Below are 72,089 nucleotides of genomic sequence, written 5' to 3'. Positions count from 1 at the left end.
CCGTAAGTGTATTTGAATTAATTAAATGATATAGTTCTGACTGGATTCCATTTGGAAGCATTCTATATATCAATCATATCCCTGTATATCCTATATTAATATAGTAATTTCACATTGTTATAAGTCTGAATGACAACTTATATGAAAACTCAACTCTCAAGGGTAATTGCTTCTAAATACTTATGATGATACACGTGGCAACCAAAAGTGAAATGTTTGAGATCATGTATTTCTGTGATATAGACACAAAACCTGATTCCATTATTTACTATAAACACAGTCTTGGAGTCAATCTCTCAGAATCTCAGCTTGTCTTTGAAACAAAGATAATTTGATTTCCTGTTAATAATGTTGGAAGAATTACAGGAAGTAGTCTTTAGCACCGCAACTGACATATTGCATGTCCTCAATAAGTAATAAATACTATCTTCACTCATTCCTCTTTTCCTTCCCCCTGTTCTGTATAATGAAGAGTTAACATTATCCATGGAGCAGATTAACCTTTGCCTTGGCTAGTGGGAAATCACCTCAAGGCCCTACAAATGTTATTCCTGATAGGAATGTCTTTGTTTGCCTGAGAGCTGTAGTCACAAGACAAACTAACAATGTAATGTGATGGGAAGTTTGACCATGCAGTATCAATTTTGCCCCCAGAGGAACTGGAATATAAAAGTATCAGCCCAAAAATGACATGAGGGGGTGGGTAGAGCTGGAAACTAATGATGAGGTGCATGGTGGTATGTGATTAATTCACACTAAATTTTTGGACCTCATAGGCTCAAGTGAGTTTCTCTAATTGGCAGTGCTCCTTGTATACTGTCCGTATTAGTGCCAAAAACATACTACCTTCCGAGTTCTTAAAGAGAGGATAATGGGAGCTTTGTGGTTAGTTCTTCCAAATTCAAACTCAGATTCAGCCTTATACTTAGCCCTTGGCTATTTTTAAGTTCTATCCATTCCCTAAAATAAACTGTAACCATGAGTATAACAGCTTTCAGTGAGTTGTATGAGTACTTCTAGTAAATTGTCAAACTTGCAATTGATGTCAGAAGTAAAAGTGGTCTCGAAGGGAGAATTGGCTTCCTCTAACTTTGAAGCTGACTAGTTGTATAATTGGCTCAGCTTTTATTCTTTAAATCTAGAAAACCCAATGCCTTAAAAGCTATCTTACTTTCTCACCCAAATGAACTTAGCAAAGTCACTAGTAAAAGTCACTTTGTAGTGATGATGTTTATGCAGACTGTTGCCATTATTTTACTTTTCCTTACCCAAAAATAACCAACACTCCCTGAGATATTGTTTGGTAATATGAATGGTATTGATATTTAGAAATGAATGAATCATACACAAGAAAAATTTCTACATAGTTATAGCAAATCTGTCAAAGCAGGATGTTAAAAAATTAACTTCATTAAGAGATACCTTGATTTTCAAACAAAAAAATTAAATCATATACTTCTTTTGCTTTTCCTAAGGGGTTTACCGTGTACTATAAAAAGGCTGTTTATAACCTTGCTACAGAAAGAAAACAAAAGCTTTTACAGTTTGGTAGGTAGAAGTTAAAAATGGCCTCCAGGCCCTCCCTGGTGGCGCAGCGGGTTAAAGCACTGCACTAAGAAACTAAAGCCACTTCTGCATGAGTTCCATTCCCGCCTGCCCCGGAGGCGACCACATGGCGAGGCAGACCTCTCCTGACCCACCCGCTGCTCCCCTCAGCAGTGTACTTCGTCGATCTGCCTGTTCTGCTTCCCGCTCTGTCTCTGGTGAACCCTCTCACCCTCCGCATCTCTGGCCTGTACCCCAGTTCTGTACAAATAAATAAATAAATCTTTTTTTAAAAAAAATGGCCTCCAAAACTTCTACCGTTGGACATACTCGGCATAGTCCTCATAAATGCGAATATGATCAGTTTTACTAACATCAATGTTATATAACACAATTTATTTTAAAAAAGATAATCTGGTAAACCCTTAAATCATGGTGTAGAGGTTAAAGACAGAGGAAGATGGAGTTTTGAAATGAAAAAAAAAATTTGACACCCAAGAGTTGAATTCCACCAACAAGAATGAGTTTGCGGGCCTCTCCACTGGCACAGGGGATTAAGTCTCAGCACTATCAAACTAACTAATGCCAGCCACTGCAGCATGAGTTTGATTCCCTAGTCAGGGAGCTCACACACACGGTGCAGCAGATCTCTCCTGTCCCGTCTGCGGCTCCCCCCTGCAGTGTATTTCAGTATATCTGCTTTTTCTGCTCACTACTCTGTCTCTGGTGAATCCTTCATTGCCACACCTGCAATTCTGGCCTGTACCCCAATGCATAAATTAATCTTTAAAAAAAAAAAATTAGTTTGGAAGCAGACTTTCCCATAGCTAACATACAAGAATTCAGCCTACCTTACAATCATTGAACATATAATTCAGCCAAGTCATACTGGATAAGTAAGGACTATGAGAAAATAAAATAGGCATTGTTTAAGCCACTAAGGAGTGAAAATTCTGCATAGGTCCTATGAACTCTCTTCAGCCTTTGACTCTGAAAACAAGTATTACCATGTGCTAAGCTTTATTAACCATACAGACCCCAGGTTGCTACTATTGATAATGAAAAACCCTGGTCCTGTACCGAAAGAGAAATTAACAACAACAAAATATAATAGTATGTGTGTGTGTGTGTGTGTATACATACACAGACAGAAGATAAGTGCCCTGCAGAATTTCACATTTCAACCTAATGATGAACATGGTGATATTAGTAGCATATTTTGGGTGCTTAGCTCTTAACAGTGGAGCCTTCATGAATGAGACTAGTGCTGTTATAAAGATACCTAACAGTTTGTGTCATGTGAGGTTTCACCAAAAAGACTGCCGTCTAGAAAACAAGTTTGCCCCAGACAAAGAATGTGTTGGCACCTTGATTGTGGACTTCCAAGTCTACAGAACTATGAGAAATTTTTGTGATATATAAACAACTTAATATATAGTATTTTGTTATAGCAGGCATATGAACTAAGTTAAAAAAAAGTATTAATTGCCTATGCAATAGAAAAATTGGAAAATTCAGTTCTCCAGTTCCTCTGTGAAAGGCATTATAAAGGTAACTCTTAACAATGATGGGAATTATCTCCAAATTTTCTTGTGCCATTTTTAAAGGTAAGAGTAGGCAGTGGTTATGTCTTCTTTAGTAGTTGGTGGGCAAGTCCTTTAAGTTCTGTGCAGAGTACACAGAATATCTACTTATCTGGAAAGAGGTCACTTAAAACTCTCTCACAGGAGTATTCATAAACATGCTGGCACAGTTGTTTCCTGTTTCTTTTTTTCCCCATTTACTATTACTGCACTATTTTTTAAAAACACAAGTCTTATGTTATTCACCTGTAAAATTACCGATTTCTATGTTTTTTTTTGAAAGATTTATTTATTTATTCATACAGAACTGGGTGCATACCAGAGGTACAAAGGTGGTAAGAGGCCTCACCAGAGACAGTGAGGAGCAGAACAGGCAGATTGATGAAATACACTGTTGAAGGGAGAAGCAGGCGGGTCAGGAGAGGTCTGCTGCACCATGTGGATCACCTCCAGGGTGGGGGAATCAAACTGGCACTGAGGCGGCCACGGCCAGCTTGCAATACTGCGCCTTAACCCGCTGTTCCACCAGGAAGGGCCCCATTTCTATGTTTTAAAGATATTCATCTAGTGATGCACTAAATATCTAAGTGTGTACAATATGACACATTCTGTAGGTGATAGGGATGATAATGATACACATGACTGGCAAGGTCCTGCTCTCTCAAAAATACTCTTCCCATCTTATTTGATTAGAAGACTATGATTAATCTTTAATCCCCACATTGAAGAATTCCCAGACTCTCCCCAGAGAATCAATCTTTGATCCTCCTAAATGAGGCACCAATTCTCTGGGCTCTAATAAAATATTGGGTCTAATTATATAGTAAAATTTACCACTCTGTATTACATGTCATAAGCAGAATTCAGGAAGTATGGCCACCCCAAATTTCCAGCGTCTGTAAGAGATTATGAATGAGTAAGTTCTCTTACATGAAGCTGGGAGCAGGAACTAGGTTGGGAGACAGAAACAAGCCCCATGAAGTAATCTGTGCTATCCCACCTGTGATGACAACCACTTCCTACTTGCATACCCTCCAGCTCAATCACCAGTCCCTGGTGTGTGATCCAGGGTAGGCAATGCATTGGGTTGTTTAAAAAGTCATGGTGCATCTATGTTTTCCAAAGAAAAAAGACATGGCATGACTTTTCCAAAAACCCAATAGTATACTGGTTAGATATTAGCTACCATCTATAGCAATGAGGCCATTTGTCACCTCAGTTTAAGTCAACAGCAGTTTAAAGATTTCCTAAAAAATTCCCTGTGAAAAAAAGGAAAAGCATAATGTACATCCTAACCAGGATGAATATGAAAATGTTCAGGAACCTAAGCAGGAGAGGAATAAAGGCAGGGCAAGGAGAGAAGCTTGGGGAGGTCAGGGGGTAGACTAGGCTTTCTCCTTGTCTTGGCGTTTAACCTGGATGGAGTTGGGGCAGGAAGACATCCACTGGCTAAAAGAAATCCAAGGGTCTGTGAGATGACAGTCTGTTTTCATGGACAGTACTTCCTGGGGAGAGGATGCCTTTCAGGAAATCCATGATTTTAATCTTTACTCTTCTAAACAGGTGAGAGAAGAAAGCACTGGTGAAAGAAGATGCCTGGATTTAAAACCATGGGCCAGGGCAAGCAACTTGAGTGAAAAAAAAAAGAGGTGCATTCAAGCTCAAGGCAGTGGTAGGTCAGCAGCTGCCACTCTGGCTCAAAATCTGTGTGGGAACAATGATTTAGCCAGGAACAAAGTCCTTCATGGGCAGACATTACCAGAGGGCAGAAGCCAGGAAGGAGACTGAGGGCAATTGCAGGGCCAGTGTGGATATACATAAGGCAGCACCTTCCCCACAAGACACATGATGATAACTCCCTCACTGGACACAATGATATACAAACCATCCTCCAGTGTGGTTTCTTCAGTGGGGCCAGGGCAGAACCAACAGGATGGAAAGGTTTGTGAGGCACGTAGGCAGGCACCCTCCCAGGCTGCTCTAAGGACAGGCTGCCACCTGATAGGGACATTTCCTTTCATTTAACACCCAAGGCACCTCCTCACCCCACACCTCCCAACTCCAGACCTGGATAGGAAAGTAGAGAAACAAACAGAAGAGATGATTTGAAACTGAGTTATTTTGTGTTACTTTGCGATCACTCTTGATTGCCTTTCAATCTGTACAACAGGGTAGAGACTCACAAGTCAGAATATACTATGGGAATAGCACCACTTTCATAGATTATTGGAGTAGAAGAGGATACATTCCGGTCCTATTTGATGGGTTCCTAAAATTAGTGCCATGTTAACTAGGCTATTTCCCTATTTAAATCACTATAAAAATTATTTTTCCTTTGTAAATTACAGCTTTTCTAAGCATATCAGGTACTTGCTTTGCACACTATTGAAAATTACATGCTACCTTACTCAAGCCACAAAAGGAACCAAGACATCAATTTCCTAAGACTCATTAAGAAAGATGACCACTTGCACTCCCCTGCCAGCCTGACACATATTTTCCCGTCTTCTTCTGAAGTCTGCCAAGAAGACATATGACCTCAAATCTTAAATTTATATCAATCTGAGATTCTATGGCAAAGTGCCTAATTTAAACTCTTAAGATGTTCAGGGTGGTGCATCTTGCACATTTCTAGAACTTGAACAAATTCTCTGTGATGACTTCATAGAAACTGGCATTCTACTGAACACCACAGGTCACACCTGTAAGTCTTCTACAGAAAAAAAAAAAAAAAACTGTCTTGCCAACCACAGAGGGAGAATTAGAGAATAGGAGGAAGAGACAGGGGTGTTGGAAGACATCTGAGCCATCAACAGAAATCATCATCAAACACTGTGATAGGCACAGGCTGAGTGCTTTACATATGATGTCAGTCTTTATTCTCACACCTCTAGGGGATAGGTACTTTTGTTATATATGCTTACTGATGAGAAAGCTGGCAGAGGGAGATTAAGAAATGTGCTTGAGCTCACAGAGCTAGCACATCTTTATTGAACTATGATAATCGTATTAATTGTAGTTAAAAAAAAAAACTACTGAAACAATGAAAAGTGCATGACCAAAAAAATTGTAAAAGCAGTGTATATTAGAATGTTTAATTAACCTAGCCATTTCTGAAACTCACCTTAAATAAAAATGCAGAAAAAAATATTGTTCAAAAATTAGTTTTCATGAGAGTGGTATAGACACATGCAAAGTTGGAACCAGAAGGGCATCAGTACAGGTTCTTCTCACTGTTCAAGTGAGGAAAACTAACTTACTAGGACAGTGGCAGAACAGTTTCTGCAATCCAGGAACTGTTAGGCCCAAGAACTGCACCTTCCCAGTCCAGTGACATTTGCAGTCTCTCCATCCTTTTAGAAAGACAACGGTGGTGGGAAGGAAAGGCTCAGGGTGAACTCCTCTACTCACTTACCAGCTGTGTATCTCCTGCCTCAGTTTCTACATCTGTAAAATATAAAGAATAATGTCTAATGGGTTGAGCTGTTATAGGGTTGTTGGGAAAAATCAAAATAATCACACATATAAAAACATACAGAACCATCCCAGGGAGCCAGTATGAACTTAATAAGTGTTAGTTATGATTATTATTCTGAAAGCACATTTGGAAAGTAAGAAGACAAAGCACCCACACACAGTCACTGAATGGCACCCAGAAGAGAATATAAAAGATTTGTAGATGCCACTGAGATGTTCAGACTTCCATCTAAAAATGTAATTCCTTAGCAGTCTCAAGCACACCATATAGATAGCAGAGAGCACATTTTTGTCAGAAGTAGAGATATAGGAAATGCTAAAAGAAGTAACAACCTAGCCAAATTTTAAAAAGGAGCCCCAGTTTCCAATCTTAGCTTGACCACTAGTAACATGAGTTTGGAAAAGCCAGACCATGTCACCAAGCCACAGTTTCTTTCTTGGATACTTCTGAAGAGACCTCAATTTCATTAATTACTAAAGTCAAAATGATTTCACATATTAATAATTCTACCCAAGTGAACAACATATAACCTCTAATTATCAAATCTTTTGTTGCTTTGCATCAGATTTCCTTCTATTATTAACTTAGACCTGATTATAAGAAAACACGGATAATTTGCAATTCAAACAGGCTATAATCTTAAAAGGATTTCCATGGGTGGAAGAGATGGCAAACAAGTCCCCCTACTTCTGTCCTTTGCATAGCCCTACTTGCCACATGCTCAAGGGATCTTTACTCATAAAGAGGAGCGCTGTATAGCTTTAAAATGACTTCATTCCCATATTTACATATTTTTAATAGGGCTATGATGAATCTCCTTCCGCTTGACTCCTATTTTGAGCTGTGATATTTTAATCTCCATTCTTGCTGCAACTTAGCAGATGAATGTGCAGTGTGACAGAGCTCAGAGGAAATAGTATAAATAAAGCAAAGTGGAGCTATGACATCTCACATTTTATAGCTTTTTTATTGTAGCCGAAGCATAAACAGAGCACAGCTGTGTTATACTTACCGCTGTGCGCACTCCCTCAATCCTCACCCCCTATTGCTTTTAAAAAGACAGTGCTCTTATTCAGAAGCTTTGGCTGTGGGTTACACGGCCCCACCGGGGCAGCCTCAACCCCAAACTCCACATTTGATGTGTGTCTCCACTTTCAGATGTAGCTCTGCCCTGCTCAATGGCGTGGCTGTGACTGCAGCCCGAGCTGCACTGTGAGGAAAGCACGCAGCTCTCACCTATTGCAGAAGGCTCCACAGCCCAAACTATAATTTTCACTCTTTCACAGCACACACAGAGCACCCAGATAATTTACAAACACACTCTTCATAGGAGACATGCAGCTAGCTGGAAGTATTCAAAATAGTGCATTCTCTTAATGAACACCCTTTTTTAGAATGAAAAAGTTGTAATTTTCACTTTCAGATGAACTCTTTGTCATGTTTGGGTGAAAGCGGGAAATACCGAGATGGTCAAATAGAGACAGAGTGAGGAAAATAGTGCTGAAAGGTGCAAACAAATTCGACCTGCCAGCATTGTCATCAGGCTTGGGATTTTTTCAGACCTGTAACATATTTCAGTAAGTCCGAAGAAGACAGCATAAGGCCAAGAGCGAGCACCTTTGACTCTGACAAATGTGAGGTTATCCACACAGGGGGAAAAAGTCCAGGACCAGCACCTGACCTGAGTAGAGCCAATCAGAGTACTTCCCTGAGATGTTTTATTGAAGTAGGTGTTTTATTGAAGCAGCCAGCTATATACCTCCAGTGCAGTCAATGGTGACATTTCCTCCCAGACGGAAGAATCACTACTGCAGCAACAAAGGGTCAAGTCTTCGGCCACAGTGAATGGTAGACAGGAGCTGACAGGGCAGGCTCTTAAAACCCATGGACTTTCTTGCCTATCTTTGTATTCCATTACCCATCAGATACCAGCTTTGTTCCCTTAAGCTGCCTCCAACCAAGTTTTATCACTTACAAAAAAAGAATCCTAACTATTACACCTTCCAGAAGAAGATTCTTTTTTCAGTTGGGTTAGGATTTATCCTTCCTTTTTCAAATACCACCACACTATTTATGGGAAGGAAGGAAAACCCTCTGGGCTTGTAGAGGAATGTGTAATGAAAATTCAAAAGACACATGCATCCAAGTGAAAAGAATATAGGGACATAGTAGCCTACACAGCAGTGAAGTGAAATGAAAGACAGGAAGATTGATTTGCATCGTCATTAACATGGAAGGAGAAAAGCACCAGAACACAATGACAGCGAGAACCACCTCCATTGACGGACGGAATTGTTTCGAAACAACAGGCCCAACTGGGCTAACACAGGAGCAAAGTTGGTACCCCAAGCTTCTCAGCTATCTATCCACCCGAAGCTGCTCTTCTGCCAAGCTCATATTGTTTACCAAGCTGCCAGCCCAGCCCAGGGATCTGATTAGCAATTTGCACTTTTGTGAGAGGATTAACAGAATTCCTTTGTTTTGATGTCGGATTATCAAACTGCATCTTTAAAGAGGTGTGACCTCATCCAGATTCATAAGCCTGCTCCCTTGAGAATGACTTGAATTTTACTCCACTTGCGCAACATATAATTTCATAAAGGAGTTACTGTCAAAACACGGTACTCAATTCTTGATGTGTGCGAAGAAGCACATTTGTAATGTAAATAACCTCAGAAGTTTTGTGATATTTTAAAATAACCCATCTGGTGGGAAAACAAGGATTTTCAACCCATTTGGTTCCAGTACTACTAAATTAGTGTGCCTCTAGCTCACAGAACCTAGAGATAAACCCCTTCCCCAAACTGAGTCTCATGGTGCTTTTACCTACAAGGGCAAGTACTTTTAATTGTCTTATGCTCTTGACATGTTTAAAAAGGAAAGAAGTATGCAAGAGAGAGTAAACCAAGAAAAACCAAAGAATCTAATGGCTGAGGTCAAAATAATAATGACAATATCAAATAACTTACCACACACTTTATATGTCCAGTTTTATCCAAATGTAAAGATGAAGAAGAGAAATACAAGGTTTGTATTTGTGCAGTAATAGGCAACTAACCAGAAAGAAAAGCCCCTGAAATTTCCACCAAAACTTTAAATAAGCAAAGCATCCATGGGGCAGAAGGGCATGAACATGGGGGAAAGCAAGAGGGTGAATGACTGGTTCATGCAACTAATGATAACTGCAAACAGAACACACAAGAGCTGTCCACCTGAAGAAGGCAGGCTGGGCTGGTGTAAGAACCATACCTTGGGAAACTCATAAATGGCCACTCAACTACAAATGGCAGAAAGGCAGTCAGGACCACAGGGCCAAGTAAAGCCAGACTCTGCTGGTGGTGACATTACTCATTGAAAAAACTAAAAACCCAAAACAAACAAGCAACTCAAACCCCCTGGTTCATAAAGGAGAAACAAATATCATGAAATAAAGAAATATGCATGCTTATTTTAATAGGACTCTCCCAGAGTTGCTACTGTTGGTACATTGTTTCTTGAAATTAGAGAACTTTATATCATGGTGAGCAGGTAGTCCCTGATATTAGGGTAGCTGGTGTGTTTGTTTGTGTGCAAACACAACAGATACACACTTGACTGTTCCTTAAGTCAATGATTCTTAATGGTGGTTGAGTGGGTTAATGAGTTCACTTGGGAAATCTCTCTTTTTAAAATTCGCAAGTCTACTATCCCAATAGTCAGTATATGGGATGAGACCATAATTTTCTAAAAAATCTCTTGCGTATTTTATGAAGACCCCTTCAGACAGATGTCTCATATTTGAAAACAGTCCTTCCATATAAGTGTTTTGCTAGTCTTGCCTTCATTACCAAATTGGAAAGTTCTTTAAAAAGGTCGTTAGTGGGCCCTCCCTAGTGGCACAGCGGGTTGGAGCACTGCACTAAGAAGCTAAAGCCACTTCTGCATGAGTTCGATTCCCGCTGCCCGGGAGGTGACCACATGGCGCGGCAGACCTCTCCTGACCCGCCCGCTGCTCCCCTCAGCAGTGTACTTTGTCGGTCAGCCTGTTCTGCTTCCCACTCTTTCTCTGGTGAATCCTCTCACCCTCCGCATCTCTGGCCTGTACCCCAGTTCTGATGAATAAATAAATAAATCTTTAAAAAAAAAAAAAAGGTCGTTAGTGTCCCTTAAGCATGTCATACAGTGACCTGCACAGTTTGGGGTTAAATAACTGGTGAATAAATAAATTCTAAAGGCTTGTCCTTAATTAATAAAGATATATAGATGTTAACATAGCAGACGATTACATTCAGAAGAGGAATGAAAAAATAATTTAGTACAAATTTGACTTTAACCCCATAACTGCCTACAAGGAACTCAAGAAGAAAACAATGTGCATTATTTATGCATTCTCTAGTCATAAATATAGAACACGAGCCAAAACCAACCTTGAATTATTCATTTATTCAACATATATTTATTGAATGTCTCCATTTGCCAGGAACTGTCTTGGACTCAAGAGAGAGCAGTAAATAAAACCCAGGTTCCTTACCCTCGTGCAGCTAATATTCTACTTAGGCAGACAAAATAAACAAGATAAATGAGCAGATATACACTCTGTTAGTTAGGGAAGGGGTAAAGAGGAAAAAAAAAACATAGGGAGGTTAGAAAGCATTTTGGGGATGGCACAATGAAACTTCAGATAGAGTGGAAGGAAGTGTCTTACTGTGAAGATAACACTTTTGAGTCAAGAGTACAAAAAGGACTGGAATGGGACCAAGAGTAATGGGGAAGAGGGAAGCTAAAAGGAGAATCTAAGGTCCTACAAAGGGCAGGGCACTGCTGCAGTGGAAAGACTGAGGGGAGAAGAGTGAAGAAAGGAGTCAAAGAGGATGGAGCACGACCTCAGGTCCTTAGTTAGGATCCCTCTGAGGGAAAAAGCCATTGGCAGGTCCTGAGAGAGAAGGATGAGACCAAACTAATCTGGCTTATACTTTAAGCCTCACTCTGGCTGCTAGATGAAAAAAGACTGATGGGAACAAAGGCAGAGGCCAGTGAAGAGACTACAGCCATAAGCTGAAATGATGATGGCTTGGACCTGCCTGGCAGATAAGAAGATGCGATCACATCCTGGAAGTATCTTGATGGCAGTGCTGACAGTGTTGTGGACTGCATGAAGTACAAATGAAGAGAGTCAAGAATGATGAAAGATTTGGGATCTGAGCAATGGGAAGACAGGATTAACCTTGAACTGGGCCAGGAAAGACTTGCAGGGAAGCAGGGTTAAGGGGCACCCCAAGATCACTTTTCTGTGTGCCACATGGAGTTGGAGATGTACACGGAGTTCAAATGATTGGTTACAAGGTAAAAGAAATTCATACTCTCAAACAAAATTTTTCCCAGCTCTGACCATTAAAGCAGCTGTTTGAATTAAAAAAAAAAAAGAAAGAAAAGAAAGAGTATTTAAAGGACATGACAGAATTTGCAGTGTCTTCAATAACAGTCTTTTAAAAAGTACAGAGTACAGAAATCTTTATAGGGCCATTTGGTTTTAATAGAGCCAATTACTTAAAGCTCATCATCTTCTAATAAATCATAGGCAGCTGAACTTATACTGTCAAAGCACATGTTTGGTGGTCTGACTTGATATATGACTAGAGTTTAGATAATCCACAAAAACAAATACATATTACCATCCCTAAATATGTCTGTCTCATATTTTTCCAGGAATAGCAAGGAAACACTCATGTTCCTGAGGCTCTGTTGATGAGATCTCAAGCTGAGTACATTTCAAGTTCATGTCTTATCTTTAAGATTTATGTGGAATTCAAATAATAAATTTAAAAGATGAATCATTTTAACATAATGACTAAATTACCTGACTTTCCTCCCAATCATTATATAAAATTAACTTTGACAATCATCTACCACTTTACAGTCATATCACCATCGCTGTCATAATCATTGCCATCACTACCATCAGTACAGCTGCCTTTCATGAAACCCTACTATGTGCTGGATGCTGGGTATTACACAATACTACATAACAGCCCCATCGTTTTATTGTACATGTATTAAATAACAGCCCTAGAATTAACCTTGTGTCATACATATTTCACACGCGAAAGCCAGGTATCTCATGGAAAACAACCTGCAAAAAGATAACTTTTGTCTCCATTGTGAAACTAAAAGCATCAGTGAAGAATAAAACAGTATTCATAAATTCATAGAATGCGAACAACTGAGAAAGTTGCCGTCTCAGTTGTACCTGGGAAATGCCTAACTGACTATCCTCTACAATGCTGAGGCCATCGTTTACAAGGAAGTGGATGTGAATTGTAAGTTAATAAAACGTAAAATAGAACTTGAAGAAATAAAGGACAAGTAATCTAAAACTACCGCCCTTTAGTAAACAGTAAAAACTGCTGTTGAAAAATATTGCAGGGAGAACTTTAAGAAAATTTCTAAAAATCAAAAAAGTTTATCATCAAGTATAGAGGAAGTACAGCTGAATGTCCAGATGTAAATTAAGATAAGTAGAAAAGTACACTTGTAAAATCTTGAGCATTTCTTCCAAATTCCCCATCCATCTCAGTTGGCAGGGCATATCAGTGGTTTATTTGGATATTGTCCACAGTTGTAAATGAGCATCTTTGTTTCTGTATTTTGGCAAAGGATCATGTAAATGATTATGCTGCTATAGATTAAATGTAGCAGCTAAAACATGGCACAAGGTAAAAATACCAATTTTAGAAAACTATAAACCTAATCAAATACTTTTCTAAAGCCATTGACTTAAGTAGGCCACAACCATTGAATGAAGTAGTTCGCAGCATCCCCTCTAACACACAACTTGAGTAAACTTGCCACAACTGCCTCCCTTTCAACCACTACTGTGGACCCTGTTGCTGCAGGGAGGAGTCATATAGAACTGGAAGGTAGAGTCAGAACTGGATGCCGCAGGGATCTATCACTTCCCTGGAAGACCAGAAAGGGCCTGTGAAACATAACAGCAGAGAAGACATGCACACACCTTCCTCATGGTCTGTGCCATGTGGCATGAAAACCAACAGTAATCATCTCACAGAGAATATTAAAGTACCATTTTTTTTAGTCATTTAATGCAAAAAAAAAAAGGAAAGTGAGGTTGATCTAACTAGTAACATTTTAAGTAACCCAATTTTATTTCTCCAAATTCTGTATCTTCTTTGATGATAAGATTCAGTTTTTCTTCTCTCACTTAACTCCTCAGACTGTCTTCTGACCACATTAGAGTACAATTAATTGTGTTCAGTGAGTATGACATCAAGGTTAATACCCCAGACTTATAATATTCCCTTCGCTTTTCTCAGCCTCATCAAAATGCACCTACTCTATGCTCCATTAGTCAAAGAACAAACCTTGCACTTCCAAAACCACAGCTGGCCAAATGCTAATACAACTGGTGCCAAGAGGCCAGCAGTCAGAGCCAGAGACCTGGACTTGCAAGGGAGCATTCAGTGTTAATTAATTCAATCCTGCACTGAGAACCAGAATCCTCTATGTCATTTTGCTATCACCAGTTCAGGTTCATTCCAACTCTATTTCCAGAAATCAAAATTCACTTCATTCTGAAGCACCATGTCCCTCTTTAACTTTCTTCTGCAGCTCCCAGGTCTGAAGCTACTCAGAACCCCTTATGTGCTCACATCCAGTCCTGTTGCCTGAGAATGCTGATTTCTATGAATCACATCACAAAACTCCAGTTCTCAGGATTTTGCAGTGGGATTTTGGAAAAGGGAAGCATCAGCCAGAAGTCAGAGAGGAAGAGAAGAGTCAGAATATAAGGGATTTTGCAGCATCTTATTTGCCAAGGATCTCAGTCTGGGGGAGACTGCTCCTGATTCTTTTGAGTCTAAAAGGTGAAACTCCCAGCATTATCATCATCCCCAAAAGTACTGTGCAACCTCTGGTTGGTTCTTTTTAATAATGGCTTTATTGACCGAGCACTATTCATCTATTTAATATGCTAAAGTCAATGATTTTTTAATACAGCCACAGAGTGTATCACCATGATCAATTTTTGGAACATTTGCATCACTTTAAAAAGAAACCCCACACCCATCAACAGTCACTTCCTATTTCTTCCAGTCCCTAAGCTGTTCACAGCCCCAAGAGCTAATTTATTTTGTCTCTATAGATCTGGTTCTCTAGACATTTCATACAAGTGGACTCACACATATGTGTCTTCTTGTGACTGGTTTCTTTCACTGAGCATCATGTTTTCAAGATTTATTCACATTGAAGCACTTATCAATACTTCATTGTATGAATATATCACATGGACATCTCCATTGCACAGATATACCATATTTTATGAATTCACTCATTAGCTGATAAGTATCTGAGTTACTTCACATTTTGGCTATCATGAATAATTCTTCTATGAACATAATGTACATGATTTAGTGTGAACATGTGCTTTCATCTCTCCTGAGCCAAGGAGTGGAAGTGCTGGATCACATGGTAACTCAAGAGGTTTGATATATACATTTTAAAACTATCAAACTCTTTTTCCTAATAACTGCCCATTTCACATTTGTACCACAGAACATGAGTGTGCCAATTTCTTCAAATCCTAGTCAACATTTGTTAGCATGTAACTTTTTTACTATAGGCATCCTGGTGAGGTGTTATCTTACTGAAGTCTAGATTGATTTTAGCAACCCTGTTTTTATACTTATAACTAATCCCTTTAGTGAATTCTCCTCAAATAATTTAAATCCATCATCTGTATCTTGCCAGACCCTGACCCCTGACTGACTCAAAGTTCAATCGCTCATTACATTTTTGACCCTTTTTTGATTCTATTCCAGCATTCTCTTTTTCGGGTTAAGCAATCCTCTTTCTGTGAACTACAAGTTTTTCATTTATTTACTTCCCTAATTCATAAATTGTAGACATCAAATTGTCAATATAGTTTCAATTATTTTATTCATAAGTGACATGTGAGCTGACCAGTACATTATCTCACCAAGTGATTATCCCCTTGAACATTATATTTCTCCTATTAATGTTGGAAAGGTGTCACTAACTCTTGTTTGAGCGGTCACTTCACTGTCAGCTTATATTAAGCATAAAATCAATGAGAATCTGTTGACAATGAGCTATCAGTATAGATACCCCATAGCTGTAACTGACCAATTTATTTAGAAATTACATGTCAATTTACTTTCACACTACTAAATTTCTTCTCATTAGCATTTGGTCAGCCTTGAGCCTATCACTAGTATCTTGGGCACCAAGTGAAATAAAATTGGTTGAAGTACCTATTATGACTTTGCAAATAAAGCTACTTAAAGTGTTAGTTCCATTACATTTTCTGTTCCTTTATCAAAGTGCTTAATAAAAACAACAATGAGGATAAGCCAATAAATGAACATAACTATAGGTCTCTCTTTAGGTTGTTATCTAAATGCTAATCCAAATCCTTTAGATATGGTTCTTTAATTATTAATCTATCTTGTCATACTGTCAACCAAGCCAATTACCTTTCTAACTTCACAGAATTTTATGATATGTTAGAAAACTACATTTCATAAATGATGACATCTGGCAATGGGTGGCTTTATTAAAAATTAAGTCAATTTTGTATGAACATGGCCTTCTACGTGTACAGAAATGATATACGTAATAACAAGATATATTGATAATCTAGAATTACTTTTTACTTAAATTCTTATAATGTGCTTTTTTAAAACATAAACTTTTCTCCCATTTTAAAGTCAGGGTAACAGTTACCATCTTGAGTCTCTGACACTTTTCTTCTACACACTACTTCAATACTTATTATTTTACTAATAATTGGTTCTTCAAAAACAATTAGTAATCATTTTACCACATCATACATACTTTCCCAATATGTATGAGTTAATTATGGGCATTCAGACCACTCAGTAATTGAAATAAAAATCTAAATATCACCCTAATCATTCTCTTTTCTGCCTTTTCCTCCCTCTCCCCAACTAAACTATCAGCCAGCATCATGAAGAATGTGAATATACATTGTGTGATAAATTCTCATTGCTTCTACCACTATTACTCTAGTATAAGCCAAAAATCAGTTCTCACTAGATCACTATAATTAATAATTAATTATATTCTATACACTTTAAGAATCAATTATAGTGATTGATTTCCCTACCATCTACTCTTCCTCAGTATCCAGTATATTCTTTAGAAAACATGCCTCTTGCCCCTCCCTGATGGCACAGTGGGTTAAAGCACAGCACTAAGAAGCTAAGGCCACTTCAGCACAAGTTCAATCCCCCCCAGAGGTGGGTGAGGCACGGCAGACCTCTCCTCACCCACCTGCTGCTTCCCTCAGCAGTCGATCTGCCTGTTCTGCTCCCCACTCTGTCTCTGGTGAATCCTCTCACATCTCTGCACCTCTGGCCTATACCCCAGCTCTGTATGCATAAATAAATTAACTCTTCTCTAAAAAAATGTGCCTCTTACAAGGTAACATCCTAATTATAATCAACTTTACATCACTTAGAATAAAATCCAATGACCTGACTTTTTAAATTTCATCTCTCTACTCACTAATTCTTTATTCAGGTATTCCCTTCATTCACTGACATCCACCCTCATTTCCCAGACATCTGCTTTACTACACTGACTATCTGCTGCTATAGAAGCATACAAATTCAGGGTATAATTACTTTTGCCATAAAGTTTCTACAGAGATCTTCATGTGCCTTTGTCATTACTCAGATCCCAGGTGTCACTTCCTCGTAGAACTTTCCCTGTCTACTTGATATTAAAAAGCCCTTCCATGGCCCTCCCAGGTGGCGCAGCGGGTTAAAGCACTGCACTGAGAAACAAAAGCCACTTCCGCATGAGTTCGAACCCCGCCTGCCCTGGAGGTGACCACATGGCGAGGCAGACCTCTCCTGACCCGCCCGCTGCTCCCCTCAGCAGTGTACTTCGTCGATCTGCCTGTTCTGCTTCCCCTCTGTCTCTGGTGAATCCTCTCACCCTCCGCATCTCTGGCCTGTACCCCAGTTCTGTACGAATACATAAATAAATCTTTAAAAAAAAAAAAGCCCTTCCACATATACACCTCAATCTTACTCCTTTTGTTTGATTTTATCCCTTTTTTGAAAAAGTCTATATTTATTTGCTTATTTTCTATCTTTACTACTAAATTCTAAGCACTTTCAGAGCAGGGGCTTTTTTCTTTTTAGTTCACCTATATATTCTTGACATCCATAATAATCATTGACACACTTGGGGAAGAAAAATAATAATTTTTAAATGAATTGAATGACACCATGAAAAGAAGAAATCTAATATAAATTATAATGTTGATGGAGATAGGGACAAATTGGTAGGACTGAGAACAGCTTTGGCAAGTCCTCCAGGCAACTGCACATTAGGACCCCAAAGCAAAAGCATGGTCTTCATTCAAAAGTGTGTCAATCATCAGACAACCAGGCAGCAGGTCCAGTCTGGATACCCTGATACCTGAGAAGGACAGCATATAAGAGTCTTCAATCTTAAATGTGAGGCATGAGCATTTCTTTTCTCTTACCTCAACTACCACTTTCTCAATTATAATAAATAAAAAAGGAGATTGCAGCTAAGAAAAAAAATAATGCAAAATTAGAAGCTGGCAAAATGCAAACCTACTGCCAGGGGCAGCCTGGGGCTGATGGATGATGACAGCTAACCGACAAATCCTGTTCCCCATTCTAAATTCTGCCTACTAAACAAATGAGCTAGCTCATCAATATCTGCACGGCATTTACCTTCTGCAGCAACAGCTGCTGCAAAAGCTCGACGCTGACTTTTTGGGTGGTGGTCTTGCCAACAGCATGCAGTTACAGACCACAATGGCCAGCGATCACAGAATGATGACCAGATAGCGTCGGAAAGGGTTGGCAAGGGCCTAGGGGCTAAACAAGCTGAGGGTCACCTGCATGGAGTCTACACCCACCCTCACTCTTTCCCAAATAAATACATCCATTGAAGAGATGTTTATAGTTAGTTCCTGTGTTAGTAATTAAACTGTGTAAAGCATTTTATAAAAATATCAAGTGATAAACAGAAACTTGTTCAAAATCATGAAACTGGCTTATACTTTAAAACATGATTCTTTTCACGTACTGAGTGTGGGAATGTCACATTTTCCAATGGCAAAACTTTTGTTCTTTACAAAAGTTATAACACAGTATTATCTCCTATTCTAGAAAGAGAGAAATGTTGCCCCACATCCTCAAAGAAAAGACCAAAGACCAACACATACAATGTAGCATATACCAGACATCTTTTCCTGAAGTTTAAAGTGAAAATTGCAAAGAAAGAAGGAAAACTATCTAATGGTTAATGTACATGGAATGGTTGATATGTACCTGCAGGAAAATAAGGAGGCAAAATAGTCCTAAAACATCCTGTATTGGGAAAGTACAAAATGATGAGAGGCTTAGTCATCTACAATAGTTTAGAACTGAGATACTGACCACTCTTAACTAGGACAAAGAAAACCAGAAAAAAAAATAAGAGACAGTGCACCACCTAAGTTTATTTCGGACATTTTCTCATTAAAGACTCTAAGTTCTTCTAAGTGGGTTTCATCACGTATAAGAGAAACCCTCTCTGGTTAATGGTACTCCCTTCATGCTAAGAGGCGACAGGGTGCAGTGCTATCCCAAATGACCCATCCTCAGTTGAGAAAGAAAAGAGCCATATGTCACAGCTGAGGGATACTAACGCACAGGTCAGAGTCACGACAGCATAGACCAGCTTCCCCAGCACATCTGATGGCCTCAGTCCCCGGCTTGAGAGCCCATTCCCTGGCTGACACTGTTCAGCTCCAGGGGAAGAGCTGGCTACTCCCAGAGAGAGGATAGTCCTTGCCACATACGGAGATCCCAGGTCAGGTGTGCTTGCTCCCACCTCTCCTTCCTCTACTCTACAAGCATGTGCTACCATCCAGTCATGGCACAGATCAAGTTGTATGATTGCTATTTATGTTATCTTCCCAGCATCCTGGGAGAAGAGACATGATTCTTTGGGAAGCACATCATGAATAGTCTCTAGAAGAAATGTTCAATGCTCAATAAGTGGTGAGCAAAAATGAAAATAAATAAAAGGGTGAATTCATCTTCATATCTCTCTCATTTATTTTGAAAATGATGATGAAAACACAGTAGATGGCATAATTTCAGGGTATTCTTATTGGCTTTCCAAAAAACCCAAAGTTTTTATTTCAAGTTACTCTAAACCCTTCACTAGGTGATGGGCTTCAAAAGTCAATTTTCCCCTCACTTATAATTTCATATATTTTCAGTAAATGGCTGTTAACTAATGAGCATTCTAACTAAAAACCCTGCTAAGTATTGATGAGTCTCCCAATTTTCTTCCTGGCATACATATCTTTCTTAGAAAAAAAGCTTATCGGGCCTTCCCTGGTGACACATTGGGTTAAAGCACAGCACTGCAAGCTCGCTGCAGCTGCTTCCATGCAAGTTCGATCTCCAGCCCCCCGAGGTGACCCATATAGCACAGCAGACCTCTCCTGTCTCGCCCGCTGGTCCCCTCAACAGTGTACTTCGTTGATCTGCCTGTTCTGCTCCCTACTCTGTCTCTGGTAAATCTGCTTACCGACCCTGCACCTCTGGCCTGTACCCCAGTGTGTATACATAAATAAATAAATAATTCTTAAAAAAAATAGCTTATCTAAAATTGCACTTGGGGCGTTCCTGGTGGCTCAAGGAGTTGAGTCTCAGCACTATCAAGTTATTATCAGCCACTGTAGCATGAGTTTGATCCACAGACAGGGAACTGACCCATTTTGCACAGCAGACCTCTCCTGTCCTGCTCACTGCTCTCCTCAGTAGTGTATTTCAATAGATCTGCCTGTTCTGCTTGCTACTCTGTCTCTGGTGAATGCTTTCATCCCCTGTACCTGTGTCCTGTACCCCAGTTCTTCTATGCATAAGTAACTAAAATATACTGTGCAGGGATGAAGACTGCAGGGATATTGACTCGGGCACTGGATTTGAAGGTTGAGTACAAAACTGTTTAAAGAAAAGAGCTAGATAGTACAAAACTGTTTAAAAAAAGAGCTACTGTTTTGTCAGTGGTCTTGGGTCCTTTAAAGCCCAGAAGTCACACGTTAGTGGAAAGTATCAGCTTCCAACAAGGTTCACCTGAGAGAAATTTTAAGAAGAGATTCATTTTAGAAATGAAGGTACTCATGATGAATTGAAAGATGCAGAAATATTTGACCAAAATATATACATTTCCCTATTGCCCTGAATCACTGTGTGACTTCAGACATATGAAGAAGTTCTCTGTGTTGTACTTGCCTTATTTATGTAGTTGGGTAAAAGCCACAGAATTATATTAGCTGCCAATAATTCCAATAGAATTAAATTAAATATCTCTAGATCTTAGGAATCCTAAAATTCCCTGAGGGTAGGTAACACGTGAAAATAATGACTCGAATAGCATCTTCCTTGTGGAAATAAACCTCCATAATGCATATCCAGGATGGTTATCTCCCTCATTATCTATGCTGGCATGTGAAAATAAGTAACTTGTGTTATTTTGCGGACACTGACAGGCGGGTGCCCTATTACACCCCTGCTTCTAATCTTCCACAACTCTCCCACTAAAAATCACTTTCAAACAGGGATTTCCTTGGTACCGCTAGAGCCGACATCAAGACCTTCAGTGCAAGGGTCAGATCTTCTCTCCCACTCCCCTGACATCTCTGCCTGACCTCCCTCACAGAACAAAATGCCCTCTTTATCTGGACGTGTGGGCTGCTATGAGAAGGGGTCTGAGGAGGGAGGTTATTGGTTGCAATTGTTTGAAAGATTCTAATAATTGCAGCTAGGGATCCATCCTCTCGTGTCATGTAAGTTGGAAAATGGGTCAGACATAATGCATTTGGTTAAGTGTCTAAACTAAAAAGGTGCTATTTTATTTTAAATGGCATAGTCTTTGCAAAGGCGAAGGTTACTGGTGCAATGCTCTCTCATTTTAAAATGTATCAGGGACATGTCCTCTAAGGGTCAGGCTTTCATTTGCTGGTGTTAATTCTCAGCTGCCTGCTCCTCGTCCTTCATTGTACCCTGTGCCTTAGCCGGGCACGCTCCTGATTCCCTGCTACATCCAGACGGTCCATGTAAATAGTGTTTATGTTAAGGAAGTCATGTTCAGTGTGACTGGAGCACATAGAAACTGATGTTGTTGTCACTTTAGATTAAGCTCTTATTTTAGTAAAGGAGGCAATTGGAGCAGGCAGCTGAGTAGCTGAATGAAATATTCAGCTCATTTCATTTAGAGCTACCCGATTTCCATTGTTCATGCTGGCAAGTCTGGTTAACCCTGTGGGTGCCACACAGGAGTCACACACACCCACACAGGCGTACATTTGGGTTTCCTCTAGCAGACACTATCTTAAGTCCTCATCAAAACACCAAGAAATAACCAGATGGATGATGGAGTTACCTCTGGATGAATCTAAAATGGGATTGACTATGTGGGTATGGCACTGAAATCTCCAGGTACAGCTAAAAAGAGTGACCAGCTCTCAGGCGTTTGAGACAGCACTTTTGCTAACAACTAAAATATGAAATCGTAAGGTGTGTCCACCAAAGGCAGACGGTGGGCTTGACTCCTTGAAACAATGTAAGTACTACCCTGTAACAAGGAATTACTTAACACACAGGTAGATGTCTTCATAGGAGAACAAATGCATTAGTTACATACATTTGAAACATACTATTTGGAAGGATTTAGGTGTACAGAGCCTTAGAAATAAGTTGCCACCTTCCTGGGAGTGTCTTTAGAAAATTGTGTCCTGGTCACTGTTAGGAAATGGGACACCTGTTGTGAGACTCTCTGACCACTAAATCCAACCTGATGAGTGTCTTCTAAATTCAGAGATTTTCCCTCCTTGCCCGTCTCTTTCCATCTCTGCCTCCCTTCCTTCCAGTCTTTGTTTCTTCCCCCTTTGCTTTTTTCCTTGGTGACAAATTAATTCAGAAAAAAAAAGTCTAGATAAATAATAAAATAGAGTATAATATTATTTCCATACATCAAATCCCTAATTCAATAAAGGGCTTTTAATAGTTTTGACCAATAAGAAAACTTTTGTAGAATAAGACTTTATCATCTCAAGGTCCTAAGAAGGTAGAAATCTCTTTTAACTATAACTTACGTATATTACTTAGTGTCCAATTAAAAAAGTTCCAGTTATCGGGCCCTCCCTGGTGGTGCAGCAGGTTAAAGCACAGCACTGAGAATCTAAAGCCACTTCCGCATGAGTTTGATTCCCGCCTGCCCCGGAGGTGACCACATGGTGTGGCAGACCTCTCCTGACCCGCCCACTGCTCCCCTCAGCAGTGTACTTCGTCGATCTGCCTGTTCTGTTCCCCACTCTGTCTCTGGTGAAGCCTCTCACCACCCCTGAGCCTCTGGCCTGTACCCCAGTTCTGTATGCAGAAATAAATAAATCTTTAAAAAAAAAAAGTTCCAGTTATCATTAAATAATAATAACTGGTTACTATTATAGACATGCAAGCAACTCCAAAGGCATGAAGAATGACAAGTGTATGAGAAGCTCTATGTTAAACTAAAGTAAACTTTACCTTCACAGTCTCAGAATTTTCAGTAAGTAGGTACAAATTTTGGAGGGGCCCAACGTTTAAAAAGTTTTAGAGACTGTAAATGAAAGTATGTAGATTTACCTGAAGTTGAAAGTTGAAGTTGAATTTACAATGAAACAAACTAAAAGATTTCCACTTGGAAATGCTCATATGGGAAAAAAACTTTATTCATATTAATTTGCTCCCTGGCATACCTCTATAGTGTTTTTTCAGCCATGGCTGTTGTCTGAACATTCTTTGACTATCTCTTTGTAAATAGACAATCTCCTCTTTGTTTAATGTTTAAAAAAATTGTTAACTATTCATAGTTAGGATTTAGAAAACATGTGAATTGCACACTCACAGTGATAATCCCTGCTTCTTGTTTTACTGCAACAAGTTTGTGTTCTAAAAACACAGGAATCTTAGAAATGCTATTTAGTAATATCTATCAAAAAGGAATATATATATATATATAATATATATATATATATATCATACAACAATAACAGTATAAACTGCATGAGCCATTACATTCCTGCAGAGAACTTCTATTGTAACTCAGCAGTGATACACATTGTATCATCTAATGACAAAAGGTTTCCCATGGATTAGTGGTATGATTCAAACCACCATTCTCCCCTCTGCCCACGTGTGTCAAGTGTCAGCACTGTGGAACAAGTTCAAAGGACAATGTAACATATGACTCCTCACCTATGCATTGCACTCACAGTGAGTTGGCAAAGTGGAATATTATCAGTAACTTCAATATACATGGGAGTGTTTGCAAGCAAACAACTATGTTTCACTTAATTCAGAATTACTGTAGTCCTGGTATGATTCCCTCTCTGGGGTCCCTCTCCCCCGGCAAATCCAATGGTGCCACAAGAGAGGAAGCATTGGAGGGAGGCTGAAATGGGAGTATTGATAAAAAAAAAATAGCATTTAAAATAGCTAACTTTGCAAATTGTACAAAAATAAATGACCATTTGAACACACTGTCTATACCATCTCCCCAAGCCTAGAAGAGGATATAGTCGTGAGGGAGTCTGAGGTCTATTTTTGTCTTTGCTGAAATAATTTATTCCTTTTCAAGTATCTTTCCAAGTAACAAATATCATATTTGTCAATAATTGTGGTTATAAACATTTATTAAGAGAATTTAGTTTTAAGACACACTGAGTCTAATTAGTAATTAACAATAATTGAGGAATTCAGTAAAAACTTAAAATGTTTGGAATAAATGTTGTTCTTGTACTTACAAAAGCTGTTAGCATTAATTTTCTGGAAAAACAAAGATCTTCTGGATATGAAACAAACAAATGTGGAATTAAACACTTTTTACGAATTGCCATATATTTCAGAAGTTAAAACAAAAAGATAACGACTGAGAAATGCACTGAATCAGTCACCAACAAGGAGTGTGAAAGGATGTATTTGGAACTTTACTTTCCAAAGTGCCTATGGGAATAAATAAGAGAAAAAGTACTCCCCAAATTTAATTTTGGTGGCATTTTCTCCAGTACTGACTTGCAGAAACATACAAACTATGTTATTAATACATTATCTCTAAAAAGTACACATAGCTTATGTTCCTTGTATAAATAGAGTATTGCTCCATTAAACAAAACATTAAACTGTCTCTATACTAGCATAGAAAAGTCTTACATATTTTAAAAAAGTATTAATATTGAGTCCATTGTATTTTAATTATTTTTGACTATACACTAGAACTATATCAATTCTTTACACCCATATTGACTAAAACTATAAAACATAAACTTTTAACATAATCATCAGTTCTAAAGAAAATCAACCTATAATTAATCATAATCATGAATATCACTAAACTTACCAAGTTTTAATACATTTCCCAAACTATTCATTAAACATTTGAAGGAAAAATGGCCTTTGATTTAGGAATCAGATTCAAATTGAAATTCAACATAAATGGTCCAGTTTCTCAAGTAGGTGAAATGGACAATCTATTGGCTTTTTAAATTGTCTTACCTATCTATTTTGTTTCTTTTCTTTCTTCCTCTTTCTTGTAACTGTAGGAACTGGGTGGCCCTTACACAAAGACTACCAGCAAATAAAATGTGAATTATAAAAAATATTTCAAGACACTAACTTTGTGACGGAAGTAAGGGAGATTTAAGAATTTTTTGTCATTGTTGAGTAACAGCACAGTTAAAGCAAAAGGACTCCCAAAGTTAGGAAAAGCAGAAGTTAAATGTACAGAAACAATTATAGGGGACTCAACTCAAAGTCAACAGCAGGGAACATTCAAAGTCATCCCATACATACACAAGCAGACAAATTTGGGCCTGCTTCATCTAGCTTCCTGTTCCCTTATCCTTAGTAGACAAAATGCTTTAATGTGACAGTGACAGCACCCTAGATATACCCCAAAGGCCACTAGCAGTGCAGAAAAACCTACACACACACACACAAAACATACATTTTGGTGAGCGTTTTGCAAGTTATACACTGCCATTCATTAAAAGAAAGTATGCAACAGAACTGAAACTTACTTCAAGATAAATTACTTTCTGAGACTAATGAAAATAAGATTTATAGATGTCATTGTCTAAAACAGGGGTCAGCTCAGTATAGCTGGTGGCCCAAATGTAGCTTGAGGACTGTGAAGTAAGAATGGTTCCATGAGTGATTGTTTACAACAAACCTAATGATAAAGATCATTAACTTTGAGCTATAAGTGAACTGTCACCCTTGAGAAAAGAATAATTAAATTGTTCTCATTTTTATACATGTACTATTGAAAAGTCAATTCAACTACTGACATTTTGACATTTTGAACTATGTCAATAAAAATTATAGTGGTGGGATATAGGTGCTTTGATGGTAGGTATGTTGACAAATATCTGATGGGGTGTGAACATGTACCCCTATATCATACATAGTAAAGCAACATTACCACAATGAAAATATATATTTTTTTTAATGATGGAACAGTCTTTCTCTCTTCAGGTATATATATAATAGTCTCAGGTAGCTTCCTACCCAACAAAACCTGAAATATTTACAATCTGTTCCTTATCAGAGGGAGTTTGCCAACATGTGGTTTAAAACAATTTAACTTAAAATTGTTTTTGTCTCACCTATTTCTAGTTTTCTTAATGTATGTATGCAATGTATGCATTTAGAGTATATAACATAACTGTTTATCTAGAAAATTTACAACTATGTCCTAAAACTTCATAAATCACTACCAGGAAAAGCTCACTACCAGGAAAAGCTCGGAAAATAGGTTCTTATAATAATAAGCTCACAGTAATGGATACTATTTATCTCACTTAGAATAAAATAAAAAGGAGATACTGATTTTGCTCAATAATTTAGTCTGGAAAAATTAAAATTATAATGCCTGGTGCTAGTAGGACAATGGACAAAAAAAAAATCCATTTCTCCAATAACTGTAGCAGTGAAAAGTGGCACGATTTATCTGGAAAGCAATTTGGTAATGGATAACAAAACCCACTAAAATACTTACACAGTCTTACAGTAAGTGCACTTTGAAAATCCAAAAGCAGGAAAACATACACACACATCAAGATGTTCAATAAACTATTATTTACAACAGTGATTTGCCCTCACCATTTTTTTTTTCTTTTCTATTAGTGCTTCAACAATTGATCAAGTCATAGACATGAGAAATCGTGGCAGTTTCCTTTTCCTTACTTGACCATAGCCAGTGATTCCTTCCCTAATCTGGCACTTCATTTTCTTCTTCATCTTGATAGGAACTATCTCAACTTAAGAACTGTTACTTCTTGGGCCTCCTAATTTAAAGGGTTAAGTCTCACACTGTAGCCTGAGTTTGAACCCAGGCCAGGGAACTAACATAGCTCAGCAGACCTTTCCTGCCTTGCCTGCTGTGCCTCTTAGCACTGTATTTCAGTGGATCCATCTATTCTATTCCCCACTCTGTCTTCTGTGAATCCTCTCACCCCTGTATCTCTGGCCTATACCCCAGTTCTTCTATGTAAAAAAATAAAATAACTGTTACTTCTGGATCACTACAATGTCACCTTGGGGCTGGATCTGCAACATGAAGTGTAAAACTTGCACAATTTCAGAACCATTTTGCAGAAAAATATATAAACTGTGAATACTGAAATTATTTTGCCAATGAGATGCGACCCAACATTATCAGAAGCATAATGAGGGGGGTAGTAGATTATAAGGAGAATGTACTCATAACTAATAGAAGTTCAACATGTGTACTTTCTTGCACACTTGGTAGAAACATGGTGCTAACACATTATTTAGAGTCCCTACAAAAACACTGCTAGAGACTCAGGTAAGCCAAACATCAGTTATCAAAGTTTTGCTTATCTTCTTGGCATATCGGGCTCTTTACCAAACCTTTCATTCTTAAGGTCTATCATTCCTAAGCTATTCACTCACCCAATCATAGTCCTAAAGATTAATTTTTTAAATGAAATTCTAAATAAATCCCTTCCCTACCTGAAAATCTTTCTTGCCAGCAGGATTTGACTCATGTGCTTTCCTCATCTCCACCTACTCCCAGCTCATCTGTGATGCTCCCACCTGCAGTTATGCTTTGTGATTTTCAGGCTTGTAAAGTTAGGGCAACCCTCCCATACCTTAGCAGATGTCTTTCCTCTAAATGTATTTCCCCCTCTCTTCGGGCTAATGGATTTCTACTGATGTTGTTATCCCAACTTACTTGGAAAAGCCTTCCCAGAACTGACAATAGAGTCAACAGTAAGCTCTCCGGACCACTCTAGTCCAGTACTACACTTGTCTTCTATTAGAAGGACTCACCACAGCCTGCTTCCCCTGATGCATCACAAGCTACTTCAGAGCAGAAATCTTGCCCAAGCTATCTTTATTTTCAAAGAGCCTACATTAAGTAAGTGCTCAGTAATCTTCAGCTGAACAGATGAATGAGAAAGGAAAAACAGCAAATACACCAAAAGGTTACATTTGTTGTCTTTGGTAATTGAGATTGGGAAGCAATTTTTGAACTCCTATAAAGTATTTTGGGAATGTGACTGTATTTGTCTTATAATGGGAAATGTAATTTACAATATTTTTTTTTATGTTTTGAATTTATTGGGTCTGCTATCTAATTCTAAAACTCTACACACCTGTACTACGCTTGTTTACATGGCCAATAGTCTACTTGACTTGATATCATGTTTAGATCACTGTACACAATTAGCAAAGTAAATATCATTAGTGCAGCTTCATTAAAGTGCATTTTTCTTAAATATTTCTGTGTGCATATTTCTCAGTAAGTGAGCATCTATTAGAGATTTGGCAAGAAAAATCTTCTAATGGCTTGTTTCTATAGGTATATATTTCAGCTACTAACTGAAAGGAATTTTTTTTTTTTGCCATCTGAAATAAAGCAGTGATAAATACTACATGACTCAAATAATGTGGACATGCATAAAGCTACACTTCTGAGTCACTAGTATAATTCTTATTTCCCATGTAGGATGCACTAAAGAATATTTTGTTTGTTTGTTTGTTTGTTTAAAGATTTATTTATTTATTCATGTAGAACAGGAGTATAGTCCAGAGATGCAGAGGGTGAGAGGATTCACCAGAGACAGAGCAGGGAGCAGAACAGGCAGATCAACGAAGTACACTGCTGAGGGGAGCAGCGGGCAGGTCAGGAGAGGTCTTCCACGCCATGTGGATCTTCTCCGGGGCAGGCGGGAATTGAACTAATGCGGAAGTGGCTTTAGCTTCTTAGTGCTGTGCTTTAACCTGCTGTGCCACCAGGGAGGGCCAAAGAATTTTTTTTTTTTAAGGAAAATAGTCAAAATAATCTGATAAACTCCTAAATATAATCCTCACTGAACAGAGTTTATCTATATTTATTTTATTAGTCATGATTGCCATTATCTAGAAAATACCTGCAAGAATTTGAAGTAAACATTTGACTTTTCTTCTTTGAATTAAATACATTATTTTTTCTGTGCATTGTTTAAATATGTTTGAGGTGAAACAAACCACATCCACCTGGCACATTCAGCCACCAACACAAGACAAGACCACCAAAAATGCAAACCACAGACTGTGGAAATAAAATCCTCAAACTCAAGCTGACACTGTTTTAGTAGCCCCAGAGATATTTGAACGATGGCACAATCTATACCTATTGATCAGGTATAAATTGATGGTAGCAGATTGCACTTCTTCACAAACATGTTTCCATTTCTCCTTTGTGTAAGGCGGCTTATTCTGAGTTCATGTGATAGCATCATCTATGTCTAAATAATAAAGCCTTCCCTGAGTAGAACCATGCCTCTGCCAGCCTGGAAAAACAATGCTTTCCTAATCACCTAAGTGTGCATGCAAGAGTCAGCTAAGAGGTAGCCCAGCACAAAGAATGTGAACTTGAGAGTTTCACAGACCTGGCAAAAATCCTTGCAATGCAACTTCAAGGTCTGTGTTACACAGTTGTTACACAGTTATACCAGTGTTGGTGGCTAGATGAAGTCACTGAGTCTCTTTGAACAATGTAATGATGGGCTGAATCATGTCCCCCCTCCCCAAATTTCAAATGATGAAGTCCTCACTGCTAGTATCTTGGGCTATGACATTTGAAAATAAGATCTTACAGATATAACTAGTTGAGACATGGTCATTATAATTTGAACCCTAACCCAAAACTACTGGTGCTTTGTGAAGTAGGGAAATGTCTGCATAGAGACAGATGCTCACAGAGAAAAACGATGACAAGAGACAGTGACAAGCCAAGGAGAGAAGCCTGGAACAGATCACCTTTAGGGCAGTACCTGCACCCGCTCCTGCCCGTGGAATTGCCTGGATACATGTCTTCAGGAAGCAGGTGTTTAAGCCAGCCTGCAGCCCAGAATGACCATCTGGATTATCACTGAAACAGCAAATGACAGTCAAGGTGGAAAGGACCAACAGATAACCAGGAGCTGAGTGCACAGCTGGAGAAGACCTGTCCAAGTTAGGAGAGTAAAAGGCAGGTGGTGGTGGGTCCAGCAGGGAAGCCACCAAGCGTCCCCCCACCCCCAATAGTGGCCAAGTGAGAGTCAGTTTCAACATCTGCTGGGCCCACAAAGTATGGAGCGAGACTGATAGACACCAATTCAAGAAAGAACATTTCTAAGCCACTTGCTTCCTCTTCTTTCCAGTGGCGCAAGCCAACAGGGTTTAGTGACAGCAGCGAGTAAAAAAGAGACAGAAAGACTTCGAACCTTCTCCAATTGCCCTAGCTCAGCCCCCAGATGGACCCAGAGAAGGGAGGGGAGATGATCTGATCTTAACTTAGTTTGCAGGCCATAATTATGGCCTGAGAGAGGGCACTATCATTTCTGAATGGAGACTATGTTGGTGATTTAAAATACCAAGAGAAAATGTTTTAATTCAAAGAATAATCCTATTAGGCACATAGCCTGGAGACCAACATATCTGCTGTCCTTTCCCTTATCCATGTCAAAGACACAACTGGAAAAAACAGAATTTGGACTCATTTCCTAAGATATGCCCTCACAAAGTACAGCCACAAATATGTTGGAAAAGATAATAGTGCAGGAAAGGACCTTCTTTTTTGGATAGAGACTTGACCTTAGAAATGGCTGAGTGGCAGGTGCCAGCAGGGGAACCTGCCCAACTTTGCAAAGGTCTTCATCAAGAGCATGATGTGGTGGCAACAGGACCAGTGCCGTGGACTTGGTGCTGACCCACAGTCTGACCAGGAATGGGAGCACAGATGTGACATGGAGAGGGCGGGGGTAGGGAGCTCTAAAGTTTCAGAAGAGCTTAGTTTTCTGAAGAATGTGGTACCCAAGAACCTTGCCTAGAATTTAAACGAAACCAGATTGCTGCCATGTGGTTAAGTGGACAATTGAATGTAGACCAGCCTTAGTTATAAAGGAATACAGAAAGTTACATTCCCTGCATGTGCAGTGTGTGGACACATACCTACTACATGCGAGGAGGATTGTCCACAACTTCTAAGGATCCACTTGGAATTGTCTACACCACAGACTGATTAAAGTTCCTAGAAGAGAATGAGAAGAATGAAATCATTCAGCAGCAGATTCATGATGTGAAGAGTTGACAATTGACTCTTTCAAGCCTTCGTGGTCTGGGGAAATACCAATGTATCACAATGGGCTGAGCTGATTAAATACAGGGCATCTACTATGACAAACCTGAAATTCCACCCAGACAAATACAGTCCAATCAACAGAAGGAAAGAAAACAGAGTGAATCAGTCTGTTTAATTTATTTTTGAAGTCAAACACTCCAAATCCTAGAACAACACAAAGAGGAGACACAGCAGGGAATGCAAAGTTCTGATCCTAGCAACAGTGTTTCTAAAGTTTCAAATATGTTTTTAGTGTGAGAATACAAAATAAATTCAGGTAAGGGACTAGACTGTGGTAATAATGATGCTGTTTGCAGAGACCGAGGCAAAGTGAGTAAACTGGAGAGAGGAACTTCCCAGGCTGAAGGATGAGCAGGCACATAGGCCCTGGGGGAAACTTGCTAAGCATGACCAGGAGCAAAAGGCCACCCTGGCTACAGCAGAATATCTGAGGGACAAGGAAGTAGAAACATGAGTGAAGTTGGAAAGGGCCAAGGAATGGATTCGGATTCTAATCTGGAAGTCATCAGGGGCTGTCCTTAAAAAATAAATAAATAGGGCCCTCCCTGGTGGCACAATGGGTTAAAGCCCAGTATTGCAAGTGAGTGGCAGCTGTTTCAGTGTGAGTTTGATCCCCAGCCCCGGAGGAGATCCACATGGTGAAGCAGATCTCTCCTGACCTGCCAGCTGCTCCCCTCAGCAGTGTACTTTGTCAGTTGGCCTGTTCTGCTCCCCACTCTGTCTGAGGTGGGTCCTCTCACCGCCTCTGCACCACTGGCTTATATCCCACTTATGTATGCATAAATAAACAAATATTAAAAGTAAATAAATAAACATCTTTGTTTAAGGTAACTGTGCAATGGTAAGAAATGATGAGCCCTTGCACCCCTTCCTCCATTTTTAATGATAACATCTTTCCACATTTCATTATTAAAACCAAGTTATCACTGCATCAAATGACCCAGAAATCCCACTCCTGAAGAATGGAAAACCACTAATTGAAATGGTTTATAGGCAATCCATGTTCATTGAAGCATGATTTACAACAGCCAAACAACCTAGCATCCCACGACAGAAGAGTGCATCAGGAAGATGTGGTACACACAATGGAATACTACTCAGCTGTTAAAAAAAAGAACTGAAGGAACTTTTGCATTTTGTGACAACATGAATGAAACCAGAAGGGATGATGTTAAGCAAAGTCAGGAGAAATGCAAATACAGGATGGTATCACTTAGATGTAGAAGGCAGAGAAACAAAAGAAAGGGTCAGATAAAACTAAACCAATGAACTCTAATGGTAGAAGTGAGGCTACATGATATGGGAGGCAGAGGAGAGAGAGCAAAGTGGGGGAGGGTACACGATGGGCTGTGCGGGGGTGGGGGGACTAGGGTGCATTGGTAGTGGGAGTGGTGTGGTGATGCACATCTGAAGAGTGTGGTCCTGTACCTGGGAATCACATACAGTGTTGCAAACCAATGTTACCTCAGTTAAAAAAAAAAAATCCAAGATTTTGACAATGATGCCAGCAAGATACATTTCTACCGTCAGAATTCCCTTTTTTTAAATACCCTTGCCCATTTTCCTCCCAGGCTACTTCCCCATAAACCCTACAAACCATTCATCTCATTATAATATCAAAAACTCTCATTTCAAGAATATTGTATAGATGAAATCCATACACTTGACATAATTCTCCAGAGATTCACTCAGTCTGGTGTATGTCAATGATCCCAGATTTACTGCTGGATAGAGTCCTGCAGTTTATCTGTTTAAACACTGACCCACTGAAGGACAACCTGTTGTTTCCAGTTTGGGGGTATTATGAATAAAACTGACATAAACATTCATATACAGGTTTTCATGCGAACATAAGTTTTCCTTTCTCTGGGATACATGCCCAGGAGTGCAATTGCTGGGTTCTATGGAAGTTGTAAGCTTAAGTTTTCTTCTAAAACCTGCCAAACTGTTTTGCAGGATGACTGAACCACTTCACATTCCCACCAACAATGCAGCCTGATCCAGGTTCTGTGCATCCTTGCCAACATTTTGTGTTGTCAACACTTTTTATTTTAGCCTTTCTGCTTTCCTCTAATGATTAGTGAGGGTGAGTATCTGTTCACGTGCTGCTTTGTAATATGTATACCCTCTACAATAATAAGTTGTTACATGCTTTTCATCCATTTTCTAACTGAAGTGTTTATGGTTTTACTATACAGTTTTGAAAGTTTATATTCTTAGTACCAGTCCTTTGTTTGATACATGGCTTATAAATACTTTTCCCCATACCTTGGCTTTTCACCCTGATAGAGTCACTAAACAAATGTGGCTAATCTTGATAAAATTCAATTTATCAAATTTTCCCTTCTATGAATCATGTTTTTTAAAGTCCAAAAATGCTCTAGTTAGATTTAGATTCTGAATATTTCATATTTTTTCATAAAAGTTTTATAATGTTAAGTTTTACAGTTAAATTCAAGGCATATTTTGAGTTAGTTTTTGTATAAACTGTAAGATTTAAGTCAAGATCAGGAATTTTGGATTTTTTGGGTCAGTTTCCTCTGTTCTGTTCCATGGATCCATGTGTGTCTCCCTCTGCCAAAGTCAGACAATCTTAACTACTGTAGCTATATAACAAACCCTGAAATTAGGTCAATTAATTCCTCCCATGTAACTTTTTTTATTTCAAAATTGTTAAAGCTATTCTGGTTTGTTTGCCTTTCCAATACATTTTAGAATAATCTTGCCTATAATCTGCAAAAGCCTTGCTAGAGTTTTGAGAAGTGTACTAAACCTGATTATCAGTTTGGGGAGGATTGGCATCTTTGCTACAGATGAGATCTTAGTACATGAGCAGGGTTTACTGATTTATTTAGATCTTCCATCAGTATTATATGACTTTGAGTACATAAGTCCTTTTAGGTGGTTTACACCTAAGCACTTATTTTTGGAGTGACTGTAAATAGTATAACTTATACTTTTGGTGTTGACATACCCATTGATATACTGCTGGAGCAAAATAGACTTTTGTAGTGTGTCTTGCAACATTCTTGAATTGCTAATTAATTGGGGAAACTATTTTTTTTTATTTTAATTCTATGAGTTTCCACATAAGCAGTCATGCCACCTGCAAATAGGGACAATTTTGTTTCTGCTTTTCTGACTTCTATACATTTAATTTCCTTGTCTTTTTGCTCTGGCTAGAAATTCTAGCACTGTATCCAATGAGTGGAGATTGCAGATATCCCTGACCATCCCTTTGATCTGAGAGCAAGAACTCAGTCTTATATAATTGAGAGTAACATTAGTTGTAGATATGTATGAAGTTTTCTTATAAATACTTTATATCAAATTGAGGCATTCCCGTCTGCTATTTTCTGAGAGTTTTTATCATGGATGGTGTTGAATTTTGTCAAATTCTTTTTCTGCATGAGTCGATAGGATATGTGTATGTGATGTTTCTTCCTCAGTCATTAATATAGTGAATAATTACTGATAGTTTTTCAATTATTGAGCTGGCCTGCATCGCTGGAATGAACTTCACCTGTTCATGGCATATCATCTTTTCTTATATATTGCTGAACTCTACTTACTAAAATTTTGATAAAGATTTTTGTATCTTTGATCATAGGGATATCAGTGTCATGATTTCTTTTCTTTTCTTTTCTTTTTTGTAATCTCTATGCTTAGTTTTGGTATCTGAGTAACACTACTTTCATTAAAAAAATGAATGGATTTCAGGAAGAGATTATATAGAACTAGTGTTACCTCTTTAAATGTTTGCTACCATTCTCTAGTAAAACCATCTGGGACAGGATATTCCTTTTTTGAAAATTTTTGAATTGCATGCCTAATTTCTTTAGTAGTTATAAGGCTACTCAAACTATTTATGCAATAGTGGGTGAGTTGTGGTAGTTTGTGCTTTTCAAGGAATTGGACCATTTCCTCAATTCGTCAAATTTATGTGTGTGAAGTTTTATTATTAAATTTCTGATGTCCACAGGATCTGTAGTGATAGATCCTCTTTCATTTCTGATATTGATCATTTATGTTTTTTCTCTTTTTTATCAGTCTTACTGAGGTTTTGTTGATTTTATTTTTTTTTAAGATTCATTTATTTATTCATATACAACTGGAGTACAAGCCCAGGCTTCACCAGAGACAGAGTGGGGAGCAGAACAGGCAGATCGATGAAGTACACTGCTGAGAGGAGCAGTGGACGGGTCAGGAGAGGTCTGCCAGGAGGCATGTGGGTCACCTCCAGAGTGGGGGATCGAACTTGCAGTGAAGCAACTGTGGCCAACTTGCAGTGCTGTGTCCTAACCTGTTGTACCACCAGGGAGGGCCCATTTTATCAATCTTTTAAAGTAACCTTATTTTTCATTCTTTTTCTATCTGTAATTTTATTTACATTTGTCCTTAAGATTATTATTTCCTCAAGCTTACTTTACTGTTGGCACTTCTTTTGCTTGATTCTTGAAATGGAAACCTAGAATACTCATTTGACACTACTCCTTTTTGTAATGTCTGCATTTAATGCTAGAAACTTCTCTCTCAGCACTTCTTCACCTGTTATCCACACAGTGCGATGCTGTGTTTTATATTTTCATTCAGTGCAAAGTAATTTTTATATCCCTTGAGACTTTCTTTGTGACCCATGGATTATTTACAAAGTATTTGGCTTCATTCCTAAATTTTCTGAGATTTTCCTGTTATCTTTCTGTAAACCATTTCTAATTTTTTTAAGCCTTTTGATTTTATTTTTCATTACTCGAAAAAGCTTCTTTTTTATTTAGCTTTCTGAATTTGTGCTTGTGCCTTCAGCACTTCCATAACAATTTTCTTCTCCTCAATAAGAAAAGCCTACTTGATCATGCCCCAGATACATTCATCCCAGAGGGAGCCACGGCAAACCCAACTGGCATGTTTTTTTGGTTTAGACTTCTTGTAGAAACTTCAGGTTTCACAAAACCAACTCCTTGAACTGGGCCTGCTTTTCCAACCTTCTTGGTGTAAAGGTAAACAATTCTATTAGCATCAAGACTGGCTACTTTTGTTACAAGCTGTGTTGCAGGAGAACCTATAACTGTGCAGAGCCTATGTTGGTGTATCAAACACCTACGAAGGTGTATCTAACACCAGACCACTCTGAATACTCCAGATACAGTCTGGAAGACATCATTTCTAATTTGAATTTTAAATCCATGGGGGTCAAAGAATACATTCCATTCATTCCATAGAATGCAAATTACCTTCAATTTATTAAGGTTTGATTCCTGGTCCATGCTATGGTCTGCCTTGGTATACATTCAATGGTTCCTTAAAAAGAATAGATTCTGCTGTCTGGTGATTTGTGAGTGTCACTTAGAGAATGTTGGTCCTACATTTGCTCAGTTTTCTATATCCTTGTTGGTTTCTCTAGTTTTATATTAACCAATGATATATGGGTGTTGAATCTTCAAAGACATTTTTGAAAATGTGTATTTCTTTTTTCAAATCTATACCTTTTGCTTCATGTATTTTACAAATCAGTAGTACCTAGCCATTTAGAATTGCATGTCCTTTTGATGGAAAGCTGTTTGGTCACTACTTCTATTGTCTGTGGTCATTTTCTTCACTGCAAAGCCTACTGTAATTTGATATTAATATAGCAGCCCCTGCTTTCTTTTTAATGTTTGCATAAAACATATTTACCCATCCTTTTACTTCTAACACCATTATAATTGAAGAAAATTTCTTATAGACAGTCTATAGTTGGATCCTATACTTTAATATACTCTGACTATTTTTTTTAAGATTTATTTATTTATGTATATAGAACTGGGGTAGAGGCTAGAGGTGCAGGGGCGGTGAGAGGCTCACCAGAGCCAGTGGGGAGCAAACAGGCCGGCTGACGAAGTACACTGCTGAGGGGGGCAGTGGGCGGGCCAAGAGGGTGGTCTGCCATGCCATGTGGGTCAGCTCCCGGGCGGGGATCGAACTCATGCTGAAGTGGCTTTAGCTTCTTAGTGCTGTGCTTTAACCTGCTATGCCCTAATATACTCTGACTTTTAAGAGTATGTTTTTTAAGTGTTGTATCTAGGCTATTCACTTTTAATATCACTAATGTTAGGGTTTAATCCTAACATTTCATTTTTGTTTTTTTTATTTTATATTTCTGCTCTTTTTCCTGCCTTCCTTCAACATTTTTTTTTTTAATTCAACTTTCTCAAGAGTGTCTAAGAGTGTCTTTTTGTATAGCTTTTTAGTGGTTGCTTTAGGTATGACATTATAGATATATAGTTTACATAGTCTGACAGTGTTATCATTTTATCAGTTTGAGTAAAGTGTGTCATGAACCATGCCCTGTTAAATGCTTTTGTAAAATGGAGAGGTTAGTAAATCACAGCTCAAAACATCAGAAAAAATAAAGCTATGAAATACTCTCCTATTTTCCCATCAAGCTGTCCCACTTTACCCCATCTAGAAATACACATGCATTCATACCTCTAACATAAACATACCTGAAAAACAAACTGGGAATCATTCGGGCAAGGACATGGTAGAGACACAGACCAGAAGATTTTTGACATTTGATTTATCCTATTCTGAAATGTTTTTGATTTTCAGACCAAATTTTCCTCTTCTTATTAAAATGAGCCATGAACAATTCATAATTAAGCAATTACAATTAATATTATAAATAGGCTTAACGACATCTTATGCTACTGTTCACTTTTTATAGAAAACATAATTCAGAGAAGTAAAGTTAACCTGCACAAGGCCACACATGAGTCACTGACAGAGTTGAAACTAGAACCAAGGTGTATCGACATTGAACTACGCAAAGAGGAATAAAAATACTAACTATGCATGTAACTAAGCAGGTGTCAACAGTCTGCTTGTGAATGCAGTTAAGCTTCTTTTCCTTAAGGATGGCAAAATAAGAACATGGCAGATGGAATATCACCACTCATCTACATTGGAATTTAACCAGGACACTGGGGTTAAACTCATCTTCTTGCCAAGGTAGCAATTTATAATGAAAAAAAAAAAAAAGTCCCAATATCAAAAGTATTGAAGGTACTGGCCCACAAGAGACTCCAAACATAAAATTGTAAGAGCAGAGTGTCCCTTTTCATTGTATCAGTGAGTTTTTCTCATCTATTCAGGCTACCAGAATGGTAAATTTGAAGGACACTGACTTATTTTTTTTACTCAACTTTAAATGTAAAAACACTGTAATGTCCTCAACTTCTATAGTAGTTTGTATATTCTCTGTTTTATTTTGTGAAGGAGCAAACCTTTTATCTTGTAGCTCTGAGTGACAGACATTTTCTTTTAGTCATGAAATCTTCTATGAATCAAACTATTGGAGAAAAAATCTTGCTCTGTCTCTCCTATTTATATCCATAGTTAGATACTATAATTAAATAATAGAGTTTCATTTACTTGCACTCAGATCCATTATTATTTTCCTGACTTTTACTCACCTTTTCTCTGAAATATATATCCTTATCATTATTATCCTTAAGCACACAAATATACAGTTCGGTGTAAGATTATTGTATTTTTTTTTAGTAGATTTTGCTTTAAATTTCTAAAATGCCTCCACTTAGATGCTTTCTAAATTTGAGCAAATACCTGATTCTACTGGGGGAAAAAAATCATCCTTTAACAGCTGGCCTCCTAGTTAAGTACATGTGTTATGTTTACTTGAGGGAAAAACCTGGTTCACAGGCTAACTTGGTCTCCTTGACTTGTAACAGCAGAGGATGAGTGTGTGAATGGCCTGCTCCAAAGTGAAATCTCAATGCCCTTCATTCCAGCCCAGTGGGCCGGCCAAATGCTATAGCACTACTCAGTATCTCCTACAAGCTCCTCTCACCTACCTGGACTCATATGATGAGGGGCAGGACCAGAAGAAGGGGTAGATGCTGAATACTACAGAGGAGTATCTGAATCCTAAAGAAAAGACAAACTATATGGCTATCACTTTGTCCAGCTCTTCAATCAGACAGAAAAACTATACCCCAGGGCACACCCTAGAGTTTTTTGTTTTTTTTTTTTTTTTTTTTTTTTTTCCACAAGAGGAAAGGGAGCTTACAGAATTTGCATTCACACATGCAGGGCTGTGCTCTCAACACATGCCTATGAAACTCCCTTGTCAACAGAGATTTTACCCTTGTCTTTTCTCTTTTTCAGGATTTCTACTCCAAATCCCCAGCACACTTAGAGCAAGGATCTCAGATGCTTTTCAAAAGCTGATGCAAATTCTCTTTCTTTGTTTTCTTCCTGGAAGTGGGGTGGGAAAGGCAAGAAGTGTAAAAGCCCCAAAGAGGCAGCTAAAACCAGAAGAGCTGATGAAAGCTCCTAACAAGTTTCACCAGCTTGCTGTGTAAATGTGTCCTGCTAATTCAGAAAAGGCCTTTGTGGTGTTTAATACTAAAAAGCAAAGTAGATATACCCCTATGGTGATGTTCATGAACTGAATGTGAAGTTTTACTTCACGAGTGAAAAGTCAGTATGTGAAAAGAACAAATGCCTTCAATATAGACTATGACCTATTAAGAGGACAATCGATAAATTCATTTTTCATTGTGAATAGCTCACATTTCACAGAAGAGGCTTGTTCTCTTTTTCAATCACAGTATCATCATGGATCAAATGTAAACTATAAGATGACTATATCAAGTCTGGATAAGGTAGCATGAAATAATTGAAAGTTCTTTATAACGCAAAGCTATTCTTCCTGATTAGAAGCCAAATCTTGAGAATACACCAAATTCTATTCTCTCAACCAAAGAGTAACTCAAGTGAACCCCTCAGCTGGCACAGTAAAGACAGAATGCACAAATATGGTGAGAACTACGTACCAATCTGTGGATTAGCAGGTGAATTTTGTTTCATCCTATTGTTCTTAGTTTCAAGCTGAAAGTGCAGCATAAAAATAGTGTTCAGGCCACTGCTATGAACAAGACAGAATTTTTCTAGTCCTCATACTAGTGTCATGGACAGTTCAACCCATCTCTGGGCACTACGTCAAATTAAAGAACTATATTCTTGAGCAATATCTGCAACGTACTTAGATGAAGCGGAGAAAACAAAGTCATTAAAACTTATTAATAAAGAAGCTGTGATCTAACTACTTCAAAGTTGGACAAGTCATTAAGAGAGAAAGAAGTAAAACAAGAAACACATTCCAGAATGTCACGAAAGGGGTTGTTATCAACCACAACAGCAACGTGTGTGTGTGTGTATTTTTACAAAAAGTAAACAGCACCTAAAATACAATAATATCACAACTCACAGAAACTTATCTTAGACATTTGACATTGTGGGTCCACAGGAGAGGTACAGGAAGATTTATTTAGAGTCCCAGTGAAACAGTGGGTGGTCTCTCCTAGGTGCTCGTAGGTGCTAAGAGGACAAGCAGAACCTGAAGAGCAAGAGCCTACTGGCAGGCCCATGCAAGAGCAGGGCATGCCCTGGATTTTGGAAGGAGTCAGAGATAACAGGACACACTCACTTTCATCTCAGGGGCTCTAAGAATCAGGGCTTCCATCTACAGCTCAGTCTGCACTGGTTCATTCTCCTCAGGAGACCATGTGTCTTTTACTGATACCTCTTGGACTGTCAGTACATCATTCACTAATACATTTACCTCCACTTTACACTTGTCACCTTCACAAGTACTAGAAGGCTACTTCTGCTTCTGCTCTGCAGATATCTCTCTGCTTATAACCTATGACTGTTCCTTGTGAGATGTGGTGTCTGACTCTACAAAGGTATATAAAGTATTCAAATGCAAAGATAAATATGTAAACTAGGAAACACTGGTCTTGAAGCGAAGTCCTGTTAGGAAATTAAATCCTAACAGGACTTAATTCAGACAGCATGTAATGATTTTATGGTGGTGTATTTTCTGATTTGACTAAAAAGATGATATTATATGAGGAAATAGAGGCACAAAGTATCTGAAACAGAGGCTCATGAAGACACATAAAATCAGCTCCATACGGTAGAGGCTATTTTTTATTTCGAGCATTAATTTTCAAACTAGCATAAACCCTAAAGCATTTATGCCAAATCGACTCTTCCTACCATGAGAAAGTTACTGCTTAATCTCTAAGCCAAGTTTTATCTACAGATTTGAAATAATACTTACAAGAGTAGTTGTATACTTAGCCACTCATTGAAAACCCATGTTGTCCCTCTCTGCTCTGACTTCAAGCTTCAGGCTGGGGTGGCTGACACCATCTCTTGCTGCATTTCAGAATGACAGCTATGGCCTGATTTGACCAGTCTGGGGAGCCAGGCAATGGGAATCTCCATCATCCAAACAGCTGCAGGAACTCTAACTTTAACTCTCCTACAAACTCTCTTTCTGTTTCTTACTCCTTTCTCCCTTCCTCGTCACCTCTGTGACCAACGTGGTTGAGGACCAAATCTAAAATCTAAAGAGTCAATTAGAAGAAAAAGCAAAGAGAGAAAGCACAACCAAGTGAGAAATGGATGCCTGGAGGCAGCCCTGAACTTAAAGGTCATTTTCTGTTGGGCACTCTATATCCTCTTCCTGACTACAATTATTCCTTGAGATGAAGTTTTTCCTAACGACTGCATAGAGTTTTAGTCTGTGTATGTAAGAAAGAAATGAGATAATGCCCATCAAACATCTGTTAGTTTAGTGGATATATAGCGAATGCTTAATAGATGTGAACTGATTTTCTGTCCATGAAAAGAGTATCTTTAAATTTATTTTTTCAAGATAATCATCTTGTAAAAATGAAAAGAAACAATTTTCATGGAACTCACTAAGATATCAACCATTTTATCTTGAAGAAGCTCATAATCAATAATATAAGATGTTAATCACTCAAAAGCATAGAAGAAATGTCAAAAGACAGCAAATGCTTTGACCAACAATTGAACTGAATAAAAAATAATAAAGTTCTTCTGAGGAAAAGGAGAAAAAAACATCAGGCTGGGCTAGTCACCAAAAATCTTCATAGATGTAGCAGTTAAGCTGGGTTTTGAGGAGAAGGAAAGATTTAGAAGGTTGGGGGAGGGAGGCAGGTAGGGTACAGACATGGTGGTTTGGTGGAGGATTTAGGAAAAAGTATAAAAGTAGGAATTCTAAGATGAGCCACCATTTATAGATCAAATCCAAATGAACTGGCTAAGGTGAATAAAGAAGAGGTTGGTAATGTGGTGGTAGTGGGAGGGAACAGAAGAAAGTTGAAAAGAGCAGACAGGAGTCCAGGAAAGGCTCGAGAAAAATATGGCTGGTGGAACCAGCATTCAGGAGGTGCTAATTTATAACAGATGGTTTTGGAAGTTATGGAAGGATAACTAGAATACAGTCATCAATGTAGATGGCAGGTCTCAAAAGCAAGCTTACTCATATTTCATACATTTTACCAAAAGATGACATTAGGTAATTTATACTCAATAAAATTTAAAGAATAATAAAAATCAAAACATAGCTGAAAAGAGTCTTATAAATATATCACACTTTTTAGGAAACTTTATATTGTTTTTTTCCACTTTTTTTCTTGCTCTGATGCAACTGCTCATTATTTTACTCCTTTGAACATGAATATAGAAATAGGTCCCAAGGTATAAGGAAATATAAACCCAAGATAGACGGGTTTCCCCCCAATAACGCTTCTTCAACAAAGAGCTATATAATCTGGCCTTACCTCTGTGGCAAGTCCTGTAAAGTTTAAGGCAACCAGGATAATCACCTCCTCTATCTGCCATGATAAATGGTAAACGCAGGCCTACACCAATCTATGACAAGTGGTTCCCTAGAAAACCGGGCTTGAATCCATGAGTGGCCACATGGTAAAATGTGGCCTAATAAAACATCAGTAGCATTTGCTTCTAGAAAATCTTTTCTTTATCATTAAGAGAGAGTTGGTGGGAAAGATTCTCTCTCTTTCTCTCTCTCAAACTCTATGACTCCCAGAACTGGACTAACATCAGAAACATTTTAAATGTATATTTTATGGTAGATCAAGAAATAATATGCCTTCATGCTAAATAATATTAGTAAAAGTTTAGACATGCCTTACATATGAAAGGGAGAACTTAAATGCCTTTGTTTTAATGTGAATTTTGATAACCGAAAATAAATATTTGAATACTGGAGGTAAATATTCTAAGCACACAAAATTAGCACTGATTATTTAGGTCACAATTAGTGATCAACCAAAAAGCAATGAACATTTCTCACGTTCAGGAAACAAGTCTTAAGGAAGTGGATGGAGAAGAATATGTACTTCATGGCCTTAGAACATCTTGACATACCAGATAGTAAGAAAGCTTTCAAAGATAACTATAGTTATGTCAAAAGTACCCCGGAGCCAAAGCAGAGATTTCCACTGGTCAAAACTTAGATAATTTGGGCTTCAAGAAGTATAAATATCACAAATGATCAGTCCCACTTAATAGATGTCTATCTATAACTTCATGATGTTTAAAAGAAATTTCTTTTGAGAATGACATGAAGCTATTCCACTAAGTGATGAAATACCCCCCACCCTCTCTGGGCCATACCCCTGTTTAATTCTTGTTTGTTTACCAATATGGCAAAGAAGATAAGAGCACACGTCTCTACTCCAAACACGTATCAACACCTCATATTCTGCTTGGTGTAAAAAAAAAAAAAAAAAAAAAAGAGGCATGCAACATAGTAAAAAACTTGCTTTCTTTTCTCTGTAGATCCAATCAAAATGAGTGGGTCAATGAGCAGACACTAATGTTTTCTTCTTTTGAAAATCATATAAACCCCTTTCCAAAGGGGTAAACTGTTAGCTCCATATAATACCACCAGTTTTCATCAAATCTGGGCAAAGAGCCTTCTTCAGTAAGGTGTGTCACTGTTGCAGTTATTCTCACCATACTTTAACAGCTCCTAATCCCTCCTACTCAGGCTGACTGTACCTTCATCAAGGCAAAATGTGTTACCTAAGACCTAAGAATAGTAGGGTCTGTGGAAGTCTAAACAAATGGATGCATCAGCAACTAGGAGAGAAACGATTATTGCTTTTACTAAAAACCATTTATTACGCTTCTTTCTATAGTTTCATTCACACATCCTACATGGTGTTTCATATTTCAAAGGTATTCTCAATAAAGGGAATAAATCAATACTGGCTATGATCAATATCACTAATATCATCAATACCTGGTTTTAAGGAAGAAGATGGAAAAGAATATGTACTTCATGGTCTTAGAACATTTTCCTCAACATTTTTTCCTCAACATTTCCCATTCCAATGAAATTATTCATGAATATAGGACAAGTTCTAATAACAAAATCGGAGAAGTGATGCTTATCCTTCTGGAAGAAAGCATTTTATGGCCAGAGTTCAACTTTCCAGCCCTCATTTCCTGGCTGGGCTATCAAGGGAGCTAGGACATAAGATTGAAGTCTGGAAAACTGAACCCGCGTAGCTGCAAAATCACCAAAATTCATACCTGAGTTTGTAAGTGAGTTTTTAGAGGTGTTTATGGCAGTAGCACAACTTACTGTAACCCAAATGAAGGGCCAGAATTTAGAACTTTTCCAAATCTCCTTTCTACAGAAGATCTAAGGAAAATGACCCACAGTTATGATTTAGTGAGACAATCAAATTAGTTGGAACATAGAAATGTTAAGATTTAGAATTGATATTTTCAAGGTTGTGATTTGTTTGAAAATGTCTTCTTGATTTGATCAATCGGCCCAATAACAACAAAACAATAAATATCTACTCTATAAACATAAAGCTATTCTGAGACTTCCTACTGAACAGAGAATGGCATGGAGAGAATAGGAAGTGACATAAGGAGTCCAGCTCTACCTGATGAACTGTGCAAGGACAAACGGTAAAGAACAGTTGTTGATGACATTTATAAAGTCACTCAGGCCTCAGCTGATTCTGGAAAAACTGATAAGGCTTATATTTTTCTTGACCTCTTAATCTTTGGGACCAAAGTACTTAATAAATAAAATTTGTCTTTTGTGATTTCCTCAAATCTACTAGCTCTGATTAATCTAGTGTACATTATCATTAAAACTGTAAAAAGCCCATTATGTAATTTCAGTGAGGCTCAATTCAAAATTTTTTGTCAGATGCCTTCTCTATGTGGGAATATTAGAGAACTTTTAAAGTGTGGCTCTGTATCATTCCTTACACGGAGAGCGTTTCATACAGCAAGCAGTGTGTAAAAATCATACAGCATTCCTAGGAAGTACAATCACCTTTCACCCAAAGCCTCAGCAGCCAACAGTTTGAAATACCATTCCCTGCTGAACACACAGGTCTTTACCTGGGTCATCAATTGTCCCAAATATTTCCATTCATTTGATGGGAACCCCAGGAGCTCCACTGGACAGAGTGGTGACAACAACCTATGGACTCTGGATTTGAGTATGACAGAGGACTGACGGAATTGCTTCCCCAGCCACAAAGGGGACCTAGGAGGTTTGGTAGCCCAAAATGACCCAGTGGCTTTTTGAGCTGCTTAGGTACAGCTGACAGTACACAATAATGATAGAGCTGCATGGAAAGTAGAGATAAGGGCTCCAGCATGCATCTTTGGCAGGGAAATTCACAACATTTCATTTATTTTTTAAAAAGGTAGTGGGCAATAATTATAGTTTAATTATTCCTTTGGGTCCCACAATGAGCTAAAGAAATATAAAATCACAAGCTACTGATCTGCTACCTGTGGCAGCTGAAAAATATTATAGTGGAATTTCTGAGGCAAATAGTGAAATGAGTACCTCCAAATTGTTTAGAAAAGGATCTGGAGTCTAAGGAGAATTGACAGCACAGCTTTAAAGATAGATAAAAGACTGCCTTAAGGATCTGTCTTGCTTCCTTACTTTTTTAAAGTAATACCTTCATTTGCATAGTAATAACCCAATTATTGTAAGATTAGGTGACAGGAATCTCATTATTACTATTTCCACAAAACAGTCAATATTCTATTCAATATCTTTTAATGTTACACACCTTAAAACATAATTATTTCAATATAACCTCATTCATCTTTAATGCAATTTTCTTTTTTAAAAAACTTGCCATAATTGTTGGTTTTTATGGAATATATTAGTGTTTAAACAAGCACTTTTCCCCTCAGGCTATGATGAGAACAAGCAGAGGCAGCCAATAGCCCCGGGGCTTCACCGGCCCACCTCACCCCCCCAGTAAGTCACCAAAAGACCAAAGGCACAAGCAAGCCACTGAGAATCTGTTATAACAACCTCAGCACTCTCAACATTAGACTCTTCCCTCCTTCTCTTTCACTTCAGGCTTCACAAAAGAGGCTTCCATAATGAATTTTGGTCTTAAGGCAACTTTGCAAATGTTAGCAAATATATTTTGTTAAATTTCAAATAGTATGATCTGGGCTCATTTCTTTGTGTTTCCTCCCCACCCCAGACCACACTGTAATACAAAGAAAAAAAAAAAAGAACAAAACCCACATCCGAGACAGCTGACACACTGGGAGACCATCTGCCTGCCATAGGTTTACCTGCCATAGGCATTTACAGTTTCAATTACAAGATAATCAGTACAATGAGTGGCTGGTTACCAGATTAACGGTGGAAACAAAGCAAGGAAAACAGATTGAAGAGATAAGACTGCGTACGTTAAGAGATTGCAGAGCCATATATGATAGTACTTCAAAATGATATCAAAATTAATGTTCAGTGAAAAAAGCTGTTAGGCTTTGTCAAGAGAAAAAGTGATAGCAAAGGGTTGTAGTGTGGAATCTGGAGTTAACACTCCTTGACTGTGACTCTCCTGACTACATAAGATTCAGGTTAATCTTTCCCGACTCTGTGAATGAACATTCTTATTCAAGAACATAATGAATAACGGTAGGAAGAAGCACCAAGTTGCTCAGTCCACACCAAGGAAGTCCTCTCAAGTTGTGAGCTCATCCAGGACCAGCATAACTCCTTGGTATTTGCTGAGTGTTCTGAGTGCACAGGCACTCAGGAAGAACTGGGCCTCCTGAGAGCCAGGAACCACAGTCTCACTATTGCAAACCTCAACCATGAAACCACACGGCAGCTCTTCCTATTCTTGATCTCTGAATGAAATCACAAGGCTGGCCAAGCATTTTTATGCATGCTTAATGACATTTAGAGGGCCTAAGAACATTTGATCGGTTTGTACAACAATGGGGAAAACCACCATTCTTTCTAATTAGTTTAGCTGTTGAGGATGCTCCCCCTTCCCCAAAGAGAAAAGAGAAAAAGAAAATATCTGTTGTAAGCCTTTAACTGGAATAAGTCGTATGGCTTATTTCTTTCAAGTTGCTGAGCTGCTCCTCAGAAATGACTGAGGACATGAGTCAGAGTGACATTTAATACAAATTCCCTTTTAGAGAAGAATAAATTCACTGTGCATACTTTGAGTCAAAATCACCACTCTCAGCTTGTGGCTAAGGTAGAAGTCAAATGCAGGTCTCTAAACTTCTACTCCATAGTTTTCATGATGTCCTCCCCTACCTCATTTAAATCCCAGCTTCTTGGAAAGAAGGGCAGTTTCCCTACATGGACAGAGCACATTGGGTTTTTATACTTCAGGGAGAACCACCAGCAAAAAAAGTTAGTCAGAACAAAAAAAAAAAAAAAAGAGCAGCAATTAAAGGCATTGTTACACACTAGGCACACTAGGTATCAGACAACACCGTGTGTTACATTAAATGCCAGACCCCTATTTATTGAAAAAATGAGGTATGAGAAAATTAGAAAATAAATTACCCAAGAGCAAAGAGTAGCAAGTTCCAGATTCAGGATTCAAAACCAGGTCTGCCTTGAAGAAGTAGCTTCAAGTTGCTGTCATAACAAGAGTTCACCCATACAATGTATTTGGTTTTAGCCAGGATGTCCATAAACCTACCTTTGGCAAATACTCTAGACAACACCCTCAGTACAGACAGACTGAACAGGACTAGGCAACCCCAACCCTTCGGGGTCTCCCATCAACCACACTGCTTTGTCTCTAAAGGTGATGTCCCCTCTTTCATCATGCCTAAGTTCCTAATGCCTTCATCTTTTTCCACTTCCTTTATCCTTCATCATGTATCTGCTAAATTCTTAGTCAGACCTCAAAATCCTGGTCATTTCTGTGAAGGCTTATCCTGCTCTTAGAACCTTCCAGGAGAATTCACCTTTGCTAATTTTAAACACTTATACTATAGATTCAAGGATTCAATGTCATTACTGATTTACCTGCCCTCTCAAGAACAGGGCTTAATTCACACTGGTTTCCACAGTACCTATTAGCGATATATCTTTAAAAAAGAGGTGCTTTATAAAATATATGATTGTTATGATAAAGATGTATTATAAAGATGTATGATAAAATGTGTATAGCAGTCAACATATTCTACCTGGCATGCTTAAGTCTTTTTCTGTGAAGGGAATATTTCATGTCCTGTTCCCCTCACAGCACCCACAGTACTTTATACATAATAGGTATTTTCAGAAGTATTTGTACATTTAGATAAATTACAACATTTAAAAAAAAAAGGAAGGGCAGAAAATAATTAAAATCATACCAAATGCTTTAAAAGTAGTTGAGTAAAATTTTCCCTTCTTGAGTCACCTTCAAAGCATGGGCTTTGATCATGTGAGGCTGTAGAATAAGAGTGCTGTCGTTAAAAGCCTGATGACTGAGTCTGTGGCTAAAATGCCACTTTTCATGAGGATTAATTGAGTGCAATCTTTTTATCTGTTTCTATTCAGCATATGTACTATATATCTGCTATGCATCCGAGGACAGCTGCCATTCTATTTACAGCATTATCTAAAAATGGCAACATTAAATCCATCTTCCATCTCTTTGAGATCTTTTTCAACCACAGAATCATCTCAGATGTTCTGCTTTTAGAGCAAAAATATATGAGGTGTGAATATGTGTAACAGTAAAAGACTAACAGGCAGAAATCCACAATGGTGGAATTATCCACTGGGGGTTGATAAAACTTTCCCCTTTCCCATCTCAAGTAAAGCTAGAGCAGGGAAACTAGAAAACATTGGGGTCAAATTAAAAAGGCAGAAACCCTGCCCTTCCACTCCTGAGCAAAAGTCTAAGAGCCTAAATATTGATTTTTTCACAGCTTTGTTGCTGACTCTTGAGATTTTGAGCATGGACTGAGAAAGAAATGGCAGAGGTGTATACAGATAAATCTTCCAAATACTATAGTACATTTCAAACTCTTTTAGAAAGAAAATTACAATTAATGTTTTAGCTACCATGGCGGTAGAGAAGCTTTGATTATGATAATGATATATTGTAACTCTTCATATTGTACATTGTAACACAAATCCTGTTAACCTCACTGACTGCAATCATCAAAAAGGCAAGAACCCTGATTTAACACAAGAACATATAATAGTACTGATCTGCCTGAACAATCAGAACAACTTGGGAAAGATTACACTCTTAATTGATCTTCTACACAAAATGTCAAAGTCACAAAATCATCTATCTTTACCAAGCTTCAAGTCCACTTTCAAAGATAATGTGGCAACTAGACAAGATGGACAAGAGAGCAGTTATCCCATGGTAAGGATGAGTAGATTTAGAAATAGGTAATTTTTCCTCCTTTGAAAAAGCTAAGTTACACATCACATTATTGGTCTAATAGCTATGGAAGCATCATTCTAAACGGATTTTGCAATGTGGAAGTAATGCAGTGCTTTGGTTAATAATATGGGGTGGAACATGACTGCTTGGGTTCAAATCTCAATTCCTCTACTTACAAACTGATCTTAGGTGATAAAAATAACCTTTTTGTGTCTCGTGTGTGTGCTTCCAATGAAAAAGAATACAATGTGTATAAAACTGTAGGGAAAGGACACGCTTTGCCACAAGAACGTGTACATTACATTATATTGCATAAATAATCCCTGATACTTATGCTCAGAATTGAATGACAAATTAATAGGCTTCAACATTTCTCTAAAGGGGGCAGAGAGGGGGAATAAGCAGACAAGCTTTGTAAGTTTCAATAACCATTCAGTTCTTCATTAGGTGTAGCTTTTGAACCTTTTTGGTAGATTATACAATATGCTCTTTGTGGTAATCTAAGTAGTTAAAAACACAAATACTCTGTGAAAAAAAACCTCTATTTTATTTGATTGAACAAACTAAAAATGTGAAAGGCTCAAAAGAAAAGTATCCAGCACAACAAGTTACTGAGATAGGTTCATCATTTGAAAAATGACTTGATAAAGAAAGCTAGTATCATAATGAGACACTCAACACTCTATTGGTCATTTTACCTGTTCAATATGTAGGTCAAATGAAACAGAAGTCACTAATCATCAAATTTCTCCTTATAGAAAATTTGAATTTGTAAACAAAACAAAATCAATGTTATTCTAAAAACCAAATTCATTCACATAGCTTTGATCATGTTTTTTACTTTAAAAGTTATCAGTATTTATCTAGACATTTTTGGAAATACTAAAGAGATAATTTAAGTAACACCAATAGTCAATTTAAACATGAGCTAAAACTTCAAGAATTAAAAATGGAGGTTCCTGATAAATCTCTTTAAGGAAAACTCAATGTGTGTGTGTGTGTGTGTGTGTGTGTGTGTGTGTGTAGCAAGATGCCAAAATCATCAAATAATTCATGTTATTAATCTTGGGTATTTGCTGACTGGCAAAGGTTTCAGGAAATGTTTCTCTAAAGGACCATAAAGCCTTCAAAATATAGTCATGAAATGTGGTAAATTCACTTTCATCACCACTGAGACAGGCATAATTTCAAAAATTACTATAAAAATTTAACCACAACAAAATTTTATTTAAGGGCATTCTGAGTATGCATGTATGATATTTATGAGTATACATATATTTAATATATAAAATTAAGTATATCTAAGGGTATCAAAAAATTATATATATATACATATATATACATACATACATATACATATAGATATACATAGATATATATACTAGAAAGTAAGCAGGAAAAAAATACCACATACACAGTTAGGATCTTTCTGAGGATAATTTAGGATCTTTCTGAGGATAATTTAGCTTTTTTACAAAAATTCAGCCTTAGAAGTTAAGGAGTCATTCTCAGAATTTATTGCACTCTACTTGTTGATACATACGAACTGCATTCTCAAGACTTGAATTTTCATTAGGATTATAGTGGCCACCCTTTCATATAACTTATTTTCAAGGGACCATTCACAGCTACCAGCAGTCATTTCATTATTTATACAAGACGTTGGTTATCAAATAATGTCTATCAAATAGCACACCGATGCTAAAGTCTTCATCACTCTCTACATATCTTATGCAAATTCTATCCATTGCTTGACACCCAAGAAGGGAATTTATATATATATTTTTAAAGATTTATTTATTTATTCATACAGAACTAGGGTACAGGCCAGAGATGCGGAGGGTATGAGAATTCACCAGAGACAGAGTGGGGAGCAGAACAGGCAGATGGACAAGGTACACTGCTGAGGGGAGCAGCGGGCGGGTCAGGAGAGGTCTGCCTCGCCATGTGGATCTCCTCCGGGGCAGGCGGGGATCGAACTCATGCGAAAGTGAGCTTCTCATTGCAGTGCTTTAACCCGCTGCGCGACCAGAGAGGGCCCCGGGAATGTATATCTTTACAAAGAAGTAATATTCACATGTACCCTGCAAGTTGCTGATGGCTGGCTAGAAAGGCTGGAATTAAAGTAAGTGCTTTGGGAGTTGATGATAACTTGAAAATTAGTCAGAAAAGCACTGGGTCTTTGGTGATGGTACCCAGGCAGAGACAAGAGAGAACTATGTTCTTTATAGAGCTTTTTAAATCATGACTATAGGAACTTTTCTGAATCACCGGGAGAAAATGATCCCACTCTTTCCTGTTGGCTTAGGCTTTCCTGCAGGCTCCAGACAATGCAATCCCACACAAGGAACCTCAAAGACTGGCAGATTGAGAAAACTGAAGATGCTCAGTGTGATGTCTCTCTGTATCTATCTGAAATGTCCTCATTGTACTGTGCTGTAAACCCCAAAGATTGGTGTTTGAATTTTGGTTCTGCCAGTTACCAGAGCTGTAAATTTGGTCAGAGTAATAGTCTTTCTGTGGTTCAGATTCTTGTCCACAGAAGGTACGGATACTGCCAGTTATCTTATTTTGATGAGATAAAGCACAACAGTTGACAGATCCTACATAAAAGTTAGCTAATATCATTATTATTATTATAAAAAAAAGGCAAAAGAAGCTTTATTTCTTATAGCAGTCGATAATCAGATGCTGAGTGTATGGATAGACTGTTCCACAGGAACAAGCTACATCTAAACTCCAGGTTATGTGTGAGGTTTCGCTAAATATATACACATATATACACAGACAGACAGACCGTGAGAGTGAGAAGAGAGACATTAAACTAGTTATTTGTTTAAAAGATTCCTATTTATAAATATGAGCATTTAACAGCAGTTACTTGTAAATAAAATTGTGTTTGCTCCTTTTTGTTCATAATTGTTTAATAAACTTTTACAAGGATCATGCATTTATCAATAAAAAATATTTTTAAGTTTTCTTAAAAACAATACATATTTTAAATTCCCTTAAATAAGAACAGGTATTTTAAACTTAAAATAAAAACCAATTTATAAGAAGACAGGGTATTAGGTAGCAAAATATCAGAAGTTAATACTCTGGTATGATTTTGTGATTTATATTAAGGACTAAAAACCAAGGTGATGTCCTCAGAGGGTTAAAATGATACTTAAGTATTTGTTTTAAGCAAATAATATTTTTAAGAGAAAAATACACAAAAGCTAAAAATTTAAATATCCTGCACAAATATACGACACTATTTACTATTCAACATGTATTAGTTTGTATTTCTTTACACATAGGTGAAATATGTTCATGTTTTGACACCAAAAAAATATACTAAGTTGTTTGCAATATACACTCATACAAGGCTTATTATCTATTCAAAGAAGTTAACCACAGTGAAATGTCACATTTCTACAGATATGAATTGGAAAAATTATTAAAACCAAGTGTTAGTTGGATTAAGAAAAAGTGATGTTACATAAATCTTTGAAACCTGCCTGCTTGAAGTAGCTGGCAATGGTATCCCTTCTAGTGAAAATAATGAAAATTAATAAGGTCACACACTTGATTGAAGATGAACTGTTGTCTTTATATAGTCACAATAGAAGGAGAGGCTAGACATTTCATAATAGAGGTAGCAATCAATATTAAATACATTGGATTTTTCAATGTTCTAAATACAAGGATATACCAAGAAAACTAAGGGGGGAATTCATAGCAGTGGAAACTAAAGTCTATGGCAGCCAACCATACTATTATCCCTTTCTGAACTGTGTCTTGTGGCTTCTCTACAGCTCTTCCTGCAGTAGACCTCCTGTGTAAACTATAGGACTGCACCATATGCCTCTCTATTTACATTCTTCCCCCAAAGTTGACTTCTTTCATTACCAATACACATTGTCTCTAACCTAAAACTAAACCTGAAATACTAGCTTCTTGCCCTGTAGAGTGGACAAGACATGGGTCACCATATCCAATGTCACCTACAATGTGACAGTCTCAGAACACAGTGAGAACACAGGACTGGGGCATGCACAGGGCCTGGAACACCCTTAAATTGTTCCTGATTGCTGGCAAGATATGAATTGTAAGTTAAGACTTGGAGTGACAGCAATGAGAAAGTAAGAACATAAAAATGCAAAAATACCCTAAGGGGAATGACCCACTGTGACCCTTCTAGGTCACAGAGTTTTGGCACACACCATGAGGGTTTAGAACTCTGAACAGGCCCGTGGTGCAGATGAGCATGGAGGTGGATATACAAGTTGAGAGACAAATGGGATTTGCCCAAGATGGACACACACCATGGAAAGGAAGCCAACGGCAGAGCCCTGGGTAAAAGAAACATTACACAGACTCCATCAGAAAAATAGGGGCCAAGAGCAGTGATTCATAGAATCAGTTGGTCAGTGGACAAAAGGACCCAGGAGAGGCAAGCAGTATCTCAGAGGTAGAGAGGGAAATATTTCCGAAAGAAAGCTATGAATCACAGTGTCAATCATTCGGAGATATCCAGGCGGAAAGTGCTGCAAAGAGATCACAGGACTTGCCCACTCAGAAGTCATTGGTGTCTTTTGGCAGGACAGACGTGTTATCTTAGAGCACTCATCATCACAATAAGGAAGCACCAGCAAGAAGGTAAAATGAGCAAAGTATTCGACAGACTGGATCATTGTGCTTTCAAAGTGCGAGCATAGGGTGAGAGTTACAAGTCTGAATTTTCGGGGGGAAGGGATTGTAAATGTCATGGTGTGGCTGGTTGGCCTAGGATGGAAGCCCTCCTCCATTTCTACCACACTCTCTGATGAAATCTAAAAAGCTCAGCTATTCGTACACAACACTTCCTGTACACCTGCATTATCAGAAAGAGCCCTCCCTTCTCTGTTCTGAATTCAACCAACTAGTGGATAAATGGGTTTTGCTTGTACACTTTCTCCTGCTCTCCTGGTAAAAGTGCACATTCCAAGTTATGTCACGGGAACCAATCACGTCCCACTCCCAAAGAGATGGTATCTGACCAAGGCTTACTAACAGGAACATGTTTTTCCCTGGCAACCACCTGAAATTCAGGAAGGGTACAGAATCCAAAGTGAGCACTCACAAGAACTCCTGGGCCTATCACCAAAATAAAAGTAAGCATTCCATCCTCTGGAGATACTGGTCAAAAGAGCAGCACAGCCTACCACTGCTTCTGTATAAAGAAAGTTGCAAAACTGACTATCGTAAAAGTAACAAACTAAGGGAAAAAAAGTTGCATTTGTGTGAAGTTAGTACAGAGGTAAAGGAGCCCACAGCCGAGTAATGGCAAGAGAGACATACACCCTGTGCCTCAAGTTAGTGCCATTCCCTGCACTTTCTACCTACAGAGGCCAATAAATCTGCTCTTGGCTAAATTACTTCAAAATGACTCTTTACCATTTGCAGTAAGACTCTTAATCCCATCCACAACTCACTAATCATGCTTCTGAATGTTGCCAAAATTTGTTTTACTGAAATCTCTCTACTTTACTAGGTTATATGTTTCAGGAGACCAGGAAAGACTTATGTTCAGCACAATTCCTTATAAAAATGTACTAAAACGCAAATGAGTGAAAGAAGTTCCTTATGACAGTAAACAACAACTGAATGAGAAAATCACAATGAATAATGAATACAGTTATCTGCTTTGCTGCCTTCCATCTATCTAAAGACTGTCCTATGCATGCTTATTCTTGCCCATTCTTCCTGACATAGTCCTTTAATCACCTTTATTTACTCTAATGGAAGTAAAACATGCATGCTACAAATTACATTCACAGATCTGGGAAAAAAATCTACCTTTGTCAATTTCCTTCTGGAGAAGAGGAAAATGCTAGGCCTATGAGATCTTGCACACACTACCTATTCAACGAAGATTAAAGGTTTACAATGTAAGCCAGCAGTTTAGTTGGGGACAACATAAAATTCCAGTCAGTAAAAATATGAGTTAAGTGTTAACTGCCAAATTACTAGAGGATGAGGAGAAAGGGAGTTAATAAGCTATAGAAGAGGTTTCCCTGTCCCTTGGCTGGAACAGTCATATACTACCACTGGCCATTGTCCCAAAGTTGGCTCTTTCATATAGTGTGAGGTTTTATGGGTTCTCCAGAAATTTGAGTGCTGATGTGCTCAGACTACGGTGCTGGGGCATTAATGATGCTATTAATTCTGAACACCAAACCCCACATGAATTTCTACATGGCATCATCATGTAGTGTCTACTGAGGCTGTCTTCTTCCTTCCAGGAAATTCTTGAGGGTGTGGATGGGATGAGATGGAGGCAGTGGCAGCAGGAGTCACAATTGGTTCACTTCCTCAGGACCCTCATCTGATCTACAGGAAATCAAATCTTTTTCCCATCCTTGTAGAAATGTGACTTATTCCTGCTGCATCCCTCTCTGTACCATGATTTCTTGCCTTCTGGCTTATTTTTTTTTCCTACCTCAAGTACCAGAACCTATGCTCCCATAACTAGTCTACACACACCACACACCAAGCTACCTGAGAGACTTCTAAATGCCCATCCACATGTGCTTTGGGACATGGGAAGGGGGAGATGAGGAGTGAATGAGTGAAAACACCTCAACTCTCTGAATTCTCTCCAAAGACATTACCACATCTTCCACTACTATGTTCTTCATCTCCTTTCCCCTCCCTTCACCCACCCTTTCCAGGTTGGTAAGGGGCAGAAGCAAAACAAACAAAAGAAGAGACATCTCAGTCTCCTAGAAAATTCTGAGTAGAGGGTTTGACCCACATTAGTCAAGGTCCTTCAGAGCTCTGCTGTAGCGCTGATGCAATGTCATGAACAAAATACAAAAAATATGGAGAAAATGACTAAATGTCCTCAGTCATGAACTATGAGTTTGCAATGACTTGAGTTACACCCTACAAAGATGATAAACAGGGCCAGAAATATTCTTGTAAGCCATCCCCAAGCACTTTTACCCTTTGGTATGGTTGGGATGAGAATCCAGCTATTTTTTTGGTTTATGTCGGTCATTTACATAACTGTGTAGTTTGGTGAGTACAAGGCCACACAGCCATGTCTGCATGGCTTCACTCCCCCTCTGCCAAAGCCCCAGGGCCTTTATCCTACAGAACCTAGGACCTATTTCCCAGTCCAGAGTCCTTCTCATGACACTTTGATAGAAGGAACAATCATTTCCTAATATAACCCTGTATGTGGGAAAATAATCAGAAATTGAAAAAACTACCCCTCCTCCTGTCCTTCTGCATTAAACAAACAGTCCTCTACATCATCTTACAGTGCATGTACGATAAGGGACCCATCCTCTCTTGTATCGTGTTGGTATTTATGCAATCCTTCCCCTCCTACAGTCCACCTAATCTTATGAAACATAATTCTTTTCTCGCTTCCTCCTCCCTACACAAATTTAATTCCTGCTTTTCCTAAAGTATGTACAAACTATTATACTAACCTTCAAAAGCAAGCATCATACTTCAGCCTGTAACAGCAACTGGACAGTGTTTTTACTATTTTATATTATCTGAGCTTGCTTTTTGCACCTCTACAACAAAGAGTTGATTCCACCCCCCCTTCTATGAAGTGACTGTGGCATTTTTGTGGCAGCATGCTACAGGCACAGTTCATGGTAAGTTCAGAGGAAAGGAATGTTCAAAGAAAACCTAACCCAAAGCATTGTGGGTAGCGATATGGAAAGTTGACAAAACAATGATAAACAATGGAGGGAAAAGAAATAATTAAGTGTCTGAAGCACTGTATCAGTATTTTATGCATTGTTAACTTTTGCAGAGGCAGGGAGGTGGGGGGGTGACTGTTTTATTGTGTGTGGTTTCATGGAGAGATACTAACCTCTAGTGTAATAGCACTCTGCATGTCTAATGATCATAAAACTTTTTTTATGAAAAAGAAAATGGCAAATATGACTGTCTGAGATAAGGCTTTTTGAACAAAATATAATACATGGAAATCCTTTCTTGAAGTGCTTTGTGGATTTAAGTAGGTAGGAAACTTAAAACAGTAAGACTTATAGTAAACATGTTAAGTCTAAACAAGGTGTGAAATACTGGACTAAATGCTGCAAGAGACAAAGCAAAAAAGAAAAAAGGAAAACAGCTAACAGAGAGAGGCAAATACTTTGTAAATATACTTTCTGAAGGTACTTCTGAAAAACAATATGAGTGGCCGAAATATATAAAAGAGATGCATTTTTGTACGTGTGTGGCTAGAATATAATCCTACTTCATCATAGTTTAGTGTATATTTGATGTTGTCTTAGGTCTGTTTCAATGTAAATTATGTCCTTTTATCTTATTTGCCCTCACTTATCAACAAAAAATTTATTTGGTTTCAGGCATTATTTCAGGTGACAAGAACTGGTTAGTGGACAGAACACACAAAACTCCCTACACACATGAGCATTTTATGTGTCTCAGCTAGAGAGCTGGGAAGACCATAACATTATCCGAGGAGAGAGAGAGATGGTATATTAGAAGAGAATACATATGAATGAGAAAAATAAAGCAAGGAAAGGAGATGGACTGACATTTAGGGGTAGAGTCTGTTGTTTTAGTTTTAAATTCTAATGATATTAATGAAAAGGTCACCTCTGACCAGACTTGAAGGATTTGGAAAGCAAGTCATTCCCTTAAAAGAACATGGGAGAAAAGAGCAATTTCAAAGGTCCTGAGGTGGGAGTGTCCCAGGAAGTTAGACAAATATGCAGAAAGTCAATATGGATGGTGGGGAGCAAAGAGGTGGGATAGCTCATAATGAGTTAGAGGAGTAACTAGGAAAATGTGAAGATAGACATGATGAAGATAAGGATGCGAGCTTTTTTTCTGTGGAACAGTGGAAGGCATAGCAGTATCCAAAAAAATGAAATGATATCAGATATCAATGGCTAGCCATTTCTTTCAGAAGGAGTTGCAATGTGCAATTTTATTTTTTTAATTTATGGAATAATTTTTAAAATTATGCAGCCTTCCCTGGTGGCGCAGCGGGTTAAAGCACAGCACTAAGAAGCTTAAGCCACTTCCACATGAGTTCAATCCCGCCTGCCCCGGAGGTGACCCACATGGTGAGCAGACCTCTCCTGACCCACCCACTGCTCCCCTCAGCAGTGTACTTCGTGGATCTACCTGTTCTGCTCCCCACTCTGTCTCCAGTGAATCCTCTCTCCCTCCGCTTCTCTGGCCCGTACCCCAGTTCTGTATGAATAAATAAATAATTATTTTTTAAATAAAATAAAATAGGCCCTCCCTGGTGGCGCAGCAGGTTAAAGCACTACACTAAGAAGCTGAAACCACTTCCGCAGGAGTTTGATTCCCGCCTGCCCTGGAGGTGACCACATGGCGTGGCAGACCTCTCCTGACCTGCCCGCTGCTCCCCTCAGCAGTGTACTTCGTCGATCTGCCTGTCCTGCTCCCCACTCTGTCTCTGGTGAAGTCTTTTGCCACCCCTGAGTCTCTATCCTGTACCCAGTTCTGTATGCACAAATAAATAAATCTTAAAAAAAATAAAAATAAATAAAATAAAAATAAAATTATACTCGTGGAATATAAAGTACAAAATAAACAAATTGACCCAAAAATCCATAAATATTGCAGAACTGAGGCTACTAGAGCAGTAGAGAAGAGAAAGAGAAGCCCAAGGGAGAAGGGGGCCCATGATCTAGGGTAAAGGACTATGGCACCCAGATGGTGGATGTAGTGACATACCTTTGAGGAGGTGTAAACCTATTTCCTAAATCCAGTACAGTTTGTAACTCAATGTTCAACTAAAAGAAAGTAGGCCTCAAAACCTAAAATGTTAAGATAGGCCCAAAAAGTAGAAATAGAAATGAAAATATTGTACTGTGGTTACCATGACTTCAATCTCTTTCAACGAGCACCTAAGATGTCATGAATTTGGTGATTTCCATCACACCCTATTGAAAATCACTGACTGAATTCATGGTACCAGCCAACAAGTGCAAACTGTTCAGCACATCACGGTTATTTGATTCTGTCATATCTTAAAGACAATTCTTTACATAAAACTAGGTTCCTACCAAAGAAAACACGACAGGCATTGATTGGTGACATCAGTCAAGGGTCTGTTTTGTTCAGTACATGTAAGATGCTAGAACATTAATGAGTTGTCACAGTCTCAGAGAGTTTGATAAAGAAGCACTGAGACTGGTTAGCTAGAGGAAGGACAACATTTCCTGGCAGGCCAAGCTGCACAATAATCAGTATTGACTCAAATCAGATGTATTGTGCATTATCAATAAAGCAGGTTGAGACCTGAGTTTCCTTTGTAGGAAAAAAAAAACAAAAAAACCTGCTTTTGAAAGAACAAGGAAAAGCAGCTTTTAAACACCCATTCTAGTATAGAGCTGCATAAAATAGCTGTAAAGAAAAACCACTGCTTTCTTGTCAACTCTGAATAAAGGACCTGGTCAGTAAATCCTTAGATGATTACTACCTAATTGCCAACATTCAGAAGTTTGAGACGCTTCCAGAAACCTGCAGTCCTTAAACTAGTGATTAACAAGATGGTTGATATGGGGAGGTAGGTGGCGTATAGCTAGATCTGCATAGGGGGTTGCTCATTTATTGAGGTTCTCTAAAAACATTTTATATTTCAGTGCTACAACCTCCTTGAAATGCCTAAAGGGTGCAAAAGAGTGATCAATTCTATGTCAAAAAGAAGAATAGGAGTTTTTATGAGCCATACCCATTAGGGTCTTAACTGAGTTAAAGATGCATTTTAAAATCTCAATGGAAGAAACTAATATCTATTAACTATTCAATGATGTGTCAGGCTACATGTTGTGTGTGTGTGCATGTGTGTATGTGTACATGCATGCACACTATCTCCATCTCTTATACATGAGAAAACTGAAAAAGGAGACACTCAGGGTATATACATACATATAAATATATGTGTGTATATATATATATATATATATATGATAATATGATATTGGGCAAGAACAGGGCTATAATAAATCAAGAGTAAATACAAATGCACAGAAATAGGAAGTTACGAATATGACATACAATCTATTTGAATTCAGCATTTCCTCTAGAAGATGCCCTTGTGTGCTGTCCACACAATGGACAATCTTCCCTTCAGTCTGAAGAATAAGCTGCTGTGCTGACAGCTAGCAGCTCTCAGCTGAGCCCTCCAGGTCACTGCCTTGGCTGAAGGGAGCTGTGTTGCTGAAGTCGCCTCTCCTCTCCAGAGGCAGCAAATGTCTAATGGCTGCTCAATGATGAGGTACAAAGGACAGACCCCCCACACACACACTTCAATTCAGGGCAGCTCTGAAGAGCCATTCCGGTCCCACAGGTTCCCATAGGATTTGCTGAGGCCTCTATGGCAACTGTATCTCAATTCACCCTCTCCATCTGTTCACTGGGTTTTCACTCACTCCTAAAAGGTATTGTTACAGAGAGCAAACAACCTCATACCTGCAAATAAAGAATCACAGAGTATGTTTCCCAAAGGGAATTGACCAAAGACAACACCACAGCAAGAGTAAATACCTGATGATCTGTTTTGGGATAATGTTAATTTAGTTTCTAATGCAAGTCCTATTATAACTTGAAGCAAGTCACAAATACTCAAGCTGTTGTGAAGTGCTTATATTTAAGTTAGTTAAAATGATAATGAATCACTGAATCAGGCAAGGTGTTGTCTGTGATTTTACAGTGAATGTTAGGTGCCATAGAGCTCATGTCATCTATATGGTGTTCACATCTGACTGGTATCAGACAAGTCTAATTAATTGCATACCATTGCATAATAATACATGCTTGCTTAGGAAGCTTGTTAACTCATTTTAAATTATGTAACTGTGAGTACAAAAAAAGTCTTAAAAAAAGGTAATTTCACAAGCAATAGACACTGAGTCTTAGTAAACCCAAAGAAATAACTCCAGAATGGACTAATAAGGAGACTAATTTTAAACATTAAGATCAGGAAATAGGGGTGATAAGGAATCAAAATGGATTAAAGTGGTAACAAAGAACATAGCAGACCTTATGCTGATTTTGTTAAGGTCAAGACAGTATATGAATTGAATGATATAAGTATCTGAGGCTAAATAATGTTAAATAAACATATCTAGAAAGAACTGCTACCTTAGTTAATATTAGTCAAAAGGACAAATTGTGGTAACTCCATGTTCTGCCTCTCTTATCTCAGTCTTGCGATTCCAATGAAATTGGGGCAAAAGGGGAAGATGAGCTTGCTGGCAACAAGAAAGTGTTGATGAGAGTAAAGTTAGTTTCGTTTTCTAAGGAGAAAACTTGCGATGACAGGCAAATAAGTTTTATCCAAAGAGTTATTATACGAGCTTAGTCAGAATTGTATAATGCAGTCCTATAAGAGGCAACAATATGAGGGAATAAGGGGCCAACAGATTATAGAAACCTCAGAGATAAGTGTAACTCAAGAGAAACAAATATTTATTCATTATCTTCTATGTGCCATGAAATACTTTAGCACTGGCAATACAGCCATGAGTGAGAGATACAAGACCCAGGAGCATTCTAAAAATGGAAAAAACAGGACAGTAATAAATAGCTTCTAATAAATTAATAGATTATTAAGACATGTAAGAAGCTTGAAGAAAAACTCCAGAAGAAGGATTGCAATCGAGAAAATAATACATGGCAATATGATAGGGCTAGACTGAGGTTCTCATAGATTGGATGGCAAGAAAAAGCCTCCTAGGAGTTAAGCTCCAAAGAGCAAGCAGAAAAATCAGTCTTTTGAAAGCGTGAGGGAAGAACATTTTTGGCAAAGAGGCACAATGTGAGAAACACCTGATGTGGGAAAGTTTGGCACTTCTAAGGAACAAAAAGGTTAGCCTTATGGCTAAAATACACTGAGCAAGGGGTATAAAAGCTAAGCATTGAAATTAAAAAGATAAGGCTTTATGCAGTGATACTGGAAAGAGTGACGTGATTGATTTGTTCATAAAGATCACTCCAGCTCACTCCAGGTGCCATTCAGAAAACCAAATACAGTTCATTAGTGGAAAGAAGTGGTTAGAATAAAAATTCAGCATCCAAGTAACAGGATACTGCCATGGTCTGCAAGAGAGACCGGTGATAGGACACTTTAAAAAAATGAAATTTACTAATGATAATCATAAGACCTGTTTTTATACCCAAGGCTCCCCCCCACCCAACAGCAACCACCTAACGTAAGATGGGAGATTGATGAGTTACAGCAGCACAGATTTTAGAAGCATAGGGAAAAACAGAATGATGGAGGTGTGTCAAGGGACACAGGAGATAATGTGAAAAAAGCTCCAAGTGCCCAAAGCTGGAACCATTTGAGGAGCAAAGTAACATTAATGGATTATAATTCAAATCACAAATATCCATGAGTCTATTGTGATATAAATAACTGAAAAATTTAATTAAATGGAGAAGAGAAACAAATTTCCCCTATAATTTCAGATTATTTGTGCCCCTCAGGGAGGTGGAGGCTAACTCCTCACATCTAGAGTGTAGGCTGCTTTTCCAAAAGGTAGGCCGCGGGGAAGGGAGAACGAAGGAAAGCTATGACTGGAGACCTCCGCCAGGTGGTCTGGTGATTATGGTCAGGGTCAGCAGAGCTAAGTCAGTTGACAGTCTGCATCTCTGACAGGATCAGAGCGGCACTTGGCCTCTGCCAGCCTCTGCCCCATAAAGCCACAACCCAAGTCCAACCACAAAAAAAAGTCAGACCAACACAAACTGAGGGTCATTCTACACAATACCTTGACTGCCAAGATGACAGAAAACAAGGAGAATTGAAGAAACAGGACAGACAATTCACAAGAAGCTAATGAGACTTGACGACTGCACATAAAGTGTATCCTGGATGCAATCCTGGAACAGAAAAGGGCTGTAGGCTCTAACAACTAAACAAATCTGAATATAGAGTTTTGTTAGAGCACTGCACCAATGCCCATTCATTAGTTGTGCAGGACATATCAGAGTACTATAAAATTTCAACACCAGGGGAACTGGATATGAAGTCTATGGGAACTCTGCACTGCCTTCAAATTTACAAAATAAAGCCATTGTAAAATGTAAATTTTATTTAAAAACAATAAACATCCACAGAAGTGTTATGTCTAGAAAATGGAAGTCTTGCTGGGTCACAGCCCTCCTCTTCGAGGGGGTGCAAGAATGCCAGGGGCCGACCCTGGAGACGATGCAGAAAAATTGCTCGAAAATGAGAGTGACCAGAGTGGACAAGGGTTGAGAGTCAAGTCACGTAAGAAAACAACTAAAAGCACTTGTTATGCTTAACCTAAAACACCCGAAGACATACTAATATTCTCAAAATGTAGGAAGGGTTATTATGAAGAGTAAAAATGAGACTTTCTAAGTCTCAGTTGTGACATTTGATAAAAATGGAGGGGAGATTATAAGCAAGAAATAACCTATTCAGGAAAAAAAGACCATCAACTCATTGCTCACTGTCTGGCCCTGAGGATCAAGCACCTTTCAATACAGAGCATTCACACCTCTGCTTGGAAAGACTGTTCAGAAAGTTGTAGAAGAGATGTGGACCTGAAGCCCAGTAGGAAAATTTCTGGATACTAAATACTAAAATTTAATACATCTCTGCTTCTCTGCCAGTTCTCACATGCAACAGGAGAAACTGAGTGTGCCCAAGGACATGATACACCATTGCCATTTGATAACTGTAGTCAGTTTCTGTTATTAACAAAACCATTTACTTATGTTTGTATGTATGTGTTTACCCTTTATATAATGTAAATATAAGTAGAACTCCTCAACTATATTCACAGAATAACAGAGTGTGGAATAATACATCTCTATATCTCCAGCCCCTACTTCACTACTGAATTCAAGTCTCCATTGCTTATTAAAGATCTCCACTCAAGGGGCCTCCCTGATGGTGTGAGAGTTTAAGACTCAGCACTATGAAGCTATCCGCAGTCATGGCAACATGGCCAGAGAGCTGACCCACATGGTGCACCAGACCTCTCCTGGCTCATCCACTGCTCCCCTCAGCAGTGGATTGCAGTAGATCCACCTGTTCCTCACTCTGTATCTGGTGAATCCTCTTACCCCCCTGTACTTCTGGCTTGTACCCCAGTTCTTGTATGCATAAATAAATAAATCTTTTTAAAAATAAGCATTTTCACTAAAAAATCAAAAGGTAATTTTACACGTCCAATCAAAACTTCTAATTTTTCCATCTGAATCTGTGTCTTCCTCATCATCAAATATCAACAACCTGCAGCTCATTTCCTTCCATCTGCCCCTGACATCCACCTCATTAGCACACACTTAAAGACTTATATTTTCAATTGTTTGTTTCTCTGGACCACCACTACCACCCATCCCCATTAGTACTCCTTAAACTGTTAACTAGTCCCAAGCTTCTACTCTTTCCCTTTGCAATTTATTCCCCACAAAGCAGCCGGAGAGAACTCACATACCCATGCATGTGTCCACACACATGTACACAAATCTTCTTACAAGGGTTAACCATCACGCTTAGAAGAAATTCTAACTCTTTACTACATAGAGTGGTTCTTGTCATTCTCTGAGTCCCCCTTACCATTGCTCCAACCGCATTAGACTTTTCTTTATTCCTTAGCAACCTCAAGTTCATTTCTCCCTTAGGGATATTACACCAGCTGTTCCCTCTGCCTAATACTTTCCTCCATGATCTTCAAATATCCGATTCCTTCTTGTTATTCTAAAATAGCCATTAAGGTACTCTTCATCACATCAGCCTATTCTCTCTCTCTGCACAGTATTTATCACAAGTTGACATTTTCCTGCTGCCTTAATTATAACTTGTGTTGCTTTTGCATGTGAGTTCCCTGGGAACAAGAACCTCGAATACATCATTCACATCCATGGTCACAGCATCCAAAACAGGACCTGGTTTTTAATAAACAGTCAGTAAATACTTATCCAAGGGATCAATAATTTTGATAATACAAGGAAGAGAAGATCTTCTATGCTCTAACATAAACTCTTACAAAAGTGAGCTTCCCTAGTATTTGAAAAAATAAAACCAATCTTCTAAAATAGAATTAAGATTAACACATAAAAAATATCAAATAGTACTTACAAATCTTCTACATTCAACCTTGCACATCTCTGTTTTTCTTTGTATGTTTGCACTGTTCCTTTGATTGAAATAATTTCCTCTGGAATATCCTCCAATTCCTAATATCCTCTAAGTACATATTCTCACCTGTGAAATATTATTCAAGATCCAGTCCAAATGTTTCCTTCCCTTTGACACATTCTCTGACTTCACAATTCAGATCTATCTCACATACACCAAAATACTTTGCTTCTGAATGACAGACTTTGCCTCATTGAGGGGAGGCTAGGTGTTAGTTAGAAAAACTTCCCAGCGATTTTTCCTCAGAACACTAGGACTTGAGATATTGTGCAAGGTTTATATTAACTTGGAAAACAATGCAAAATATTCCCATGGGGGGGGGGGTTTCACAGCACAAATGATATGAAAAAAAAAAAAAAAACAGCAAACAAAATTTCTGTAACTGAAATTTTAATTCCATATCATGACTATGCAATCATTGTCTACCTTTAAAAAGAAAAAAGCTGGCATTCTCTGGTGGCACAAGGGTTAAGTCTTAGCATTATGAAGCAAAAGCTACGGCTATGGCCTGAGTTTCATCCCCAGCCAGGGAGCTGACCCACATGGTGCAGCAGACCTATCTTGCCTGTTGCTCCCCTCGGCAGTGTATTTCAGTAAATATGCCTTTTTCCACTCCCCACTCTATATCCAGTGAATCCTCTCACCCCCTTCACCTCTACTTCTACCCCAGTTCCTGAACACATAAATAAAATAAACCTTAGAAAAATAAAAAGGAAAAAAATTATTAAATACTCACAGAAATAGTAGAGGTATACCTGAAGAGTACTCAGAGTAGAAGCACTTCCAATTTAACCTGGGCTCCAACAGGTACTAAAGGAGGGACCATGAGCCACAGCTGATCCTTTCCACTTCCCCCATCTTCTTCATCTTCCCCACATGACTGCCTCACAGGGTCAGGGTAAGTACAGTGCCAGGCACCTGGCAATCACTGTGAATGGCACATGCTATTAGAATAATTCTTTTTATTACTGTTGTACCTCAGTGAGGTCAGGAATCTGAGGTTTCACTTCTGAGTTCCCCAAATCATCCAGCAGATATCACACAAGGGAACTGAAGGGTGTGCAAACCGAAAGCTTTGGGCCATACACAAATGCTTTGGCTAGCTCAAGGTCTTGAGAACTTCTGGCCTCATACTATATGGATTATCTTATCTATGGCTCAATACATAGATTTATGTAATCTGCCTCATTCTCTGAGGTATTAGAGTTTACACAGAACTTAGACAGAAATCCTTAGAAAGAAATCCTTCCCTTAGACAGAGATCCTCAATGTTTATTGAATTTTTTATCTCAATAGATTCTGACGTCCTTCAATTCTCATCCATCAGAAATCTCACTGTCACTCACAACAAGACACTCATGCTGACATAGAGCCATATAAATTGGCTCACTAAAACAATGGTATACAAGATTAAATCTGCATTAGGAAGACAATAAAATGTATGATTTGAGAAATGTTCCAACCCTGTTTGCACCTCTTTCCCCACTTGGTCAGTGAGATCCATAGTGCTACCAAAGTCCAGAGAAAGACGAGGTACCTCAAGAATGGTCTGCTAACACCAGCTCCCAAAAGTGGGAGACATTCTCACCTGGGCCGTTATACTGGGGACCTCTGTTTGAGCTATTTCACCCATGAACTTCTATGAAAGCACTGGAATTTAAAATTGAGAACTAAAAAGAACTTTAAAAGATCATCAAGGCCATCTCCCTGCCTGTTAAATATTTTTATATCTTCAGGTTCAATGTTGAAGTGTGAAGGCTAAAGCTGCAAGAGAAAATGATGGGTTAGAGGGCAGGAGAGCTTTGGGGAAGAGAAGTAAAAGGAAAGGAAAAATCTGAGGATAAAGGAATGTATGCCCTCCCAATTAACCTTACGAAGGACCTCAACATTCCCAAGGCAACCTTGAGTCTACCTTTCTTTCTTTTGTTTTCAAATATGGAATTTTCCCCAGGACTAACGTTAGAATTGAGCATATTCTTTCTTTGATTTATGAGAACATTCAGGGAATATTAAGGTCATGAAAGTTACCATACCAGCTGGCTTCAATGCAAAGTAATTAAATAGAAAGTCTTAAACTTAAAATCCTTACTAGACTTGTTTCAGAAGAATATTAAATTTACTTCCCTTTACATTTAAAATATCCACATCTTCTATTTTTTAAATATTTATTCTAGATGTGCATTAACCTTCCCCCAGATGACAGAAGTGAAGCAAAGACAGAAAATCCATAAAAGAGTAAAATTGGACCATCTTTATTTGTGGTTAAAATGACAAGTAGACAACCACATTTCAGGAAATAACTGGTTAAAGTAATTAGGTAACCATAAATGCTTGTTCATTGAAAAGAGCAAAGATAAATTCTAGAAATTTTGAAATAAGCAACAATAACAACAACAAAAAATACCCAAACACTGAATCTTAAGAAACTGAATAAACATACACTCTTCGCTGATTATTTATTTTTCCAAATCCTTTGATACTATCCTTAAGTTGCATGTAATAATCCCTTATCGTTCTGAATGTCAGAAACATTCAGGACCCTTCAACTCCATTACTGTCTTTAAGAAAATCAATACTCTTTGAAAGGCCTCTCAGGTTCTAGATTTTGTCAGTCTGTGCTATATGCATATTCTAATACACATGATTAGTGATTTTCCTATAAAACACAATGTTTGAAACTATATTCGGGCAGGTGAACCTCTGAACTCATACAAGTAAATCACCCTGACGTCTCACAGCAAGGAAACAGAGCCAGTTGCTGGTAAATGCTGTGATGGGCAGTGAAGGGAGCCAGTGGGTAATAAGCTTTGGCAAAAACATCAGCCAGTTCTCTCTCCCTGTTGCTAGTTGATACCAGAGCACACTTTGATAGAGGGGCTTCTGGTGTTGACCATCTACCAGCGTCCACATCTCTCTCTTACTGAGCAGAGCTCTTTCTTTCTAGAAGCGCTGGTGTTTCCATTTTCTTGTACATATAGCTATCCAAGAGCAAAGAGAGTTGCCACATTCCATTTCTCCAAATAAAATCAAAGATCAATCAAATCAATTTAAGTATCTGTGACCCAGTTTGATAATACTGTTAAAAATAATGTTAATGAGGACTTCTCTGGAGTTCTAAATTTTTTGTTTTATCATTCATTCTCCTGTGTTAATAATTTCATTGATAAACTAATCTTATCACACCAAAATGTACCCGCTGAAACATACTATGTATGACTTGAACTACTGAAAAAGTGTACTCAGTCTACTGGCATCTGGAAAATGCGGTGATGAGAATTGAAATGATCATGAGTGTCAATAATAGTCCCCCAAATTCTGGCCCTCCCTGGTGGTGCAGCGGGTTAAAGCACTGCACTAAGAAGCTGAAACCACTTCCGCCTGAGTTCGATTTCCGCCTACCCTGGAGGTGACCACATGGTGTGGCAGACCTCTTCTGACCCTCCTCTGGCCCCCTCAGCAGTGTACTTTGTCGATCTGCCTGTTCTGCTCCCCACTCTGTCTCTGGTGAAGTCTTTCACCACCCCTGAGTCTCTGGCCTGTACCCCAGTTCTGTAGGCACAAATAAATAAATCTTTAAAAAAAAAGTCCCCCAAATTCTAAAGATATCACTTTCACACTTACGGATTCCACACATGCAAGCTGGTAAAATAGGTCCAACTATTGGTTCATCAAAGATCAGGAATGTCCTTGGTTGATAGCTCTTTCCATGAATTTGGACAATCTGAATTTTCTATTCATTCTTTTCTTATCTCACTTTTAGCTTCACTGGATACTATTCACTTCAATCTCCTCATAGCTACAAACATGAAGCAGGATATGTCATTTTAGAAACAATATTGTGCTTCATAAGTAACAGAGATGTACTCCCCAAAGAAATTTATTTTGAGCTTCCATGTTTGGAAACAAGTAATCCCAAAACCTGTGTGTGCCCCCCCCTTTTTTTTAAGATTTCTTCTCCAATGAACTGTTGTTCTAAATTTTTAATATTTAAAATGAGTAAAATTATATGCTTGGAATGCACCGTTCAACAAAATGTCATTACCACTAAATTTGTATTTGAATTATGTAATAATAATGATATTTTTCCACCACAGCATTGGTTAAAAGTCTGCAACCTCTAATTTGACAGGAACTCTATTACCACTTTGCCAAATTAGACAGAAAAGATTACTAGGAAATGTAAGATCTTACACAAATAGAAGTTTCTTTAGCTCACTCTTTTTTTTTTTTTTAACAAGAAAGATGATTATATGTTTCTGACATTCCATTTTCAGGCCAACTAAGGTAATATAGAAATTCACTTGATTTCACCAGGGAAGGCCACTGCAGTATGTGTTGAGATTAGAACACACAACTGATCCACAGCACATCCTATAAAATACACCATCCTAAAACATGAAAAATGACCAACTCAGTTCAGAATAGGTGAACAGAGTTAAGAGAGGAAGAATTCGCATATATAACACTGCTACCAAGCTTGAACAGATCTTTTGTAAAGTTCCACAGTGAGCTGATTTCTCCAGACCTGTGTGACTATTTTTGGTTTCAAAAGTCTCATACTGCCCTTGGGGATTTTGTATTTGGGTAGGAACTGCAAAAGAAACTCCAAAACCCAGGCAATTGGCTTATTGGCTTGGCTATAGGAGATAGGTCCTTCAGAAACAGTACAAATGGTCCCTACCCCAGTAGCCCAATTAATATCACTCAAAAAAAAAAAAAAAAAAAAAAACTGTGTAGAGCGCCTAGGTGCAAAATCACACCCCCAGATCTTCTGAAGCATTTCCCCAAAACATCTCTAAAAATGACAGTGCTCTAATAAATATATGACACTCTGTTCTAAGTCCATGAGCCTGAGACACAGGAATAATCTAACCTCATGCAGTAAAGGTTGTTATATCACCCAAATACTTGGGTGGAGGCAGTCAGAAGGCACTCATTCTAGCTGTAAGGAGGTCTGGGTGTTGATAAGTCTCAAGTGTTCCTCCTCAGGATCTGCTCCTATGAGCGAGGGGTACACCCCCCCTCCTCAATTTTCAATGAGTCAATTGAAAATTAGTCCCAGGGTCAGATCCATCGCCCTGACTCACAGTTGGGTGTTCATTTCTCTATTGAATATTGTTTTTCTCTATGGATTTTAACTAGAAGTCTCTATCAGAATCACCTGAAACTTAAATCTAGACAACTAGCCACCCACCATTTCTCCCTTCCCAGTATCCAACCTGCCATTTTATATTTCCAGAAAATTTATTGAGTAAGAAGAGTTGGAATAAGTTGTAGGGATTTAGATGGTCTAACTTGTTTTGAGTGTCTGCTGGCATCATGCAAAGAGTTTTACATGTTATCTTATTCGACCTTTGCAACAAATCAGCGCAGGAATTAAGTTTTCTCACTTTAGAAAGAAAGGAACTGAGGTCCAGTTAGGTGACTGGAGATTTGACTCTGAAGCTATAAATATGTCCATTTATCCCAGGGCTTCTCTGGGACTGCACTCCCTTTGTTCTACATGTTTGCAAGTGTGAGCATTTCGTTATCATTTACCTTCTGGATTTTCACTAATTAAGTACAATTTCACTACAAAATACACCTGTTAAATCACTATAAATAAAAATCAACAATGCCACACTTTTCAGAATGCGATTAGCATTATGAATTCACAGAGCCAAAATAAATCACTCATTTGGAAGGATTAGTAAAGCTGGGACGTATTCTTACAGTGTTTTCACTGGTATAAAAATTTACAATGACATACCTTAACTAGGCACTTAAGAAATCATTTGGCAGTTTACTTTTTGCCAAATGCCATACATTGTTTTAATGTCAGATAGGAAGCAAGAGTTATTTATAGATTGAAATATAACACTATTAAAGCTCAATCTTATATACAGCAACACATTCCAAATAGAGTTCTCAACACTACATTTTAAGGCGCAAATCACTGTATTCAATACCAGCATATGAATGCCTCCTTCTTAATAGAGTAGCAGACGTGTGACAAA

This window comes from Condylura cristata, unplaced genomic scaffold (genome assembly GCF_000260355.1).
Source record: "Condylura cristata isolate star-nosed mole 26May11 unplaced genomic scaffold, ConCri1.0 scaffold00036, whole genome shotgun sequence".
Classification (NCBI taxonomy): domain Eukaryota; kingdom Metazoa; phylum Chordata; class Mammalia; order Eulipotyphla; family Talpidae; genus Condylura; species Condylura cristata.
The sequence above is the reverse complement of the archived record's forward strand: the minus strand, read 5'-3'. Positions refer to the sequence as shown.